Here is a 51,570-nt window from a genome sequence, read left to right on the forward strand (position 1 = left end):
TCTTCTTCTCTTCTATCTCCTATTGAGTTTGTAGGTGTTCAGAATGGTTTGATAACTATCTAGCTGCACTCCTGGGACCTGATGATATTTCAGTCTCCCACTCCTCCGCCATCTTGCTTCTTCCTCTAAAGTCAAACATTTTTAAAGAGGGTAAACATAATGCAGCAGGAGGTCAAGTCTGGCCCCCTGCCCTCCTTGTAGGGACCTAGTTGAAGGCCCAGGGCAACAGAGCTCATCATGCAGCTGAGCCCTCCTGAACTGACCTGGGCTGGCCAGCAAGGAACACATCTGATTCCCAGGGAGTTCCAAGTTCACGGAGGGCAGAGGCTACTCAGGGAGAAGCTCTAACACATTCACAACGTCGAATTTTCAAGGCAACTGAAACCTATGCTGATCATGGTCAACTGGTTTCTATTTCAATCATTTTGATGAAAACATTTCTCAGTAGACCACACATCTCTGTTTTCTTAAAAGTAAGATTAAACTGGACACCAAATTCCTTTGAAAAATATCCAATTCCTTGTCTGCCTGAGACACCAGCAAACAAGTCATTCTGCTCTATCCACTCCACAGAGGCTTAGCTCCCCAAGTGAGCCCCATGCAGGCCCCACTCTGGATGTTTGGTGTCCCTTCTCCCTGGTGGCAGCAGACATAGGCTGACACACTATGGCCCAGGGAAGTAGCCTGCTTACTGGCATGGCTGGAGTGGAGCCAAGAGAGGGTCCAAGGCCCTTGTACATGGTTAGCTGCCCCCTGAGCCATGGCCTGAGGCTGGCCATTGAGCCCTGCCTCCCTGCTCTTAAAGGAAGGTGCTGAATGGGAAAAGGACAGTCCTGGTCTCAACACTGGACATACCCTCTTTGTTTCTCTGAAGGAAGAGGGAATATTCACACAGATAACAGGCACCAGACTGCTTTCCTTGGAGACTTGTGGACAGACCATGGGAGGTTTTAGAACTGAGCTTGTGGCATACAGCAGAAGCCCGACTGGGACGGCTTTAACAGGTGAGGATGGCAGAGGCTGGAGTGGGACCAGCAGGGCTAGCACAGCAGCTTCACACACTGCCAGGAGCCCAGGCACCACTGTCTTTCCATGAGCATCCTCTATGTGCCTCTGCAGTCATTGTGGTCACAGCAGGGTTGCTATGCTTCTGGGCATCACACCTGAGGTTCTGGCAGGGGGAGGGGGCAAGGGCCAAAAGCAATCCAGCCTCGCCTGTCCACTGTTATTAAAGAAGCAACAGCTTTCCCAGAAGTCCTACTTCCACCTTGTCTCATGGCCAGAACTCGGCCAATGGTCACTCCTAAGAATAAAGCAGTCCTGAAATCAACTATGGGGTGATGTATATACTACAGCCCAGACAAAATTGGGGCTTCACAAGTAAGGGAAAAGGAGGAAATGGCCACTAGGGAGGAGACAAACAGCTAGTGTTTAAAGATACAGAGCCCAGCTAGACTGGCCTCCCCTTTGCAGGTGTAGAGGGGGAGGGGTGTCAGGTTCCCCCAGTGGCTTTCTAAATTCTCTGTGTAGGGTGGGTCATTTGTCAATGAGCTCCAGCGACTGATCTAAGGCTAGGCAATAATGAGAAGGAGGTGCACAGTCAAAGGTGCTCTGCTTTGCACGGTGAGGTCATGGGGGCTTCTCCTGGCCTGAACAGCTGGCAAGTGTGGTGGGGCCACCTCAGCCTGACTCCCTGCATGGCCCTGCATGTCTACAGGGAAGGGAGCAGGGCCCAACATCAGTATGTGGGGTGAGAAGGATGGAAGAAGAGGAGCAGGAAATTCAAACCTTCATTTGGCTCCTTTTGATAACCTGGGTGAGAATAAAGCAGAACCACGGTCACCCCTTGACTGAGATGCAGGTGTTACACTCTGTTATACAGCTTAGAAAACTGAGGTTCAGAGAGGCCAAGGTTCCCAAGGTTCTAGCAGGCAGGCAGGGTTAGGAGAAAGCTAAGCACTGCCAGGCCCCCACATCTACCTATTAATTTAGGATAATTTTTTATTTTATAAAAGAAACACACTCATACGTTGGGACTCCAGAAGGCAAGTTTTGGCCTCTATAATCCTTCTCAAGTAAATAAACAAAATATAACAGATCAAAGTTTTATCAGAGTCTTGGCATTTCATTTCTAAAACCTAATTAATTACAAAGGAAAGGGGAAGTGTTGTCCCATCACTGTGTTGCACACCTGCAACTACTACTGAAACATTGTGCATCAACTATATTTCAATTTTAAACGAAGGAAAGGGGATGTCTCATTGATTGCTAAGGACAGGGAAGCAGTCCGCCAGTTCCCCTGCCCCCTCAACCCCATCTCCCAGGCTTGGTCCCACAGCAGGGTGAGGCCATGGTCTGCCCTGGATTAGAGGGAGGAGCTAGAAGTCCCCTCCCCAAAGGGGCTTGTTCTGAAGAAGGCAAAGGGTTTGGTTTGGGTCCCCCAGTGTGACCCAAATAAGACAAATGTCCTCACTGCCATCAGAGGGTAGTGCTGTCTTTGGGGGTTTTTCTCCCCACTCTCTCCCAACCACCCATCCCACTGCTACTTTATTTCCTCCTCCTACCTTGGTCTCAGCTCAAGGAGCTAGGTGGTCACATGGGGAAAGCCACTCACACCCAAATCCTGCAGCACCCCAGAGGACAGGGGCAGTAGGCAACCAGGAGTTGAGGCAATAGGCAGAAGGGAGCCCTAAAAGTGGGGGAATCCTTAAAAAAAAAGGGGGGGTGCTTTCTTCAAAAGGAAGGCCTGGAAAAGCATGGCCACATAACCCCCTTTGTCTGGATGCTTTGAATCTGAGCCTGGGCTATGTATGGGTCCAGCCGCTGTTAGGGATCAGAGATCTGGGGCGGGGTTGGGGTGGGTGCAGGAATACAGCCCCAGGCCCAGCAGCGCTCCTGCAGGACACCTGATTGCAAAAAGGGTTCTGGAGTGGACCTCCCTCTAAAGGGACTGGGCTGCATTTTCTTTTTCTTTTTTTTAAGATTTTATTCATTTATTTGACAGAGAGAGGGAGAGAGATCACAAGCAGGCAGAGAGGCAGGCAGAGAGAGAGGGGGAAGCAGGCTCCCCACTGAGAGCCCAATGTGGGGGGTGGGGGGCTTGATCCCAGGACCCTGGATCATGACCTGAGCTGAAGGCAGAGGCTTAACCCACTGAGCCACCCAGGCGCCCCTGGGCTGCATTTTCTTGCACTCCATGCTGTGCCAGCAGTCGGGGGCTCCCCTCCTCTCTCCTTTTTCTCACAAAATATCGCTGTCCCTTTAGGGCAGGACCCTGTCTGCCCCCATCCCACCAGCCCATGGCCATTCTGCTCGTGACACCTTACATGGCTTCTTTCTTTCCTAATCCTTTATTGCCCTGTCTTCCTTCATGGACCCTCGAACCCAGCGCCTAGCCATGTTCCTTTGGGCCCATGGCTGGAGGCACTGAGGGGTAAAAAGTACATCACAGACAGCTAGACAGGCCAGCAGGTGGAAAGATATCTGGATGCGTGGATGGAAGGTGGACAGGAGGCATAATGACTGATAAAAACCTGGCCAAAGGAAACCCTGGCCCCTTGGTAGCAGGAGAGGCAGGGGTTTTGAAGGGACTTGGTTGATACCCAGTATTTGTGGTATGCACGGCCCCCAAAAGTTCCTGGAGTCTACTCTATGGCGAGCTAGAGGATTGAGCTCTGGACCAGACTTTCACGCCCTCCCAGGGTTCCCAGAGGTCAGGGGCAAACACTCCCATCTCTTCTGGCCTGAGCTGACTCATTTGTAAATGGTGGATGGTCCCATGCCACGCCCTCCAGGGAGTCGTGAGGTCAAGTGAGGGTTTGTGTGGGAAACTGCTAACCCGGGAGACAAAGGGGTACAGTGACAGGTGTGTTGTGGCTGTGGGGGTGGGGACAGGAATCAAGGGGGCGAGGGAAGCAAGGCCGGCTCTCGGGCCCCCTCATGGCCGCAGGGCCTGCTGCAGCACGCACTCGTCTGCCACCTCATGGGGGAGCGTCACCACCAAGCCCTTGTTGTCCTGCATCGTCTGGCAGATGATCTCGTAGGCCTTCTGGTTCCCAGACCAACAGCGCCGAGCCACCTGTGGTGGGGGATGGGGGGAAAAGAGTAGCCGTTGGTGCCAACACCAGCTTCCCAACAGGGCCTTCTGGACACCCCTCATCTGGGCTGCAAATCCCCGCCCTTGTCCCCTTCAGGGTCCCTCTGTGCTGTGCGTGGGGCCAGCAGTCTTGGACGTCTACCCCATTCCCACCTCTAGCTCAGAACCCCCTCTCTCTGCTGAACTATGAATTTAGCCCCCTCCCTGATCTGAAACTGCCAACCTTCTACCCAGCCTAACCCATGTCCAAGTATCCAGGAACCATCCTCCCTAAGGGAATCCACATCCATCCCAGTTCTGCCCCAGAATCTTTCTCTAGTCTGTTTCCTTCTCTCCACCTCAGGCCTTAGGGCTTCCCCGCCCTCCCTGCTGCCATGCTTGCCGCCCCTCATCCTTCCCCTCACAGCTTCGTGGCCCTCACCACCCCCTCTACTGGTTAGCGCCCCTCCAGAGGCCCCTCCATCCCCACTCTCATGCTACCCCCTCACCTGACTCCAGCTGCCTGGGTCCCTGCACACTGAGCCCCTCCCCATCCCCTGCATACCTGCCCCCACATACCCTCCCCATGACCGCCAGGCCGCCTTGTGCTCACCACCTCTTCTCTTGGCCTGTGATGTGGTCATGGGGAGGGAGGACGCGCCCCCCCCCCCGCCCCAGCAGGGCCACACGGGCACGTGCACAGCCAGAGAGGTCAGAGGTCAGAGTGAGCAGAGCAGTGAGAGAGGCTCGGCCTGACAGAACTGTCCCCAGAGAAGGCCGGGGAAAGGACTGGATGTGACTTACTCCATTGGAGACATCCCAGCTGAGCATCATCCTGGCCTTCTGCTCAGCCTCCTGGGTCCCGTCCAGCACGAGGCCAAACCCTCCATTGATCACCTCACCCCTGTAAGAGGCAAAGAGGTTCCCAGACCACTCTCCAGGCCTGCCCCTGCCTGGAGTGGACGGAAGCACACACACATTTGGGGAACCCTTTGGAAGCCTTGGCTCACGGAGGCAAGGTGGCTGCTGCAGCCTGGAGCCTGTGTCCTCTCCCTGGCCTCAGGGAAGCAGGAATCACTGGGCTGCACATTCCCCACCTGCACCTCCATTCTTTACTCCGTGCACCCCACACCCACCTTCAGGACCCTCAACCATGTTACCTCCCCACATGTTACCTCCTTCTCTGAGGTTCTGAGAGCATTCCATATCCCATGCTTCCCTGGGGGGCTCTTGGACTGCTCAATTCAACGGTCATTCTACCTGATTTTTCTTTATGCTCTTCCTTTCCTTTGCCTCCTCTTTCAGCTTGTTTTAGGTGCATTTTGGGGTCCTGATAACTTGATCTGAAGACCAAGTTCCTTTATTTTCCATATCTCTTATTTTCTTTTTTTTTTTATAATTTTTTTTTATTTTTTCAGCATAACAGTATTCATTATTTTTGCACCACACCCAGTGCTCCATGCAATCCGTGCCCTCTACAATACCCACCACCTGGTGCCCCCAACCTCCCACCCCCCACCCCTTCAAAATTCTCAGATCGTTTTTCAGAGTCCATAGTCCCTCATGGTTCACCTCCCCTTCCAATTTCCCTCAACTCCCTTCTCCTCTCCATCTCCCCTTGTCCTCCATGCTATTTGTTATGCTCCACAAATAAGTGAAACCATATGATAATTGACTCTCTCTGCTTCACTTATTTCACTCAGCATAATCTCTTCCAGTCCCGTCCATGTTGCTACAAAACTTGGGTATTCATCCTTTCTTTTTTCTTTTCTTTTTTTTTTTTACAGCTTTATAAACATATATTTTTACCCCAGGGGTACAGGTCTGCGAATCGCCAGGTTTACACACTTCACAACACTCACCATAGCACATACCCTCCCCGATATCCATAACCCCACCCCCTCTCCCAACCCCCTCCCCCCATCAACCCTCAGTTTGTTTTGTGAGATTAAGAGTCACTTATGGTTTGTCTCCCTCCCAATCCCATCTTGTTTCATTTACTCTTCTCCTACCCCCTCAACCCCCCATGTTGCATCTCCTCTCCCTCATATCAGGGAGATCATATGATAGTTGTCTTTCTCCGATTGACTTATTTCACTAAGCATGATACCCTCTAGTTCCATCCACGTCGTCGCAAATGGCAAGATTTCATTTCTTTTGATGGCTGCATAGTATTCCATTGTGTATATATACCACATCTTCTTTATCCATTCGTCTGTAGATGGACATCTAGGTTCTTTCCATAGTTTGGCTATTGTAGACATTGCTGCTATAAACATTCGGGTGCATGTGCCCCTTCGGATCACTACGTTTGTATCTTTAGGGTAAATACCCAGCAGTGCAATTGCTGGGTCATAGGGTAGTTCTATTTTCAACATTTTGAGGAACCTCCATGCTGTTTTCCAGAGTGGTTGCACCAGCTTGCATTCCCACCAACAGTGTAGGAGGGTTCCCCTTTCTCCGCATCCTCGCCAGCATCTGTCATTTCCTGACTTGTTAATTTTAGCCATTCTGACTGGTGTGAGGTGATATCTCATGGTGGTTTTGATTTGTATTTCCCTGATGCCGAGTGATATGGAGCACTTTTTCATGTGTCTGTTGGCCATCTGGATGTCTTCTTTGCAGAAATGTCTGTTCATGTCCTCTGCCCATTTCTTGATTGGATTATTTGTTCTTTGGGTGTTGAGTTTGCTAAGTTCTTTATAGATTTTGGACACTAGCCCTTTATCTGATATGTCATTTGCAAATATCTTCTCCCATTCTGTCAGTTGTCTTTTGGTTTTGTTAACTGTTTCCTTTGCTGTGCAAAAGCTTTTGATCTTGATAAAATCCCAAAAGTTCATTTTTGCCCTTGCTTCCCTTGCCTTTGGTGATGTTCCTAAGAAGATGTTGCTGCGGCTGAGGTCGAAGAGTTTGCTGCCTGTGTTCTCCTCAAGGATTTTGATGGATTCCTTTCTCACATTGAGATCCTTCATCCATTTTGAGTCTATTTTCGTGTGTGGTGTAAGGAAATGATCCAATTTCATTTTTCTGCATGTGGCTGTCCAATTTTCCCAACACCATTTATTGAAGAGGCTGTCTTTTTTCCATTGGACATTCTTTCCTGCTTTGTCGAAGATGAGCTGACCATAGAGTCGAGGGTCCATTTCTGGGCTCTCTATTCTGTTCCATGTGTCTATGTGTCTGTTTTTGTGCCAGTACCATGCTGTCTTGATGATGACAGCTTTGTAATAGAGCTTGAAGTCCGGAATTGTGATGCCACCAACTTTGGCTTTCTTTTTCAATATTGCTTTGGCTATTCGAGGTCTTTTCTGGTTCCATATAAATTTTAGGATTATTTGTTCCATTTCTTTGAAAAAAATGGATGGTACTTTGATAGGAATTGCATTAAATGTGTAGATTGCTTTAGGTAGCATAGACATTTTCACAATATTTATTCTTCCAATCCAGGAGCATGGAACATTTTTCCATTTCTTTGTGTCTTCCTCAATTTCTTTCATGAGTACTTTATAGTTTTCTGAGTATAGATTCTTAGTCTCTTTGGTTAGGTTTATTCCTAGGTATCTTATAGTTTTGGGTGCAATTGTAAATGGGATGGACTCCTTAATTTCTCTTTCTTCTGTCTTGTTGTTGGTGTAGAGAAATGCAACTGATTTCTGTGCATTGATTTTATATCCTGACACTTTACTGAATTCCTGTACAAGTTCTAGCAGTTTTGGAGTGGAGTCTTTTGGGTTTTCCACATATAGTATCATATCATCTGCAAAGAGTGATAGTTTGACTTCTTCTTTGCCAATTTGGATGCCTTTAATTTCCTTTTGTTGTCTGATTGCTGAGGCTAGGACTTCTAGTACTATGTTAAATAGCAGTGGTGATAACAGACATCCCTGCCGTGTTCCTGACCTTAGCGGAAAAGCTTTCAGTTTTTCTCCATTGAGAATGATATTTGCGGTGGGTTTTTCATAGATGGCTTTGATAATATTGAGGTATGTGCCGTCTATCCCTACACTTTGAAGAGTTTTGATCAGGAAGGGATGCTGTACTTTGTCAAATGCTTTTTCAGCATCTATGGAGAGTATCATATGGTTCTTGTTCTTTCTTTTATTAATGTGTTGTATCACATTGATTGATTTGCGGATGTTGAACCAACCTTGCAGCCCTGGAATAAATTCCACTTGGTCGTGGTGAATAATCCTTTTAATTGATTTTGCTCCGTTGCTCTGCCGCTCGCCGGGAGCCGGCCCCTCCCCCCGCGGTCTATCTTCCCGTCGCTTTGGATTCACTTTTCCGCCAGTCCTACCTTGCAGAAAGTGGTTGATTTTCTGTTTCTGGAATTGCTGTTCTTCTTCTCTTCAATCTCCCGTTGGATTTGTAGGTGTTTGCAATCTTTAGATAAGCTATTTAGCTGATCTCCCGCTACCCAAAGTAGTCTCAGCCTGCTACTTCTCCGCCATCTTGACTCCTCCCCTATATCTCTTATTTTCTAATGACCAGATTTCTCTGGGCTCTGGACTCCCTCCCCTCGCAGACGTGATACGGTCATGTGTTCACTCATCTCTGCAGTAGGTGTCGTGGGGATCTTAATGAAGCATGTCAGTGCAGTCTGACTTTCCTCATGTGTGCCATCGACTGTGGGCATCCTCTCCTTCCTGGCACCCCTGGATCTCTATCCTCACCCTTAGCATCATGAACAAGGCCTGGCTGCCCTTCCTGCTGATAGCATCACTATACTCCTCCCACGCCTTCCATTACAAACACAGGAAATGCCCCACCTCTTGTCAGCACCTGCCAAGGCCTTACTGCCCAACACAAACCCCTGGGAACACAGCATCTGGCCTTTCAGTCCCTGCTCCCAGAGAATTTGCTCTTCCTCCTTCCTGCACCCAAAAGGGGCACCTAGCTTCTCTAGTCTCAGATCCTTCAGGCCTTACCTGCTTCTCTGCCCCATTTGAGCTCTACTGACAATTTCAGCCAGTTCCCACCAAGAAGTTGAGGAGCCCTCTGCCGCAGGAGCCAGCTGTGCTCCCCACTCCCGATGTGAGAGTCAAGTACCTCTGTGAACGGGCGGCGGCCCCTGCGCTGCCCTCAGCCCATGTCCCAGAGTTGGGTGGCCCTGTGCCTGCCCCCGGGGTCCCATCACATCTCCCACCAGCCTCCAGGTGGATTCAAGGTCACCATCAGTCATCACCTATCAGGGACTGATGTTGGGTGACACAAGGGAAAGCAGATGCCAGCCAGTGCTGCCGAACAAGGACTTCAGTGTGTCCTTCGACCAGAGAGGGATTTTTGAAGATGAGAACTTCATTTTCTGTTTTGGGAGCCTGTAGCCCAGACTGCTAGAGAGCAAAGCTGCTCAGCTCCATGCTACCTCAGCAAAACTTGCCCACACATCACGCACACTGAGCCCGGAAAGCTGGGACCATAAAGGCAGCACCACCATCGCAGAGCACGGGGGGCTGCTTATAGATGGAACTGGGACAACTAACTGTCCCATTGAGAAAAACAGAAGTAGAGCCCTATGTCACACAAATAAAAACTGGTGCCAGGTGTACTAATGAAGGAAAAATTCAATCTAATACTTATTAGATAGTAAGTAAAGAAAGTTTAGGAGCATGCATTTTCTTAACTTGGGAAGGAGGAATGTCTTTTAAAGCAATGTTTAAAAAAACGAAGGGCCCTTGGGGTGCCTGGGTGGCTTGTCAGTTAAGCACCAGACTCTTAGTACCGGCTCAGGTCATGGTCTTGGGGTTGTGAGACCCTGTATCATCCACGCTGATCGGGGAGTCTGCTTGGGATTCCGGAATTCTCTCCTTTCCTTTTCCCTCTCCCATCCGCTCTGTCCCTTTCCCCTCTCCCCACTAACATGCATGCTTTCTCTTTCTCTCTCTCTCTAAAATAAATAAAATCTTTAAAAAAAAAAATGAAGAGCCAGAATAAGAAGTCACTAGATAAAGATAAAACTCCCTTTGAAGAGAGGCCTACATGGGTGAGCCTTCTGGAAAGCCTGGCTGTGGGGGACATGGTTAGCTCACAGCCTCCAGCAGTAACTCCTTAGGGTCTTTCTCAGGGCAGAGACAGAGCACTAATACGGCGAGGGCCTGCCCATTTCTACCCTAAGTGGGTCCTTCGATGGCCTTCTTGGGCCCAGAATCTGCCCCCCACCACCGCTAGGTGGCAAGGCTGGCGGGTGTGCGTGGAGACTGAGGGCACCCTCGCTCCTGCTCCCCACTTCCTTTCTCAGGTGGTCTTCCCAGTAAGCCTTTTACACACACTACCTCCACCTCAGCTTCTGCCTCCTGGAAAACCCAACCAGCACAGACACTATAGATGATGTTCAAACACAAGGGACGTGCACCCAAGACCAGCATCCTATGTCTAAAATAGAACAAGAACAACCAGTCCATAAGAAAAATCGCATAACACGGGGCGCCTGGGTGGCTCAGCGGGTTAAAGCCTCTGCCTTCGGCTCAGGTCATGATCCCAGGGTCCTGGGATCGAGCCCCACATCGGGCTCTCTGCTGGGCAGGGAGCCTGCTTCCCCCTCTATCTCTGCCTGTCTCTCTGCCTACTTGTGATCTCTGTCTGTCAAATAAATAAAATCTTTAAAAAAAAAAAAAAGAAAAGAAAAATCGCACAACCCAAAACAAAAACTGGAAGCAAGCAAGTCAAATCAAAACAAGGATTTGTCACTCCTTGCCCACCAGTCTGGAAAATCCCACGCGGTAACACCCAGGGTGCTGAGGTTACGCAAACTGGAACTTTTACACCTGGTAAGGTTAAGGTTTATGGGAGGCATGCCACTCCCTGGCCCTGCTCTAGTCCCCTTAAAGGTAGCTCACGGGGTAAGGTTAGCACGTGCATTCGGGCCAGGCCTCCTGCAAACGGAGCTCATTTTGAAACCTGGGCAAAGTTATTTCTCCACCTAGGTAGCAGCTATTTCTTACAGGGGACTATTGTGGTGATCAGGCGAGCTAACATGTCAGTCTAGAAGGCCTTGTACCGGTTGCACACGATACTATGAGAGTTAGCCATTCACTATTTAATCTTCACCACCAGCTTATAAAGCCATTGCTATTACTAGGAGCATTTTGTCAATGAGAAATGAAGTTCAACAAGCTTAACACGTGCAGAAAAGTCAACTTCAGAATCCATGCTGTCAATTGTGCCATGAAACTCTACATCGAAGAGACCCTGCTGCCCTGGGGGTGGAGGCCAAGGAGATTTATGTACATCGAGGGCGAGAACGTTGCAAGTCCTCAGAGCGATCCTCAGGCCAGCAGAAGCCACATCACCTGGGATCCAGATGCACAACTGCTTTATAGGCTGGCAGCGACGATTAGTGACTGGCTGGTGGCCACACCCTCCCTATAAGGACAGGAGACGACACCTGTGTTTACCCAGCAGACCAACCAGCCTAAAACCAGAGACTGACTGCTGACCCTTCCTGCTCTGCAGCCCATGGTCCAAAGGTCCCTGTTCACACACTGGGCTGTGGGCACCCTCTCGAAACACCAGCAGACAGCAAGGACCACTGGACAGACAGCATGAGCACAGACTCCAAGCAAGCAACCAGAAAGAGGGGCTCCACGTAGGCAGAGAAAGAGGAAGATGACACACAGCTGAGGCGAACTGTCCTGGAAACAGAAGCGCTCCAAAACAGGAAGACAGCAGATGATATAAAAACTGAAAGCAGGGGCGCCTGAGTGGCTCTGATGGTGGAGCGGCTGCCTTCGGCTCAGGCCATGATCTCAGGGTCCTGGGATCCAGCCCCAAGTTGGGTTCCCTGCTCAGCAGGGAGCCTGCCTCTCCCTCTCCCGCTGCCCCTCCCCCCTGTTCCAGCTTGCTCTCCCTCTCTCTCTGCCAAATAAATAAATACTGAAAGCATATTAAAAAATAGCAGAAAAAGCTTGTAACTCAGAAATGGATTTGTGTAGGATAAAGAAAAAAAATTAGCTGACGAGGGGAAAGTGATTTCCTCCCGGAACAGGAATGGTTGAGGTGCAGATTTTTTCTCCTGCTGATTTTGCAGTAAGCCTTGCAGGGGCATCTGATGGATTAGGTTATGTGGGTGTGTGCAGTCCTGTCTGCAGAGCCTAGGGGCAGCCAAAGGGTGGGAGCAACTTGGGAATCAGCAGGGAGTATTCCTTCTCTTGGGAACTCCCCATGCTGGGGCTCCTGCCCTGAAGCCCTCATGTCGGGATGCTTTCTTGGGCCAGCTTTGCTCTGATCCCTCTTGCTCCCGTGACTCAGTTGGCAACGACAGGTGGATCCTGGGAGATGATCGATCTAGATTCGAATCCTGGCTCCACCGCCAGCTCTGTGGCCTTGGGCATGTTACTCAACCTTATTCTCGTCACCTCCAGCACCAATTCAGCATCTAGTGACAAAACACCAGGTACCCCTCCACCAGGCACTCTCTGTCCTGGTTTTCTCCAGCCTGTGTATCGGAAAGAACTCACGCGCCCGTCACATTTTCCATTAATTAGAGCCGCCTGACTGGGCTACGGCTCGGAATTCTGGCCTTGAAGCCAGCGCAGGGGAATGCTCTGGGAAGCTCAGTGCCCAGGGACTTGGCTGCGGAGGGCAAGGCCACGCTCCTCTGGCCAGAACAGGCTCAGAGGTCTGCTCAGAGCCAGCCGGCCAGGGAGCTGCCTTCCTCTCTGAAGCCGCAGCGCCTCCTGCTGGCCCAGAGAGCCAGGAGTCCAGCTTGGCGCCAGGGCCCAGACTTGCCGGCTTCCCAGGCTGGGAAGAGGGGACAGCTGGGACAGCTGGAGGTCACTAAGTTTCCTCATCTGTAAAATGTATTTTCTTCTACGATTAGGTGAGAGAGTATATTCAAAGAGTTTAGCAAATGCTTGCCACACCATCCTTGTACAATAAATATTATTCATTATTCTTTGTGAATGTGATATTGTGATTTATAATGAGTTATATATTTGGTCTTCATCCCATTTCTAGCACAGAGCTCCTAAAACTTGGAATTTTGTAAGCGTTGAGAGTGGTTAAAGTCTCTTTTGTTATGTGAATGAGGTGACTTTTGGATTGCATTTAAAGAATGGGGGGGGGGGGTTGCTAGTTTCCAGCAGAACCAACCATATCATTACAGGATTGGAACTTTCAGTCCCACGCCCCAGACTTCCAGTGAAAGGAGAGGGGCTGGAGGTTGAATCTGGGGTCAATGATTTAGTCAATCATGCCTAAATAATGAAGCCTCCATTAATACCTAAAAGGGTAAGTTTGGAGAGGTCCTAGATTGGGGAACCAGAGCACTCCCACGTGCCACAGTGCTAGGCCCCAAACTCTGCAAGGACAGAAGCTCCTTTGTTCTGGGAACTCTCCCTCTTTATCTCTTCAGCTGGCTATTCACTTGTACCCGTTGATATTCTCTGTAATAAACTGGTAATCTAGTGAATATACCGGTTTCCTGAGTTCTATGAGCTGCTCAAGCACATTAATGGGACCCAGGGAGGCTACTGTGGGAACCTCTGATTTGCAGCATACCGGTCAGATGCACAGGTGACAACCCAGACTTGTGATCGGCATCTGGGGTGGTGGCATCCTTGTGGGACTGAGCCCTGACCCTGTGGGATCTGGTACTGTCTCTGAGCAGTGTCAGAATTGAGTCGAATGGTGGACACCCATTTGGGCGTCAAAGAATTGCCTGGTGGTGTGGGAAAACCCCACATGTTAGAACTAGGAGTACAGAATAACAGCACACCTCTTTTTGATGGAATTGCCACTGTCAGCTGGAATAAGACCCACCTGCGAACCCCAATTTCCTCATGACACAGACTGGAAACAGGCCTGGCCGGGCAGAGCTGTGAGCCCAGAATCCAGGTCTCCCGCCTCCCAGCCCAGCTGCCCAGGACACACATCAGTGAAGAAGGCCTGGGCTCGGACAGCACTGAGAATTCCCGAGAAAACATCTGGGAAAGCAAAGGGAAAATGGACAGGATAAGGGTAGGGACGGTTCTTACAGCCTTTGTGTCCAATGTGACAGGTAAGACCCTGAAAAGTAGAGTGGCTCGGCCATGTCCTGTGATTTCCAGCTCACTTGAGGAACACATCACAGTAAAGGCCTTAGCAGAGGGAGCTCAGGGGAGGCAGGGCCAGGACCCTCGAGGGAATTCCTGAGACCTCGATACCAGCCCACACCCACAGCACCCAGTTCTCCAAAAACCTTACCAGCCAACACCCCCGCCATTGTGAAGAGCAACCCAGGTGGCACCGCGAAAGGCATCTCCCACGAAGTTCTGCACAGCCATGTCTGCAGAAACAGAGGCCACGCCCCGTTATTCCCTGAATGCCAAGGGCTAGAGGCCAGGCCAGGCTCTGACCTGGGCGACAATGGGCTGAGTGGGGCCTGAAGGACAGACTCTAGAAATAGCCACAATGTATGTTTGCAGAGCCACACAAAGCTGGAGTACTGACAAGTGCCCAAGTACCCACTGTTAGCCTGTACAGTTACGCCCTCCAGCGCTGAAGGCCAGATAAAGTGCTCCAGAAGCAGAGAGAACAAAAGAATTAAAGGGATGGTGGTACTGATTTTAGCCCATAGATGCAGAGAGCCAAGAGAGTCACTCCCACCCTTAAAACGAAATAAAAACAACAAAAAATAGGTGACTACAAATTAGTGATTGTCCTTGACCCCATCAGAGAACTGAGGTCCCAGGGTAACCAACTCATTACAATCTGGGGAGAGAGAGGCCCTTGCACAGAGAATCTGGTCACCTTACACGTGTGTCTAACAAATTGCTAAAGGACAAGCATGAGCTTGCCTGAAACCTTGAGGCCTCTGGGACACAGATATAAGAAGGTGTGCGTATCCTAGCAGGCTCTTCTTCCCAAAACCCAGCTGGGTGTTCCCAGAGAAGATCAGGGAGAATCCTAAGAACAGTCTCCTCCCTATACGGGGTTGTGAAATGCAAGAAGCACAGCCCTAAAACCTGATAAAGGTCGGGAAACATCGTCCTCTAGGGCCTCCTTAGATGTCCCGGCCCAGCCACATCTTGGCTTTAGCTCACCAGATCTGATTTCAGACTTCCAGACTTCAGAACTGTGAGAGAACACATCTGTGTTGTTTTAAGCCATTAAGTTTGTGGTACCTTGTTACAGTGGCCTCAGGTATGAATATAAACTATATTAATATCAGAGAATTTCAGAGCAAGGACTATTGTTCGGGACAAAGAGAAACATGACACAATAATAAAGATGTCAGTTCTCCAAGAAGACATCAGACATTGAAACGAGTGTGCACCTAACAGCATAGGTTTAAAATACTTGGAGCAAAGATGCTGAAGACCCTAAGGGAGAAACAGACAAATCCGCAAACACCGGTGGAGACTTCACCACTCTCTCCCTGTGTAATTTACAGAATAATTAGGCAGAAAATCAATAAAGATACAGATGACCAGAAGAGCATTATCAACCAACCTGACCTAACTGACATCTGCAGGATCCACCAAATAACACAGAACATATATTCTTCTCAAATGCACCAGGATAGACCATCTTCTGGCCACCAAACAACCCTTAACAATTTTAAAAGAACAGAACAAATATAAAGTAAGTCCTCAGACCATAATGGAATTAAACCTGAAGTCGGTAACAAAGGTATCTGAAAAATCTCCTAAAACTTGGAAATTTAAAAAGGTACTTCTAGGGGCGCCTGGGTGGCTCAGTGGGTTGGGCCGCTGCCTTCGGCTCGGGTCATGATCTCGGGGTCCTGGGATCGAGTCCCGCTTCGGGCTCTCTGCTCAGCAGGGAGCCTGCTTTCCCTTCCTCTCTCTCTGCCTGCCTTTCTGCCTGCTTGTGATCTCTTTCTGTCAAATAAATAAATAACATCTTTGAAAAAAAAAAAAAAGGTACTTCTAGTTGTGCCAGGATGGCTCAGTCAGTGAAGCTTCCTCCTTTTGATTTCAGCTCAGGTCATGATCTCAGGGTCATGAGATTGAGCCCTGTTTCGAGCTCCGCACTGAACATGGAGCCTGCTAAAGATTCTCTCTCTCTCTCTCTCTCTCTCTCTCTCTCTGTGTGTGTGTGTCCTTTTCCCCCTGTACTCACACACTCTCTTTCTTAAAAAAATTTTTTAATTAATTACAAAAGATACTTCAAGTAACCAATGGATCCAAGAGAAAGTCTTACGGGAAATTAACAAATATCTTGAACTGAATGAAAATGAAAATTTATAGAAATTGGCAGGATGCAGCTAAAGCAGTGTTTAAAAGAAATTAGAGCATTAAATACCTCTATTAGGAAAAAAAATGTTTCAATTCAGTAACCTCAGCTTCTGCCTTATGAAGCCAGAGGAAGAAGAGCAAGTCGAACCCAAAGCCAGTAGAAGGAAGGACATACTAAAGATTAGAGCAGAAATCAATTAATTTGGAAGCAAAAAACAATAGAAAAAAAATGAACGAAACCAGAAGCTTCTTTTTGGGGGGAAGATCAACAAATTTGATAAATTTCCAGCCAGACTGATCAAGAAGAAAGAAAAAATACACAAATGACCAATATCAAGAATGACAAAGGAGACATGACAACTGACCCCACAGACATTAGACAGATAAATATAGGAATACAACTCTATACCTATAAATTTGATAACTTACATGAAATATATCAACTCCTTAAAAAAAGTGATACAGATGGGGTTCCTGAGTGTGTTCCTCCTTTCCTTGAGATCCCATCCGTAATGGAAGGAACCCCCAAGTACTGGGAATGAACGAGCTATGCCAGGACTAGAACCCACCAGCCTCTGTGGTGATTATAACTGTAGTAGGTTTAGAAGCAGAAACAGTAACATCAGGTGCAGCAGATAACCTCATTGAACGCCAGCTGCAGGTCATCGACCTAAAGCTGCACACGTATTAATTCATCTCATTCTTCACAACAAACCTCTGAAGTAGGTACTATAGTTATTTCCATCTTACACATAAGGAAATTGAGGTTCGGAGACTAGAAGTGTCTTGCTGAGGACCACCTAGCAAGTGACAGGGTCAAGAACACACCTGAGTCTACAGCATCCAACTGTCCCATTTTGCCTGACACAAGCCCAGTTTAAAACCAGAAATCCCAGATCCCAAAAACCCCTGTGTGCTGGGCTGGTCACCCTATGCCAAGTCTCTCAGACACCAGAACCTTTTTTGCATCATTATGACTGACTAAAATGAATCAATTTATTTCTAAACAAAATCAAATCCAACATAAAAACAATTGAAAAAATATTTTTGTCTTTCTCACCTGCACAGAAGGCAGAGCCATCGTAAATGTTGGAGGTCTCCCTAAAGGGGCTGTCCGTGCCACTCACATCATGATGGTCTCGGCTCAGGACCACCGGCGCCTGCAGCAGGGAAGGAAATGAGATGTAGGCAGACAGTGTCTACCATAGCTGCCTGGCACACACCAGAAGCCCTCCAGATTGCTCCCCCAGGAAATATACCTTCCTCAACAAGAGGAAGCATAGATGTTTCTGATGGCTTCCTGTAGCTACCAACAGATCCATTCCACAGATTGGGTGCTTTCTATACGTGCAGGCCACCCACGTGTTATGTCCGTGTTGGCTCACTGGGTAGTCTCAACCACTCTAACCAGATAGGTATGCCTGTTACCATGCCTGTTTTATAATCAGGAAAACTGAGGCCCAGTGAGGAAAAGAAACTTGCCCAATGACATAGAGCTGGTGAGTGGACAGGTTGGGATTTAAATCCATACACAGTATACTAGAATCTGGGCTTTCCCCTGAGTCTGCGCTCTAAGGAAAGGGGCAGACAGATAGCCCAGGCTTGCCGAGTGGATGCTTCCTTTCTGGGCCTTGGTTTTCTGGACAAGGAAATCACCAAGATCCTTTCTGAGCTGCCGTTCTCTGTGAGGACAGAGATTTTTCACATGGTGAAAGCACAGGGGGTTTAATTTTTCAAGTGCATGTGTTGGCAATTCTTCCTGTTCCCGAAAGATCTCAGTCTGCTTGGGAGTCTGTGACGTGCTGCCAGGAGGTGGGCAGCTCTGCACCCCAATGACAGAATACAGTGCAGCCCTGATGGTTGAGTGGGGCCATGGCTAAGGACTGGCCAACCAGGCTCCCTTGTGCCAGGCACAGGGTGGTTCCATTACAAAAAAAGTTCTAACTGGAAAAATTAAGTGGTAGAGGTGAAGGGGCTGGGGCAAAGGGGCACATTTTGTGCCCACAAGCATGAGGTGAGTGCTAGTCTGACCCAGTTACACCTTCCACTTGGCTGTCCTCAGGAGGAGGAAGGCAGTGGAGCCCACAGCTGCAACGAGCAGGCTCTTCCCAGCACCAACCTGGGATCTTTCTTGAGTGTCTCACAAAGGAACCATGGCTAGCCCTATGAGCATTGGTCTTCAGGGCCCTCCCCAGTGGTCATAGAATTGCATAGGCTCCCTGTGTAAGAGGAGATATCTTGCTGAAAGGGGAACTCCTCATTGCTCTGAATTAAGAGGCCCTCTTCTCCCTTCCTTGAACAGGCCAAGCTTGCTCTTCACATTTGCTCTGAACTGCCATCCCCCAGAGATTCTAGCACCTTCCAGATATTCAGCTCTCAGTTCTACAGCCGTTAACTCAGAAGACCTGTTCTGACCACCCTGTCTAAAGTCAACACTCATTCCCACCCCTCACCTGCACCCCGTCATCCCCACCCTGTCTAAAGCCACCGCTCATTCCCAACTCTTCATGCCCTCCCTGCCACTTCTACCCCATTACCCACACCCCATCAGCACCATTCACTTTCTTCTCATGTTCATCACCATCTGATGTTCCCTCTGAACTTACACCTTTATCCTGCATCATCAGTTTCCCTTCCCTAGTGTGTGGATGAGGACGGGACACTGTCTATTTTGTCCTCTGCCATGGGGTCCCCAGTCCTTTAGAATAAGCCTGGCACAGAAGAGGTGCCCAAGCAAGCATGTGGAATGAATGACAAAGACTCCCTGCTCTCCGTGCTAACCGGCCAACTACAGCCTGGACATGAGTGTGCCTAGAGAGAGGTCCTGGCGGAGCGGCCCCAGCCCTCCTCCTAGGCATGCTGAGCTCGGGCAGTGTTTCCTGAGATGGGCTAGGGCTGTTGTCCCTGCCACCACCACAACCACCCACCAGGAGAGGCATCATGTTCATCAGTCTGATTTCCCTTTCACAGCTGATCATTTATACTGGCACTCCCAAACCCAGGGCCACCAGCAAGAGCTCTGCGGAACAGCCTTCCAAATGGGTGTCCCCAGAGCTCCATGTCCTCCATGGTGGGCTGCTGACTGGGAGGAAAATGGGGGAAAGCTAGGAAAGTTTGTCATGGTTTATAAAAAGATAATTCAAAAAAAAAAAGGTAATTCAAGAAAGAGGACTCGCTCGATCCTCACACCTAGGCTTTGGGGTTAACAGAAAATGGCACCTGAGGCTCAGAGACAGCAGCTGACTTGCCCAAGGTCACACAGCAGGAACCACATCAGAGGCTGGCTTTGAGGACAAGCCTCCACACTCCTGTTCCCCAGTTTTCTGCCCCCCAGCCTGACACAAACACAGACCACGGGGTCTCTGGGCCATGCCAGTGCTGACGGCAAGGAGACGAGGGAAGGCCTCCAGCCTACAGCCCAGGATGTGTCACCTTGATCTCCCCACGGGCGATGGCTTGGTTGAAGGCCACAGCGATGGCCACACGGCCTTTCTGGTCTGAGTACAGGATCCTCGCCTGGGACCCTACTACCTGCGGGGAAAAGGTAGAAAAGAGGCACTTCGGTGACCTAGTGATGTGCAGGCAGCGACTTGGGTGACAGGTCCACCAGCAGCCAGATAGTCCCCTCGAGGCAGGTTGTGGAGCACCCCAGGGTGTGTGATAGCTCTTCAGTCTGTGGGCCTGAGGCGGGCCCTCACGTCCAGCGCCCCCATGCCACCATGCTGACCCTCTGCATGTCCACACACAGTCGGGGCCCCCAGAGGCCCCTCTGTGATCAAGCACCTCATGGCTTAACCCCATGAGGGGTCTCTGAAACCCTGACCTGCCCATCTCTAGGGGTGTTACCTATTAGGAGTATACCCCGGCTTGAGTCCTCTCAATAAAAAGAATATGAACACCACCTAAGGCAATTTCAGATTGTGCCCAGCACAGCCGCAATTTCTCTGCACACTGTCACTCGCTGGTGCGTTTGTGAGGAAGGTGCTGGGATCCTCATCCTCAGCTCCACTTTACAGATGAAAAAACTGGGGCACAGAGGCTGAGCCACCTGCCCACGACCACCTGAGCCATAAGTGGCATGGCCAGGGGCCTGTGGACCAAAACACCGGGAGAAGCCCCTCTGGAGGGTGAGACAGGTCGCCCCCACGAAACGGAAGCGGCAGCAAGTGAAAATGAACAGTGGTTCTCAAGCAGGGGCAAAGCCTGGAGACACATTTGGGTGCAGTTGGCATGGGCATGGGAGGGGTGCTGCTAACCATCCTACAACATGACCCCCAGCTCCAACAGAGACTTATCCAGCCCCCAGGCACTCGCACTGATATTTGAGGCAGCTGGCGGTAGTTCTTGTTCACAGCAGCATTATTCACAACAGCTAAAATGTGGAAGCACGCCAGGTGTCCATTGATGGATGAATGCACAAGCAAAATAGATACACTCTGTGCAGACAATGGAATATTACTCAGCCTTGAAAAGGAAGGGAATTCTGACACACACTGCAGTGTGGATGAACCTTGAGCACATCATGTTGAGTGAAAGAAGCCAGTCCCACAAGGACCAGTCCTGCACGATCCCACTCACATGAGGTCCCTAGAGCAGTCAAATACACAAAGACTGAAAGTAGGGTGGTGGCTGCCAGGGGCTGGTGGAGGGGAATGGGGGTTCGTGTTGAATGGGGGTGGAGTTTCAGCTTGGGAAGATGAAGAAGTCTGGAAACAGATGGGGGTGATAGTTGCACGCAATGTAAGGTACACAAAGCCACTGAGTTGCACCTTAAAAATGGTTAAAATGGAAAACTTTATGGTAATGTATATATTGCCACAACTGAAAAAAAAAAAAAAAAAACGATTTGGCCCAAACATCAGTTGTGCTGAAACTGGGAAACCCTGGATTCTCCAAAGAGGATGTCGGTGTTTCCCTCAGCTGCCTGGCCACTCGTCCTGGAATGGGGTGGAAGGTTCGGTAGTGGGTGCCGGAGGGAGCCGCAGCCCTGACCCTGAGCTGGAAAACAGCTCCGTCTGGGCCGCGGCACCCGCCAGCACAGTGAGCTGAGCCGCTTCTCCCTTGCATGTGGCTTGCTAAGGGCCTTACTAGACTCCTGCAGCTGCCTCAGAGCCCTGTGGGAAGGACTATACTAGAAATCAGCACTGCAGAGATTTTCAGATATCTGGAATCCAGAAAAAGAAAATCAAGGAGGAATGGGCATAGGATTGCCAGCTCCATCAAGAGTATACCTTAAAAGAAACTCAATTAAAATGTTAAAAAAAAAAGGATGGCCTTCTGTGATCACCATCTTTCCCTAAGGCAAAGAGCAATGTGAAATAAGTATGGAGAACACAACCTCCAGAAAACTTCAACTCAAACACAGAAGAGACAGTCTTGCTTCTCTATCACCCTTGTAGCGGTAGCCAGAGGGCCATTCCCCATGGCCCTGACCTCCCAACCTCCCCTCAGCCCCTTCCTGCTCTGTGGGAGCCCTTCCCTCAAGGCCAGGTCCTTGTCTTCTCCAGGCCATCTCCAGACTGGCCCTGCACATTTCTGCTCCTGCTCCAACCTCCCCACAGCCCAGATTCTCAAGTCCAACAGTGGGGTGGTCGTCTCAGATTCTGAGCAGTCACAGAGACCACTGTTGACACGGGGGTTGTGGCTGAAACACGCATGCCAACCACTGGCCAAGGAGGAGTCTGGGTGGGTAGTGTTGGGCCCCAGGAGCCCAGGACGCAGGGACGGTGCTCAAGGGAGTCCCCCTCTGGCCCTAGGACCTTCAGGCCAGGAACACACTAGTCTGGACGTGTGTCCACCAGGCAGAGTCTGGCCATTGAGGTCTGTGGCCAAAGGCGTGTGAGCCAGATGCTCGTGTTTCATTTGTCCCCAGTACACTAGGCCTGCTGCTGCCTCAGGGCCTGTGCTTCCGCTGGTCCTGTGCCTCCCTGACTATCACAGGGCAGCTCCCCCATCCCCCAAACTCCCAGCATTCAGACCCAAACTCACAACTCAGCTCCATACTTACTATGTTCTCCATACTTATTATATACTCCATACTCGCAGACAACTTTCTGACCAGTCTGTATAAAGCAGTCCCCACCCAGCATCACCTGGATCCGTGTTCACGTGCATGTAAGCAGACACAAGGCAGCGGCATGCCTCTCTGCTCAGCCATGGGCCCAGCCGTGCCTCGTGCACAGACTGTCCCAGAGGGCCTGCTCCAAGTATGCGCACCACCACAGCTCGGGTGTGCACACGGTCACTGGCATCTCAATGCACAGCTGAGAAGGAAAGCTCAGAGAGACTGAGCTACTCACCCCAGGTCACACAGAGGAAAAGCCAGGAGGCCTGACTCAAGAGAGCTACTTGTGGAGTAACTGGGTGAGCAATGCCCTAACTGACCCTGGTCACTGCCCCAGGGCCCCAGGGCACCATTCGAAAGGCCTCCTATGAGGCCGAGGATGCGGCCACCTAAGCAGTCTCACAGGGTATGTTGGCACCATCTTGGGGCTCATATATACCAGCCCCCCACCTCTGGGAGGGCAGTCCAGAGGCCCACCCCTGCTTCCCGCCAGGCCAAGCCCTCACCAGCCGGTGCTTGGCGGCCTCCCGGATCCAGCGGATGTTGTCCATATACTGCAGCTTCACAGCTGGGTTCACTGCAGGGAGAAAGCAGGGTGTCACAGGCCCCAGGGGCCCCTGTTCTGTGGGGCTCAGGCATGGGCCCTCCCTCTGGCAAGTGCTCAGCACAGCAGACATCTGTTCTGCAAGCATCATGGAGCCCAGACACGGGGTCAGGAAGCTCCCATCCTCAGTACCCCACTAGGCCATCTGAATTCTGGAATTAGTAATGCCAACAGTCACATGGATTAACACACAGACGTGTGCGACCCCCTGCCTAATACATTCATTTCCTCAGCAAACATTTATTGAGTCCACAGTGTAGTCCAGGTGCTGTGCCAGGCACTGGGAACAGAGACTGCTGCATGCCAGGGAGGAAATTAAAGTGTGGTGAGGTACTCACTGCAGTGGATGGGGGGGTGTCAGGGGGACCAAAGGCGTCTTTGCAGAGGTAATGGTCAAGCTACCTCCTAAATGCTAAGAAGGAACTAGCTACACAAAGATCTGAGAAAACAGTGCTCTAGGCAGAGGGAACAGCAAAGCAAAGGCCCTGAGGTAGAACAAAGCTTGGCCTATCTCAATAAGACAGGCCAGTAGGGTAAAGTGTGGAGGGCGAGCTGGAGTCAGAGGGTAGCTGTGTTCCTCGGGACTTTTTTTTAAAAACTCACACTTTTAAAATTTTTTATTAAAAATGAAGGCGATGCTCACAAGTCATCACTGCCAAATTACTCCACTACCTTTTACCAAGTTCTGTGCTCTTGAGGTTACCTGTCTGGAGGAGAGCTGGCTGCCGCTCCGTGTGCAGCCTCGCTGGAAACCAGAGTATTTACACCGCGGCGGCCAGGAGGTGCACCAGCTCAGGGGTTCCTCCGGGAGAGCGTTTTGGTGAACACCCACCAGCCAGCCTGCTCCCCGAGCACCTGGAGGCGTCCGGCCGGATATCTAAGAGCGCACTGCTGCTTCCCTCCCCCTTCCCGGGAGGCCTTCCAGGCACTCCTCTTCCCCCTCCCCAGCGACGCCTCCTCCCCGACCCTCCCCGACCCTCCCCGCACCGCCCCGGCCCCGCCCGGCTTCTCCCACACAGGTGCACGCCCACCCTGCATCCTGGTAACCTGGGCCTGCTCCAATCCCCTGAGCCTGGAACGGTCCCGGGGAACGGAAAAGGAGCCGCCGAGGCTGAAGGACCCACACAAACAACTGGCGAGAAGGTGCCCGGGACCTTCAGAAAGGCTGCGGAGAAGTGGGGGTAGGAGCTAGGACGGCTGAGGAAGTTTCCTAAAATTTTTGTCTCCTCCTCTCCACGTGATAAGCGACACGTCAAATCCACTACACATAAAGGGACTGAGGTTAAACCAGGGGCGGGGGCCGGTCGTCCGTGAAGGGTCAACCACTACCATCCGCGCGGGAAGGCAGGGCCGCGCTGTGTATCGGAGAAGCCGCGGGCCGGCGCAGGAGCTCCGACGCGGGGAAAGCTGAGCGGGCACAGCAGAGAGGTGCGAGAACCAGGAGCACTCTGCACAGGCCCGACCCCGAGGCCCCCTGCGCTCGCGCCTGCGGGGCGGGGGCGGCAGGCTGGGGGTGAGCGGAGAAGGGGGCCTCGTCAAGGGGGTGGGCTGCCCTGGAGCCGCTGCTGGGCCACCTGCCTGTCAGCGTCGCCCGTCCTACAGCCTCACCTCCATCAGCGATGGCCTTCTCCAGCACGCACGTGGCCAGCTCATCTGTGACTGCCAGGTCCTGGGGGTCCCCTGAGGTGCACACCCAGCGGAAAGGCCCAAATCCCAGGGAGAATATGTCCCTGCAAAGACAAAATGCCTCCTAGCCTCGGGACTCCCCAGCTAGGCTGCCCCCACTGATGGGGGCGGGGCCGCCGTGAACCGGGAGGCAAGGCCTGCAGGTGCTCCAGAACTGAGAGGGGGTGAAGGTTGTATGCAGTATGCCCAGCCAGCATATGGGGGATGTGTCGGGGCGTGGATGTGGGCACACATAGTGAAGTTATCCGGTGTTCAGAATTGATGCTGGAAGCCCCTGAGCCACTAACTGGACAGCAAGTTTAGAAGCCTCCAGGTCCCCTCTCCCCCTCAGCCGCCACCCTCCCCCGCCGCCCCGCCCCGTCAGCCTCTCTCCCCTGTTCCCTCCTCCCTCTCACCTCCCTTCCCCAGTTCCCATCAGTTTCCCTTCCCTCCTCCCTCTCAGCCTCTCTCCTCCCCTCGATCCCCTCCCCGCTCAGCCCCCCTGATGTGGGAAACAAAGGCAGAAGGAAAATGGTTAAATTTCCTCACCGCCTACAGCCCATTGATAAGTCCTTGAAACAGGCAGAGTTACATTCTTCTAGGGACTGAACTGCCTCCATGTTAATACTTGACTAAGGGCAAAAGACAATCCTAGCCCAACTACTCATCCCCCAAGGATCCTGTAAGTCTACTTTAACATATACAAATTCCTTTGGAAATTTCCTTTATCTCTATCCCCTAAGATACATGTTGGCAATCACCCCCCAGGCATATGGCCCACCGATATACATCTGAAGGGTCTCACGACTAAGGTTTTATTAGACAGTAATAAATTATCTTTTCCCAACAACAGTTAGCCTCCTCAAGGTCCTGGAAACCTTGCTTCCAGAATTCCTTAGAGGCTTTTGCTATCCCCTAACCCCCACCCAACTTGAAAGTAAATAATGTGCCACTCTTCATGACACCAATGCAGCTCTTTCTGCCCATGGGTCCTGTCCCCATCCTTTAAGAAAACCACCTTTTTGCACCAAAGATGTCCCTAGGAATATTTCTTGGCTATTGGCTTCCAACCCTAACATCTTTCCTACATCATTCCCTCCTCCCCATCAGCCCCTCTGCCCTCAGTGTTACCCCTCTCCCCTCAGTGTCTCCCCTCCCTCTGGTTCTCTGTCCCTCCTCTTAGATCTGCATCATTTCTTGCTGCAGGAGCAGGGAGCTGGGATACAAACAGGCAGAAATTCCTTTATAGTGTTGTTACAAAGACAACCTGAAAATCAATGAGCTAAATTGAAGTAGTTGGGAGCAACAATAAATGGGGAGCTTGACCAGGTTTGCCTTAGGTGAACTGACCTTCCTAGGTGGCCTCTAGGCCCCTGGCCTTACCTGTCCCCTGAGCCCACCTTCCTCTCTGGACAGCCCCCTGCTGTATGTATGCTTGGCAGTGTGGTCCCCTGAGCCTCTGCTTCCTCACCCACAGTGAACCTGAGAAGGAGACCATCGCCTTTCTTCCCTCCCTCCCTCTCTGGTCCCATCTTGTGTGCAAATGGGCTGGTGAACCTTCCAGAAGCATCCTGAGGCCTCCCATCCCCTGTCCCTGAGTTGCTGGGTTTGACCCTGAGGCCTCCCCACTCAGCCAGAGCTCTCTCGGGTTATCTCCTGTTTCTCCTTACCTGAGGACTTTCCCAACCTGAGTGTCTAGGACCCAGAGGCTGGAAGTGACCCCATCACTTACCCCATGATGTGCTGGACATACGAGGGGTAGCGGAATTCCGTCTTGCTGGCACCTTTCTTCTCCACGTCAGCTCCTGTGGGCAGAGTCAGCCGAACAGAATCAGCGGGAGGGTCTGAGGGCTGGGCCACACCGCCCCAAGGCGAGGACTCTAGCCGCTCTCCTGCCCTTGCTGTGGGGCTGGGCGGGGGCATGTCCACATTGCCCTCACGTGCCAGGTCCTTCTGTGCCCCCAAAGGCCCACCAGAACTTTCGAACTCCAGGAGGGGACCTGGTGCAGGGACAGGGCTGGGAGGGCCACCTTCCTCTGTGTAGTTTTGTATCATCTGAACTTTACCTTCCAGCATGAGCCACCTGTACTACAGAAAAGTTTCCCACAGACATTAGGGAGGGCACATGATGGGACGAGCACGAGGTATTATATAAGACTGATGAATCACTCACCTCTACCTCTGACACTAATAATACACTGTATGTTAATAAATTGAATTTACATTTTTAAAAAATAATTTCCTTCTCAGAAAAGTTAAGCTATATTTTCCCCCCACTGGAGCTTATATCCAAGCATCCTACCAACTCTTTGTGGCACCAGATGTTCTTAAGACAAATGGAAAAATTGAGGCCCAGAGGCCAAGGACCTGGTGGGACCAGCTCCCAGAAGGCCCCGGGCAAGGGCACAGTGAAAGCTGCATGCCATGCCCCTCTTTCCCCGGGCACCTGCCAGGTCCATTCCTGGCCGGTGAGAAGGGAGAGTGCCCAGTGCCAGGGTCTTGGCCCCTCCCAGCCTGCGGAGACTGGGGGCCCCCTCACCTCGCCTTCGTTGTGTCTCACCTGCTCTTTGGGCCTCCAAGAGGAAGGCATTGCCATAGTCCCAAAAGAAGAAGTTCTCCTTGGCCAGTCTGTTGATGGCTGAGACTTGCCTCCTCAGGCTGCAAGAGCCCAGTGGTTCACAGTCAGCCCTGTCCCCTACCCCCCCGAGAAGTCGCAAGAGCAGACTCTCTGTTCCTCACCCCTGTCACCCCTCCACCGCACCCCACGGGGCTCAGCCAGATTTGCTGTTTCCTTCCCATCAGAGAAAGGAGGAAACAGATTCAGAGAGGTTAAAGTTCTTGCCTAAGGCCACACAGTTGGCCCCTGGAGAACCAGGCAGAGGCCAAAGTCAACCAGTCCAAAATCTCCTGCCAGCTGTGTGCACCCCTCTCCCCACACCACACACACCCGGAGTAGCCCTGGGACCTCATCACCTTTCCTGGACCAGGCCCTTGAATGCAGCAGGGTCAGAGGCCATGAGGCTCTGGGCCTCCGCGAAGCCCAGCTGCACAGGGTAGTAACCACCATTGAATGGGTTGTGGCAGGAAGTCTGGTCTGATCCCAGGTCCACCAAGAGCTCCCCTGTTGTGTCCAATTCGTGGACCAGGCGCTCCCTGGGGAAAACAAGGGGCGATCAATGTGGGAGGCATCTGCCCAGGGCAGGGGTAAGCATGCCCTGGGGCCTGAGTTCACAGGCCTGCTGGGAGGAGATTGCCCTCCTCTCTCAAAGGTACATCTGCAGGAAGTCTGCTATGAGCTCAGGCCAGGATCTGGGCCTTGAAAACTGGGAGCAGATCTTAAGCTGAGTACATTTTAGAAGCTTTGTGTCCGGGGAGCACATGGCCACCATCAGTACCCTGTCTGGAGGGGGAGGTTCACCCAGGGTCCCCCAAGCTGCCAACTCCCATCCCCCACTCACCAAAGATCCACCACATTGCCATGGTAACCAAGACTGAGCACCTCCTTCCTTTTCCTTGCTTCCCTAGAAGGGCACAAGAGCAGAGCAGATGGCCTATCACACCTGCCCGCAGATGCCCACCACCACCAACACCAGACTGGCGAGAACGCCGAAGAGCCTGGAAGTCACAGAAAGCACTGTGTGTGTCAGCATCCAGCCCGAGGTGCAGCGACCTCTGAGGCGTGTCTTCTGAGGACCTGGAACTGTAACAGCAGACTTGAATGCTCCAGACGAGAGAACGGAGATGACAACAGTGACAAGCCTTCTCCAGGGGATTCACAGAATCAGGGCTGTTGCTGTTAGCGCTCTGTTGGGGATCATTCTAGAACTCATGCAAGGTGATCCTAAAATTGCAGACATCACTAAAGGGGATTCCAGGGGCGCCTGGGTGACTCAGTCTGTTAAGTGTCTGACTCTGGATTTTGGCTCAGGTCATGATCTCAGGAACATGAGACTGAGCCCCACAGAGGGGCCCTGCCTTGGGTTCCATGCTCAGTGGGGATTCTGCTTGAGATTCCTTCCCTCTGCCCATCCCCACCGTGCTTGCATGTGTTCACACTCTGTCTCTAAAATAAATAAATTGTAAAAAAAAAAAAAAAAAAAAAAAAAGACAGGTGTCTGGGTGGCTCAGTTGACTGAGCGTCTGCCTTCAGCTCGGTTTGAGATCTCAGGGTCTTGGGTTCGAGCCCCACTTTGGGCTCCGTGCTCAGCGGGGAGTCTACTTCTCCCTCTCCCCTTCCTCATCCCTCATGCTCACTCTCTCTCTCTGTTTCAAATAAATAAATAAAATCTTTAAAAAAAAATGACTCCAAACATTATTGGGAGAAATAAAAGGACAAAAAAAAAGGGCAGCATATTTAATAGACAGAAAAACACAGATTTAATACATGAAGCCCCACAGGTAGGAGAGGTGTCAGAAAGCAACAGTACGTGGGGAGCTTGGACACCCACTCAAAGGTGCAGGTTGACTACACACTGCGCTTGGCAGAGAGATGTCAGTGGAACCAACATGCTCCTCGCTCCCAAGTGGAAGAAAATAAAGCCGGAAAAGGCATATGGTCCCAGAGCAGTGAGGAGCACAGAAGCAGTGACCAGTGGAGAAGGAAGACGGGATTGATCCCAGCAGCAGGACCAGCATGGGGACAAGGTCCCCACTCCCAGAGGTTCAATCCACTCCCAACTGTGTCTTCCACAGCTCAGGGAGCAGAAGTATAACCCCACGGGCTGCTTGTGGCACCCTGTTACACAGCTCTAACCTGATTCTTTCGGGGTGTGTGTGTGTGTGTGTGTGTGTGTATGAGTGCAAGCACATGTGTGCAAGTGTGTGAGTATGTTCAGGACGCTCAACAGCATTAACAGGGATAGGAGTCAGATCAGGCCAGACCCATCCATGTCCCACTAGAAGTCTGGAATTTCTCCTATATTCCTATATGCAATGGAAACTCACCTGAGAGTTTTACACAGGGGTACAATGGGGTCAAAGTAGGATTTTTAAAAGATCCTGGTAATGGGAGTATCTCCCGGTTCAGCATGTACTTGTACATTTTCCTATAAGCCCCTTTTGAAGAGCCCTGAGCAAATCTAATTGCAGCAGGCTGGAGAACCGCTGGGCAGTGTGTCCTCCCCAAACAGAGCTCAGTTCTGCAAAGTAAATCAGTTGAGAGGATGCTTCAAAAAACCAGCCCCCAGGGGCACCTGGGTGGCACAGTAGCTGAAATGTCCGATTCTCCATTTTGGCTGGGGTCATGATCTCAGTGTCATGAGACCAGCCCTACCAGCTCCATGCTCAGCAGGAAGTCTGATTGGGATTCACTCTCCTGCCCTAGTGTTCTCTCTCTCTCTCTCAAACAAACAAAATGACCTTGGATGAGCCACCCCCAGGGCAGTCCTCCCCCATTCCCACTGAAATACCTTAGAAGACATCACACCAGAGGGAAATGTTGCCAAGCCCCTGTCCTCCAACCAGAGAACCAGAGCATGAGTGAGGAGGAAGACCCACTTACACCCAACCTGGAGTCGTGCTGGAGGAGTCGTTCCTCCTTTCAAAGGAAAGATGGAGTCGTTCCACCTTTCAAAGGCTTATTTTCCGCCAGCAGATTAGATGAGCACCTGCTATGTGCCAGGCTCTCGGCTGGGCACTGAGGCCACAGCGAGAAATACAAGGCACAGTCTTTGCAAAACGGTGGCTCAACCTCAAGAAACTCATTTAGCAGTGAGTGTCTGACCACCAGGTAATGGAATTCCAGGGCTTCCTGCACCCCGGTCCTAGTGAGATATTCTGATGGAGTTAGAAGGGGAGCCTGGCTGGCTCGATCAGCAGAGCCTGCAGCTCTTGATCTCGGGGTCGTGATTCAAACTGCATAGTGGGTCCTGTGATGTTAGTACCATCCCACCTCTGTGGGGTCCCTTGGTGAGGCACCACCTGTGGCCAAGTGTAAGGCATTTAACAGGCCCATGTAAAGCAGCCCAGTTTCCAGGCCCCTTCTTGGGGTCTCCCCACTTTTCCACACTCATGTGTCAGGCACTGTACCTGAGTCTTTCAATGCAGTGGTCCAAGCTGCTGGTCACTTCCATCAGCCATCCTTGCTCGTGGCGTTTCATGAGGGCGGCTTTATCCACCTGGGACCATGAGATGCAGGGTCCCCAGTTACAGGGCATGTCAGCCTCCACTGAGAAGATGCCATCCCCCATGCAGGTCCCCCAATTTTGTAACACAGCATCAGGGCAGATGCTGTGAGCTGCTTTCCAATGTGTGTTCCTCCTCCTGCTCTCCTTATCAACAGAATCCAGATTTTCAAGAGGACACTACGTTCAGCCCCAGTCCAAGTGAACCATGACTACTCTGTCCACTGTCTCCAGCCTCCCTTTCAGGTAAAAACTTCCATTTGATACAAAACTGATCAATGAAGTATAAGAAGGGGTTTCTCAAATATTATTTTCCTGCTAAAATAGAGTCAGTAATAGGTGGCACTTCCTTTCTCCCTCCTTCCTGTCTTAAATGGAGATGAGATGGCTGGGGCTGAGACAGCCATTTTGTATTCACGAGGGAAACCCAAGACAATCTAGAGATGTTGGCTGGACATCATTGTGTGAGAAAAACAAAACCTTATTTGTGGAAGCTGCTATAGTTTGATTTTCTGTTACCTGAAGCCAGGTGGGCTCCTAAGAAGTACAAGAATGTATGACACAGGCTTAGTATCAACTAAGTGTAAGTCACAAAGGTGTGTATCACCAAGGCTTCTCTCTCTCTCTCTTTTAGGATTCCTTATTTACTCTTTGGGAATCTTATTACAAATACTGAGTGTTCTCTCTGTGGCAAACACGTTTTGAAGATACAGGGGAAAGGAGATGAGGATGAGGGTTGAGGATGAGGCAAGGGGAAGTCAAGGCTTTTTAAAAACGTAGGCTGTTTTCCTGCAGATTCCAGGGGATGAGCTCTGTGTGAGCTAACATTAGCTGCTGTAACTTATTTTCTGTGTAGGAGCCGAAGGCAGGCCCCCCAAAATGTGTCACTCTGGCATATTGATTATTTTAAATACAAGTCACTTAAGAGACGCCTGTGCAAGGACACTCAGGCCTTCTTCTGTCCCCTGAAAGCAGGAAATACATCTCCCATGAGAAGGTACGCCCTACCCCAACCAGGTTTGTCTTAAAGCTCCTCGCCTCCTCTCCCTGGCCCCCTTCCTCTCCTTGGCACTCCCAAAGAAAGCCGTGAGAGCCACTGAGCAAACGCCACCAACACTTCTCCTGAAGTCTGCACCCCCTACCCAACTGCGACCTGTCTGAGCTGGAGAGGTCTATGTTCATTTACCCACATTTATTATCCACCGGCCGTGTTCCGGGATTTGGTGGGATAAGGGAAGTGCCCACAGAAGGCTAGTTTCGTGAGAGAGCATCAGCAGACGTTGACTGTGGAAGGTGATGGGCACTTAGCAGGCAGCAGGCATAAACTGCCGTGGGAATGCCCACCCCACCCCCACCCCCACCCCGTCCCGGGGAATTCTGGGTGGCGGAGAGAGAAGAGATAGCTGGGAGTGTGAGTGTCTCTAGACTGAGGGAGGAAGCGTGTGGGCAGAGAGCAGGATTTCTCCTATGTTCCTAGACATACCCCCACCGCTGGGCTCACCTCTGCTATCACACCGATGCACCCCACGATGACTGCAGCTTTGGCTTGCGCACCACTCATTCCGCCCAGCCCAGAGGTGACAAAGACCTTCCCCGTGAGGTCCTTGACACCCAGGTACCGTCGGCCAGCATTCAACACGGTTAGCTGCCGGGAGAAGAGGCAGGCACTCACTGTCCCCTCCAGCACATCAGCCTCCCACCCTTGCAGCCAGGCATGGCCCTGTTTCTCACCACTGTGCCATGGACAATTCCCTGGGGTCCGATGTAGCAGTAGCTGCCTGCTGTCATCTGGCCGTACCTGCCCATAGAGAAAGCAAGCCTAGGGGTGAGCCCAGAGCCAGGCACAGCTTCCACATGCGTTACATGGTTTAAAATTCCTTTTTAATTCCCCACAAATGCATTAATATATTTTCCTTTAAAAAAAGGAAACAGAGATAAGGCTATAGTCCCCTCAATTCTGGTCCCCTCTGGCCTCCTGGATCTTTCCTAAACAGATTTTTGTTTTATTCAAAACTGTACTGTAATTGGTAAAATCACTTTGGGGACTACGGGGCCATATTGATGGAGGATGAGTGAGACCCAGCACCTCCACTGTGCAGGCTCACGCCCACGTAAAGACAAGCACACCACTGTTCACAGCAACTGTATTTGCAGTGGCCAACCCCATGAAACAGCTGGAATGCCCGTCACAGAGGACAGAGAAGCGACAGCAGCCTATGAACACAATGAAATGCTACGTGGCAAAGAAAACGACCCGCGTCCTCCTGTGTGTCAAGTGGCTCCGTGAAGAAGTACGTTCTGTGGGATTCCATTCCGTGACCTTCAATGACCTTCCACTGGGGAGTCTACCTGCGGGAGGGCTGGCACTGAGCTGCAGGAGGCAGGGGAGGTGTCTTCAGAGAGGGGCTGGCACAGCTCCAGCGTGTATCCGAACTCACCTGGCCACAAACGTCAGGTGTGTGTGTTGTGCCTCAGTGAGGCAGACTGCCCTGAAGGGCACTCAGAGCACTGTTTGCTGTGCGGTTACTGTCGTTAGTATGGGTGTTATTTATATAAATGGTCTCACTGAGTAGGTAGCGGTACTGTTTCCGCAGGGGGCACAACAGTGGTGGGGGCCTTCCCACAACGGTCCACACAGATCCTGCCCACTCCTATTCATGGCTCCACAGTATGCAATATCAGAAGCCACAGAATGTTCGACCCTCCGACCTCACTCTGCAAACAATGCACCCCGCAGTGGCAGTCAGATGCCTCCTATCCCTCTCCCTGGGCCCAGGGAAGGAAGCAGGAAGAAGCAGTGCTAGGTCGTCAGGTGCAAACATTTCAAATATGAACAGATACTCTCAAGTGCCAAAGTGACTGTCACCAGCAATGCATGTGCATGCCTGTGTCCATCACTTGATAATCATCAAACTCTTGAATTTTCTGGCAATGCAACAGGGGGAGGACAGCACTTTTCTGTTACCTGGACCTTCCTCCTCCCTGAGGACCACTGACAAAAGGAGATCCTCCAGGGCTTATGGAAGCTTGCTTTACTCCTTCTTCAATTTCAAATCCCTATCTCGTTTCTATCGGGTTCCTGTCCCCCAGCAACTCTCTCCAGCCCCTCCTCTCTGCTGAACCAACAGTGGATCCTGATTCCTGCAGATCTGTGTCTGATGCTGCGTCTATCCCATAATTTGGATAAGGTGCCGGACCACGTGGGACCTCTGCATCTTCTTCTCAAAAAGGGGGAGGCATTATCCTTGCCTTGGAAGGTTGTCTATTAAACAACATAAAAAATAGTGCTAAGATGGTAAATACCTTCCCAGGGAGAAGGGTGAAACCATCACACGGCCCACAAGGCTGCATGGGCCCCTAATGTCTGCCAGAAGGAGGGCTCCCTAGTGGGCTCACAAACACCAAGCAGAGTGCTCAGGGGGGCTCCTTTTGCACTACGTGGAAAACGGTGTCCCTTCTATCTTTCATGAAATCTCACGAGACTCTTTGAGGCAGGAGCTATTAAATTCCCTCTTTAGAGACAGGATCCAAGTTCCAAGGTTACATGGGGATATGCACCAGAGCTGGAAAATTATTTTAAATCCTTCTGATTTGGTCCTTTGTGCTCAAGTTATCCACTGCATGTTGCTCCCAAAATAGCTCTTGGAAGTAAGACTGTCCACTGTTCCAAATCCACTGCACTTGGAACTTTGACCCCAGCTGCTGAGATGTAGTCCTCCTGGCCACCCCCAGCCTTGCTGGATGGACCTCGACCTACCCACAATCTGAGACTGCCTGTTTTTCCTCCCTGGGACTCGTTGCTATCTGTAGCTTTGTGTTTGTCTGACTGGTAGCGAGGAGGCTTTGCTTTAGTTAGAGGCTCTCAGATCCCGGATACAAGTAAACCTCTTCCCATCCCTGTGGGCATTTTGCATCCATTTAGTCAGTTGCCCATGGCACCTGGGTCAACCCTCAGGTGTGGCAGACGGGTCTGACTCGGCAGTTCCACTCTCTTGAAACTTCCGTCCTCAACCTACAAACCAGAAACACACCCACTTGTCCAACATCACACTGAGGAGGCACCGGACCCAAGAGGCAGACCCTGGATGGAACCTCTGACCCTGCAGCTGCTTCCACAGGCACAGAAGAGGCTGTCGGGCCTCAGAGGAAATAATAGTAACAGTAACTACTTATGACCAACCAGAAAAAGAACTGAGTTTCTGAACCTCAGTTTCTTCCTCCACAAAATGGGCTGAGAAGGGTACCTAGTGCTGAGGCTTGGGTAGAGGACCGAATGTGAAGATATCTACAAATCTTGGTGACTATTACGATGATTATATTATTAAATATCAGCCTGAGGCCTGGGTAATTGGCTCTCAATACGACAGACCTGATCACACTTGGTCACTGGTGAGACCCCTCGATCCCCCGAAGACTCCTGAACTCAGGAAATGCCTAGAGGCCCCTGCCTGTCAATTTCCTCTTCTAGAAACTAAGGAAGGAACTGCTGGAATGGGAGAAGAAACATTTGAGAACAACCCCCTGTGCCTGACAGTTACCTCAGCCTCATTACAACATTAAAATCCCACTCTGAACATTCATCCCAAGCCCTACTAAAAGGGACCTGCTTGCCCCCGCTGGGAGAGTGCCTTTGGACGTTATTCCCTGTGATGTTCTCATTTGTATGAATAAAGTGGCCTTGTGAGGCAACACTGCTTGGTGTGGTCTCTGTCCATAGCTCACTGAGGAGGGGAACCACTTTGTTGGTCCTGGTAATGGCTTTACATGGTTAGTCTAGAGCAACATTTCCATATATCCACAAAAATATGCAGATCAGGACATTCACTGTAGCATTCTTTACAACCCCAAAGAACTGGAAACAACCCAAATCAGGGGGAAAGGGGGCCAAATAAATCATGCTACAGTTGAACAATGCAGGTAAAATAAGGATCACTTAGACTTAGAGTCCCTGAAAGAAAGCAATATTGTCAAAGGTAGAAGGGCTAGTGCAGAGGGCCTGTAATGGTCTACCTACATCTGTAACCACCTGTGTAAGAAGTGTTTGGAAAGACACAGACTTGACTCCCCTGAAATGGGGAATATAGGATGGGAGAGGGATTTCCCTTCCACTGTAGCTTTTTTTATAATGTTTGAAGGGAAAGTCTGCAATTCAGAGCCTGCGTTAATTTTATGACAAATGAAATGGTTGTACTTTGCATCTTGGGGTTAGGGTTGCAATGTGCACACCTTTGTCAGTCTTATCAAATGGTGCACTAGGTTGTGTGCATTTCATGTAAATTTCACTTTAAAAGAAAAAAAAAACCTGTAAACAAATATTGAATTCCAGGCCATCATATCAGCAGCTTACTTTCAGGTGCATCAAAAACCAAGCTGGTCAGATGGATGGAAAGAAGAACGATGGATAGAGAGACAGGGGATACAGACTTCAGTAGTGTGTTAAACACAGAATCTCAGTGTTCACTGTTAATTCTTTCAATGTTTTGTCTATTTGAAATTGTTCATAACATAACAACAGGATCCAAATTGTTCCCTTGTTCACAAATGTATGAAAATCGTAGTATGCATATCCACAAACACTCCTAGGGAATATGTCAACATGAAATCGTGCTTTGGTACTGCCATTGTGACTGTTTTTCAAATTGTTTTTAATATTGCTATATAGTTTTATAATAAAGCATGGCTGAAAAAAATAATAAAGCATGGCTGAGGTGGAAACACCTTAATAGAAACTAAAACAGTGAGATGGGGCTTACATTGTGACTCCCATGGCAAAGAGCTTCTCATACTCTGTCCTGGAGGAGTAGTTGGGAATGACCTAGAAAAGAGGGATGGGAACCAAGGGCTGGGGGCAGCACAGAGGAAACAATGGGGAGGCAGGTGTTGGGGGTACCTGGTTCTCCCGCTGCCCCAAGGCATGACCATGCCCAGCTGCCCCAGGACCCACCATCCCATTAGTGATGACCAGCCTGGGGGCCCAGGGAGTGCTGGGAAAGAGGCCCAGTGGGTGTCCACTATACATGACCAGGGTCTGCTCCTCTGTCATCTGTGACAAGTAGGACATCGTCAGCCAGAACTGCAGGGGAGAAGAAAGCATGGAGGGATGTGTAAGGTGAGGGGCACACCGCCTCCCAAGTTACCACCCAGGCCCAGAGAGCTCACACAGCCCCAGGAGTCCTGCCAGTGCCCCATCCCCCAGGCCTTCATTACTCTCCAATGGTTCCGGGTGCCTCCAGTAATGCCTGGAATCTTCAGTACGCTGAGAATCTCCAGTGTTGGCATCTCAGGCATCACGGAGGCAGAGACCTGAGTCCTGAGTCCTGAGCCCTGGGTTGTAAGCTCCTACCAGGCCAGAAGACACGGTGGGAGGAAAGCCATACAGTCCAGCGTACCTGAGCCCAGTTGTTGAACACCTGCCCATTTCCTCCATAGGTCACGAGCTCCTGTGGAAACTGGAGAAGACATGGTGTCATCTGAGATGGGGGGCTGGGAGGGCCCCCACCTCTACACTGTGCTCAACAGGGCAAGGTGGCTGATGGCCCTTGAAGAAGAAGTGTTAAGGACAGGGGGAGAAGGCAGAAAGGGCAAGGCCCAAGGACAGCAACCTCTGCGGGAACGTTGGCCCACCTGTGACTAGATACGATCTCAGTGTGAGGAGAGGGTCAGACCTGGATCTGGGATCCCTCTGGGAACTCAGCCCAGGGTCAATGTCAAGGGTCCATCTGTGACCAGGTTCTGAGGCCAGGGCCAGGATTGAGGAAGCTCTCGCCTCAAGTGGAATATTTAAATTCTAGGACCATCTTGCCCTCCAGTTTAATACCTGGACACTCACCCCTGCAAAGGCTATCCTTTCTCAAATATGGGTGTCTGAGGTACAGACTGGCCCCCAAGGATGTCTGTGCCAGACACACGTGACCAGACTTGGCCACCCATGTGTGGCTATCGCACACTTGAACCGTAGCTCATCTGACATGCTCTGAATGTAAAACACACCCAACTTCAAAGACTTAGTAGGAAAAAAGGTTGTAAAAACATTTCAATAATGTGTATGCTACAGGTTAAAATGATAGTATTTCTAATACATTGGGATAAACAAAATACAATAGTAAATCTTTTTTTTTTTTTTACTTTTTTTTACTTTTTCATGTGGCTTTTAGAGAATTTGAAATGACACGTGGGTCTATTATGCCGATACTGATGCCCTGGTGTTGGTGCTGCGTGGCGGTTACAGAAGTTACAGGCCCTGGGAGAAGCTGGGAGCAGGTTCTGTGGTCTCCTCTGCATTGTCTTTACAACCTCCTATGAATCTATCCTTATTTCTAAATAAAAAGCTTAAAAGCATTATATATATGTCTTGAGTTCCATTTCTGTCGGGCGGTGCTCCTCCCGACAGAAATGGAACTTTTCCCCCAGTTGTTACCCTCAGTTGTTACCTGGGCCACAGCAGGGTCCAGGTTGTTCATGACCATGTGCATGATGGCCGCTGCAGCTCTCGTCCGACAGGGGTACTGCTCGATGGGGTAGGCCCTGCAAGGGGAGTCCAGCCACCAGGTGTGATGATGGGAGGGCCCGGGCTGCCTGCCTGCTAAAGCTCAGGCCCACACGGGCCACAGCCCAGCACCTGGCCACGCAGGTGTGGGCAGTAAGGCGGCATCCTGCAGAAGTCGCCCGGGACTTGCCCGCAGAAGGCGGTTCCAAACCACCCAGGCCAGCCCACTCTGGTGCTCACTTTATGCTTTGCACACCTGCCCTTCCAAGCACAGGGAGTTAGGCCCCTGCCCACCTGGACCTCCCTTCCTCCCCACTTGGTGAGGTCCAAGTGGCAGAAAATGGACCTCGAGCAAAGCTGGTGTCTGCTTTCCAGAAGCCTCTAATCCAGGTGGACTTTATGTGTCCCAGCTTTCCTTCATGCCACCAGTGCTCCTGGGCATCAATTCCAGAGCGGATGCCAGGCTGACAGGCCCTGACAGGAATGAGGGGACGTGGTTCCTACTTTATGGGCATTCCCTGGGGCGGTTCCAGACAGATCTGGCATATGCAAGAACAATGGCGCTCAGAATGTGAGCTCAGAGTGGGGGCAGCATTGTCTGGGAACCGTGGGAATGGCAGCTCCTCCTGCCCCCACTCCCCAGAACTGCCAAATCCACAATGTGGGGTGAAGCCCAGCCACCCACATTTTCTTACAAGGCCTCCAGTGCCATGCACCGCTCAGCCTGAGACCACTGGAGGGAACCGAAGCTGTTTGAAGACACTGACAGAGGCGCCCCTCTAAAGCTCTCCTCATCTCGAGGCAGGACAAGACATAGGTTTAGAGAAGGGATTTCGTATACAACCGGGCTCCAGAATTGCATCAGGACTGACTGCCCTGGATGGCAGGCCAGAGACACCTGTCTGAAAAGGATTCCCTCATCTTTTGGCCAGGTTCAAGGCTACAGACCCTGCACAGACGACAACACAGCCACCACCCCCTCTCTGTGGGAGGGCTGTTGACTCAGCCTACCATGGCTGTGGGTCTCCTAGTGTGGACAGCCTGGATTCCCCCAACCTGCTGACCTCCAGCACAGTCCCTCCCTCGAACTTCCTGCTCTGGGCCCCCTTGGAAGCTGCACCCGTCCCCAGCACTGACCTCATTTTCATGGTAGGGCAGAACCGGTACATGTAAATATGCCCATACAGTCGCAGCTCCTGGGCAAACTCAGGGGCCAGTAGCTGCTGGACATCCGGGGGGAAGTAGCGCAGGGCATTCCTCAGCGCCAGCTGGGGGAAGAAAAAGAGGAGAGGCAGCAGGGGGCAGGGGAGCTCTGGGCCAAGCGCTGTGAGGCCACCCTCCTTCCCTACTTCGATTTGCCTCTGTTCCACTGAGAAACCTGTGGCCCCACCCAGAGACGACCTAGTTCTCACTCCAAGCCCATCTACAATGTCACCTCCTACAAGAAGCCTTCTCTGATTGCCATACCCTCTTCACGTAGACAGACCTCTAGTCCCTCCCTTTGTTCATCCCAGTCAAGGAGCAGAGAAGGGCCTGCCCTGAGGCTTGCAGTGGGAGATGGGGACTCAAGGGTGGGGTAAGCAGATCTGCTAGGAGCCCACAGGCACCTTGTGCATTTGTAGGGAAGCAACACTCCACAGCGCCGGCTTGGCAACCAGCCTCAGATGATGCACAACTGCATAGTGACTCCTCTGGAAATGAGATCACCCCAGATGCCAGCAGGCCTGGGGCAGAGCCTGGAGCCAGAGACAGCAGGCCAAGAGAAAGAAGAAACCTTCCCAGGGTTTCTCATCCACCCCAAATTCCAAGCCGTCTTGTCACTCCTCCAGACATCCCTCATGATCCTGGTCTGGCCGCAGGGCCTTGGTACTTAGACTTCCCTCTGCCTAAACCCTCTCTGCCACCCTGCCTTCTCTTGGAGGGTCTCTTCCTTCACTCGGGCCTCAGTCCCGGTGCCCGATCCTCAGTGGCCTGCCCTGACCTCCCCCTCTTGACTCCCAGCCACTCCACCTGCCTCTGTCTCCATCCCAAGCTTTTCACTGTTGGATGTTCTAGGGCTTTCTTGTTTTATTGCTTAAAATCTGTCTCACTAAGCTCAAGGAGGACCAGAGTCCTGGCAGACCCCTTCGTAGCACTCCTCCTTCTAACACCTGGACTAGCACCTGGAGGCAGGCAAAGTGGGAGAAGGGACCATGGTGACAGCCTGGTGTCTGAGTGGACTTTGAGGCCATTTCTTCAACCAGCTGAATCTGGGGCACAAACTGCATTGGGGGTGGGAGAGGAGGAGCTGGGTGTGCTGAATTTATTCCCTCATTCATGCAGTGCAGATCTGCTGAGGGAAGAGATGGCGGGATACTTGAGGAAGATAGGTGGGCTTTGGACACTGGGAGGCAGGAGGTGACGAGAGAAGATGCTAGGGCCCAGGACTGGGTGCACAGCATTTGGCCTGGTGGAACAGAAGTGCCAACAGGGAGATGAGGCTGGACACCCAGCTGGGAGCACAGATGCCTGGGGCAGAGGGCTAGGGGCAGGACCACCTGTCCGATGCACCCAGAGGTGGAAGGCTGCATGGGTAAGACACACCCAGGCCTGAACAGTGGCTAGGAATATGCTGCGACAGGCGGGCCTCTAACTTCAGCAGATGTCGGAATCACCCTAGCGGTCTGGTGCAGCCTTTGACCTGTGTCCCTGACCAGTTCCCAGATGCTGCTGCCGCTGGCCCAGGGACCCCATTTTGGGAACCACTACAGGACAGCAACGGGGATGAACCTTCCACAGTGACAGTAGCCAGGTGGCTTCTCCCAACCTGCTGTTGAGTGTAAGAAGTCCACACTTAGGGGACGTGCTGCGTAACTCTGTTGACAGGCCATTCAAGAGCAGGTGTGACCACGCCACGCATTAGAAGTCAGGACAGCGGTTCCCCTTCAAAGCCCGGGTCTGTCCCCTCTCCCTGTGTGCCTGTGACATTCGTGTCTGTGCACACGTGGTTTCGGCTGCTTTCTGTGCGGGCTACACCTCAACACAAAGATGGTTGTTGTTTTCTAGCTGGCGTAGAGCTTTCCTCATAAGAGCATGCCAAGCGAAACTGAGCATTTAAAGAAAAGTTTCTAAAGCAATACCTAACACACACACGCATACACACACAATCTACACAAGACTTGACCTCACTGCACAGCCCCTGATAGAGTTATCTAATACATATGCAGTAAGTATTTCTTCAGTGAAAAAGCATACAAAGCAGCAGCTCTGTTTGCTGGCCTGGATTCAATATTCCAAGCCTCTGACTGGGAGCAGCTTTCAGTATCAAGATGAGAAAATGGTACTCAGACATGTTGTGTCTGCCCAAGATCCCACCGCTGGCCTGAGGACCCTGGGAATAAAAGTCTTAAAAAAAAAACCAATGTTAGAGGTGGATTATCATTGATGAAATTATAGCCCACTAATTATATAATGCATGTTCTAAGTGAGTTCTTTTTTTTTTTTTAAGATTTTATTTATTTATTTGACAGAGAGACAGTGACAGATGGAACACAAGCAGGGGGAGAGGGAGAAGCAGACCCCCTGCTGAGGAGGGAGCCCGATGTGGGGCTTGTTCCGAGGACTTGGGGATCATGACCTGAGCCGAAGGCTGACACTTAACGACTGTGCCACCCAGGCACCTCTGTAAGTGGGTTCTTACTGATGAAATCAAATGTATTCAAGACACATAAATTGGCAAGAATATTCTAGACAACTCCCACTCCTACTTGGTCTTAATAGGCCTAAAACTCTAACAGAACAGTGGCCTGTTCCCTTAGGGAAAGAGGATAAATTCATAAAATTCTCTGGGTTCAGCCATCAGGTTGGAGAATTCAGGATGCCTGATGGTGTGGTGGGCAGGATAATGGCCCCCAATGATGTCTGCATTCCACTCCCTGAAGCCCATGAATATGTTAAATTATGAGGCAAAAGAGGTGTGATTTTTGCAGATGTGATTAAGGACTTGAGGATGGGAGACTGTCCTGCGTTACCCAGATCAGCCCTATATATTCACCAGGGTCCTCAAAAGAGGGAAGCAGGAGGGTCTGAGTCAGAGAGAGAGATTTGAATTTGGCTAGGCAGCTGGCTCTGAAGATGGAAGACAGGACAGGACAACCAAACCCTGTAGACAGCCTCTAGAAGCTACAAAAGGCAAGGAAAGAAATCGGCCCCCACCCCCTGCGAGTCTGCAGAAGAAATGCAGCCCTGCTGCTTATTTTTAACTTAATATTTTCCAATATATTTAATGTTACTGAAAATATATTATGAACTTTTGAGACATGTGAACATAAAACAGGACAATCTCATATGTAATATTTGCACCCCCAAAAATGGGAATCGCCAGACTCAATCAGAGCAAAAGAACAAGCATGATTTCAATATCCTTGCATACGCATCGGTGTTGCTTGCTGTGGCCCAAGGGAACCCATTTCAGATTTCTGACACTCGCAATTGTAAGAGAATGCATTTGTGCTGTTTTAAAGGCACTCCTTTCATGGAGGTTTATTCCAGCAGCCCTAGGAAAGTAATAGACAGTGACAGAATCCTGTCTTGGGAACAGTGTTACTTCTGCCAGAAGCAAATCTTCCCTGCGTGGTGGCTGATCACCTAAAAGGATACCAGTGTGTGACTTTGTTTAGCTCACAGAAGAGAGTGTGTGGCGTGGCCCTGTTTGAATCACCCCAGTCCCCACACCCACTCTTGCTCAGGCTTCATTAGGCGTGCTCTGGCCCGAACTGGAGCTGGCCTCCTGGGTCTAAACTGTGGCTCAGGTGCTTGTAGCTGGGAACGGGGCAGCCTCTGCAGAGGCTGAGGCTACAGGGCTCCAGCTCTTCTGATCTCAGTGTATCCCAGAGCGGGGGGCTATGTGGCACATGCACGCTTCACCTCCCTTCTCCTCTTCTGGAAAATGAGCACAGGAACAGCACACACGTCATAGGGCCATCTTGGCGACTAACTGAAGAAGGTCTGGCACATATATGTACCGTGGGAATGACAGCCATCAAAATAATCATCTCCCACACTCATGGCCCTCCATGCTGCCGACTCCTTCTTCTAGTTGGGTCTCCTGCCCACCCTGCCCTTCTAGGGAATCTGGAGAAACCGTTATACTCTTCATAGAGAGTATTGTGAAGCAGCAGGTCATGCCCCTACTCAGAAACCCTCAGGGGCTCCCCATTCCTCATCTGACACAGTCAACACTGCTCTTGGCTTTCAGAGGCCTCAGTAATTTGGCTGGGCCTGACTCTCCAAGCTCCACAGCCAGCTTGGAACTCCACGGGGCCTCCTTCACCCCCACAATACTTTGGACAGACCCATCTCTGCATTTTTCACTCACTGCCCCCCTCTGTCTCCAAATGGCCTTCCTTCTTGGATTTCCTAGTCTAAGAACCCTGCCCATGTTGCCAAGAACACCTCCTCCAAGAGGCCCTCCTAGGTTTCTCCTGCCCACTAAACTCTTGTAGGATTTGGTTGGGGCGCTTAGCATAGACTCTTGCCTGTTCATTCAACAAACAGGTACTGGTGTCACCGAAGCCCCAGGAATGAACCCAACAGAGCCCCGCTCTTAAGAAGCTTGAGATAGTGTGTTATTAGTGATGGGGACACGGACGCAGGTGAGAGGTCTTGGGGTCTTGGTATCTGATGCCCAGAACAGCCCCTGTGGGTGGGGCAGGATTTGGAGAAAAGGTCACTAAGAGTAATTGGTATGGCACCAGGGGGTGCTAAAGACATTTTTAGAACTGCTGCTCCTGTTCTATGATGAAAATTTCCCTCTGCACCACAGAAGCTGTCTTGTGTTTGTGCTGAGAATACACTGACTAAAATTACAGCCAGACCATACTCTATATTTAAACAGAGAAATCTCCTTAAAGAAGAACAAAGAGGGAAGGGCACCCTAGTAACGAAATACTGTGCACCAGTTACAAGAACAGGACAACTCTAAACTCACCAATAACGAACACCTAAAAAACGGACATATATAGGATGCGTCTATATTCTTAAGAAGGACACACACACATTTTGTATGTACATGGAATGCATGCAGAAGGGTATGCCCAAAAATGGCCATGGTGACTCAGGCGGAGAAATGGGGAACTTTCACAATTATAATACTTGACTTCCTTGTCTTATAAAATTACCTGGAAAGTTTATGCCAAAAATCAAAGAGACATGTTTAAATTTAAAAAAGAATTGAAAACAAGCTGAGGGAAAGCACAAAATGAGCTGCTGATGAAGTCACTGTGTTTGGGACTGCCTAGGAGAAGCTTCTCGTGTTTCTCATACGTGTTCTCACACAGGAAGCTTCTGGGACTGATTTGAGGGGTTTCCCCACATGACCAATTCTCCCCACCAGCTGGGGGGCCTACGATTCAGTCCCGACACCATCTACCCTCAGAGCTATCACACTGAGTCCCAAAGACTGCCCCTCCCACTTCAGATGCCTGGTCATACATCCCAGGCTTGCACCTTCCCACCAACCAGCTACATAGCGGGCCTCCCACAACCTCCTTCCTTGGGCTCCTAATCTGCTAGAGCAGCTCCCAGAACTCAGAGAAACATGTCTACTGGCTTATTATATAACAAAACTTACCAGAAAGAATACCGATGAACAACCAGGTGAAGAGGTACACAAGGCAAGGTCTGGGGAAGGGGCGTGGGGCCTCCATGCCCTTTTGGGGCACCACACCTGCCCCAGCACTTCAGCGTGTTCAGCAGCCCAGCTCTCTGAACACTGTGGTTAAGGGATTTTTATGGAGGCTTCATTCAGCACATAGCATGATGGATTATTAACTCCATTTCCTGCCCCTTTCCCCATCCAGAGGATGGGGGCTACAGCCCAAGGTTCCAAGTTTCTAATCATGGAATGGCCATTTGGGTGACGGTTCCCCATCCAGGAACCCACCCACAGTGGCTCCCTTAGAACAAAAGAGGCTCCTATCACCCAGGAAATTCCAAAGAATTTAGGAGCTTTGTGTCAGGAGCTGGGTCAAAGATCAAGTACTAGCAGGAAGGGGGGCAGGACAGAGGTCAACATACATCTTTCTTACTGTGTAACAGCCCCACGTTGAAGGCTGGCTGACCCTGACATCCCAGGGAAGGTTAAAGGGCTGCCAACAGCACACACTCCCAGACCTGCCAGTAGCCCCTGCTCCAGGGGTTTTGTTTCTGTCCTTCAAGCAAATGGCGACATACCCAGGGCAAAGCGGAGGTGACCGAGCTCCTCAGCTCCTGAGTGCCCTCCTCCCAGCACAAGAGGCCATCACACAACCTGAAAAATATCACCTGAGATGGGTAGGTGGCAGAGCCATTCGGGCCTTCAAGGTCAAAAGTCTAGGCCTTGGGGCCCAGCGGGGAGGTGACCAAGGGGGAGGAAGCTTTAATGACTATCTCCACGTAGTTGAGCTGGGCCAGATGAGCACCGCCCCGCCCCCAGCAACACCCCTCCCAGCCCCGCCCCAGCGCCCCGCCCCCAGCAATACCCCTCACCCCCAGCACCTCGCCCCCACCCATCTCCTGCTTCGCTCCGCCCAGCCTCGCCCCCACCCCGCCCCAGCGCCCCCAAGTCCTCCCACCGCCCCGCCCCCACGTTGTGAGTCCCGAAGGGCGGAAAGTTTGGGGGGCAGCCGCTGAAGCGCCGCAGTCTTACTGTGGGGTGGGGTTGTGTGACTCCTTTTTTAATGTTCGTGCTTACGTATATTTTCTAGTAATGCTGAGCAAAGAAAAAGGAGAATACTGTTGGTGTAACCGAGCCACCTACTTCATTTCGTCGGGCCTCCCTACCGCGTGGTGTAATTATTTGTCCCCCAGCTTACGAGGGAGACAGGTGTACTCCCAGATGGTCAGACCTGCCGGGGGTGCTGGCCGGAGCGCCCCCAGTCCCGGGCCGTCTCCGGCCAGGCCAGGCTCTCGGGGCTGTGGGCGACGGTAGAGACCCCTGGCCTCCGCCCTGTTCTCACCAGCACTATCGCACCCCCAATAGGGTTCTAGCCTTGCGGCAGCAAACTCATTACAAAATTTGGGGGCAGGAACACAGGCGGAAATGAGAGCTGACTTCGTAGACCCTCAAAGCCATATGCGTGTCTGGGGCAGGAGGGTACACCCGCTGCTGGGCTTTTGGGGTACTTTGCCCCAGCTTCACTCCTCTGACTGGAGGCAGCCACAGTGTCCCACCCTGCTCCCTGGCTGGATGACCTTGAGCCACGGGATCCCCATTGGTCACGGGTAGTTGGGGAGAAAATGAGGAAGGGGGTGGGTGGAGTGGCCGTCGACCTCCCCTCAGGAGGCTCTGGCCAGCAGGGATCCGGACCATCTATAAGGCACCAGAGGGCAAAAGGCCTGGCGGGAATGGGGCCAGGCTTCTTACCTGCTCCTCCGCGGGGCTGAGGCCGGGCGTCCTGACCGGTGCGTGGGGCACCCCAGCCCAGCGGCCCCGGTTCTCCGGGAGGGGCCGCAGCGGCAGGCCGGAGCATAGTGCCTGGAGGCTGGACATGTCTGGCTGAGGCCTGAGACGGAGGCCGGCTCTGTGGGGAAGTCAGGCAGAGACCGCACAGTCACGGTCCAGCGGGCGGGGACCTTCCGCTCCACAGCCACCTCCTCCAGCGCCTCATTGGGCCCAGGTCCTGCAGAAGGAGCCATGATTAGGTCATTGGGTCGTTGGCCCCTAGCCTGGCTGCCTGTAGTATTGACCTGAGGCGGAGGCAGTGCTCTGGGGAGAGGCAGGCTTCATGCCGGGGAGACAGCTGCTCAGGGGTCTGTTTGTCCTGTTAGTGGGGTGTTGGCCTCAAGGGGCTGTTTTCTAGGACCCAGCTTTGGAGAGCTGGTGGGCTCTAATGTGGGGGTTTGCTTTGGCAGTCTTACCCACGCAGGGGATGCTGGGTTGGTATCTCGATGATGGGGAGGCATGTGATACTGAAGCTGCACAGAACACATGGTTTGTGCAGAAGTGGGGCAGTGCCCCACCCCCAGCAGCAGGTGTACTCTTCTCGACTCCCAGTGAGGTACACGCTGCTTCATCCCCTGCCCAAAGATCTCTGTGAAGGACCCCACTGGAGACGGCTCTCATCCTTGATTTCATTAACAACCTTGCAGGAAAGTGCTCCTAATCAGTTGTGTGCTGCAGACGGGGAAACAGGCCCCGGTTCCACTCGCACAGCCAGGAAGCGACCACACTCTAGAATCCTGGCGGTCCGCGGAAAGCAACACATTTGGGTGTTAATCTAGCTCAGCTCCTGACGGGCCCTGTGGCCTTGGGCCTTGTCCCTGTCTACACAAGTGGGTGGTAATTTACCACTCAGGCTGTGGGAGGCACAAACGAGTTGTGTAAGCACTAAGGGCAGTACCTACTCGAGGCAAGGGGAGAAGAACAACAAACATCTTCCGAGTACTAAATGCACACTTTGGAGCACGTCACGTGATCCAGTTCACTCTGTCCCCTCGTCAGCCCCGTGGAGTTCACCGTCCCATTCTATGGATGTGGAAGCTGAGGTGGAGAGGGGTAGCAGGAACTAAGACCACAAAGCTGGATCTGAACCCTCAGAACCCAGAGCTCAGGCTCTATGCACCCTCCCAGCCACTCTTGAGGTCCCCCTGGCGGACCTCATCTGGCAGATACACCAGAAATCAGCTTTTGTAAGATCTCCTCATTTTGAAATGTTTGCAGTCCATTAGAAAATGGTTTTAAACATGGGTGGATTTTATCAGTGTCAACGTCCTGGTTATGACACAGCTCTGCAGTTTTGCAGGATGTTACCGATGGGAGAATGGGGCACAAGGGATTGTTTCTTACAACACGAATCAACAAGAATTGCAAAATAAATAACTTCATTTTTAAAAACATCGTACAAGCTAGGTAAAAGGATGAGGTCACGGGTGTTACATAGGCCAGACTGGCTCTACTGCTCGCTAGCTGTGTATCTTTGGGTAAGTTACTCAGCCTTCCTGTGCTTCGGTTTCCTTGTTTGTAAAATGGAAGTAGTAATAGTCCCTTCCTCACGGGGTGCGTCCGAGGATTAATTAAGAACACGTGAGGCACATCTTAATGCCTGTCACGGAATAAACATCTGCTAAGATACTGTTCATTTTCCAGTTGTTGCCTGTATCAGAAAGCAAGGAAAAGAGCAGTGTGTGTGTGTGTGTGTGTGTGTGTGTATACTACAAAGAACTGGGGAAGGAAGGAGACTTCTCACTGTAAAACTCTGACACTTTCAACATTGTCAATGTACTAAATGCCAGGGAACTGCACACTTTAAAATGATTAATTTTATGGTATGTAAATTTCACCTCATTTGAAAAAACCTCTGGTGGTTTTGAATTTTGCTCCATGGACAAACCAAATAAATAAAAATTTTAAACTAATAAGGAGTAAAGAAAGGCAGGCAGGCACTAAAAGCCAAACCCAGTTTCGCTCAGAATGTGCCTCCCTGGTGATTGATGGGGCCTCTCTCCAGCCGTCAAGTGCCCGCCTTAGTTTCCCCTCTGGTTGACCCTGGTGGCTGATTCTGTCCTAGCCAGCCTCTCCTCCTAGCAGTACCTGGTGACTTGCACTATATATCCCAGCCTTGCCTTCCTGGTGCCCCCCAGTCCAGGCCACACTGGACCCCAGTCTCTGTAGTATCCAGCTGGCCTTCCTGACCCAGGCAGGATTTCTGTTTCTTGAACCATCAGCCTGGTCTCAGCTTCCCCTCCTACTCCTCCATCCACTTTACCACCCGGGATACCTTCTCCTGAACCACCCTGACCCAATCCCTCTAACTTAAAAATACACCCTGGATGCTGAGACCACCCCACCCAGGTCCATGCCCATCTTCTCTCCCAGAGATGGCACCAGCCTCTCTCCTGGCCCCCTACCTTCTCCCAGCCACCTCCAGCCAATTAGCAACACAACTGCAGACTGCTTAGACTAACCCACATGTGGCCCAGGACACTCTGGGGATGTAGACCACCTACTTGCCTCTCTGACTTCTCCATCCACTCTCATCGACTCCAGAGCCTCCTTCCTGCTCCTTGTTCACACCAGTAGTGGTTGTAAAACCTGCCAGCCAGTCCTTGCTTGGGTGCTTCTCCCATTGATGCTGGGGTATGGTCCTGCCCTCTGAGTCTGGGTCAAACTTAGTGATTATCAGGAAACAAACAGAAGGAAGTCTAGACTCTGTGGAGCAGCCCAAGTACCCTGGGACCCCAGGCTGGGGTGTGCCATGCAGAGGTGTCCAGGTCAACCGCCTAGCTGACCTCCGGCACATGAGGGAGCCACCAGAGATGGCCAACCCGGCCAGGCTCCAGATGGCCAGTCTCAGCTGCCCTCTGATGCAGTAGGATGAGGCCCCCAGGGAGAAGCATCAAACTCAGCCTCTTCCCCAAATCTTGACCCACAAATGGTGAGCAAAATTTATTTGTTATTAAAAAAAATTTATTTTATTTGAAATCAATTAACATATAGTGTATTATTAGTTTCAGAGGTAGAGTTTAGTGATCCATCAGTTGTACAGAACACCCAGTGCTCATTTTATGATGTGCCCTCCTTAATGCCCGTCACCCAGTGACCCCATCTCCCCAACCCCCCTCCCCGTCCAGCAACACTCAGTTTGTTTCCTAGAATTAAGAGTCTCTTATGGTTTGTTTCCCTCTCTGATTTTGTCTTATTTTATTTTTCCCTCCCTTCCCCTATGTTCCTCTGTTTTGTTTCTTAAATTCCACAGATGAGTGAAATCGTATGATCATTGTCTTTCTTGTGAGCAAAATTTCAATGGTTGTTTTAAGCTGCTAAGTTTTAGGGCAATTTGTTAGTTAACATCTCCTGGCACATGGCATCAGGGCCTCAGCAAGGGCTGGTTCTCTGCCTGGAAATGTCCTCCTCCGGATACCTGTGTGGCTCCTCCCCACCTGACTCAAGTGTCACATCCTTCCTGAGGCCGGTGCCTGTCACCCTCACTCCTTACAGGACGTATACACACTTCCCATCCTTTATCTTGCTTTATTTTCTTTATCGCACCATTTACCACCTCGCATGATCTTATATTTTTATTCCTGTTTTCTGTCCCCCTACCCATTCTATAATGTAAATTTCATGAGGGCAAAGGCCCTGTCTTGTTCTGTCCCCCCAAACCCCCAGACAGAGTAGGTAATTCAATATCTACTGAATGAATGAATGTGAGCCCCTTTAAGAGGACAGAGGATGCACAAGGTGTCTTCATAGGGAAGATACTGAGGCCCTGGGCCTCTGGCAAGGCATATTCAACCCTTCCATCCCAAGACCCTGAACTGAGGCACCCCCATGGGTCTCTAGGGATCCAGTCTCCAGGAATTTTCTCCACAGGGATAGGCTGAGGCATTATTCTCAACTTTGGCCACCAGGTGGCAGCCCAGGAGACCAAGGACCCAGAGGCTGGGACCCCTTATGGAGAATGTGGGCTGGGGGAGGATCTGGAATGCATGTGTAGATTAGATTTGGGACCCATTGGGCACGTGGATAACTGGAAATCTGGGCCAGTCCCAAGGCTCTCCATCCAGGTCATCCGGAAAGTCATAATAAAGAGCTTCTGTTTTGATCTGTGAACGGTGTTTCCCACTTCTCTGCCATTTGAGATCTATCATCACCATTTGGAGCCATCTCTTTAAGCCACAGAACTATCATTTACTTAATATGTTTCCTTAAACAGACCTTTAAAACCTCAATAAATACAATAGGAAAGAACTTCTGTTATCACCACTGTAAAAGAAACCAGTCTTTTGCCAGAAACAGGCAGTAACTGTAAAAATAAATTAAGTCATCACGAACATCTAGGATTTAGATGGCACTCACTGATCCATTGTACAGGGCACTGGGGCACAGAGAGCTTAGGCAAATTTCCTGATCTCACACAATGATTAGGTGGCACCTGCAGGGTTTGGAATCGGATTTTTCAAGAGCTACTATAAAACTGTAGTTCACTGCAGCAGCACCCTTTCCCACACACTCACACAGCTAAGTGTTCACGCAGGTGCAGACGCACACACACCTGCATATGGTATCAGCTGCACCCTTGGTTCCCTGTTAGCCTGACTTCTGGGCAGCAAGGCACTAGGGTCAAGCCTGATCCCTGGTCTTCCCACCCCACAGGGCTAGCTGGATGTTCATCGTTCAAATGTGGGACTTCACTCTCATCCCCCCCCACACAGGAGTCCTCAGCAAGCTGAGTGCGCTTCTGGAGTGCAGATCCCTTGCTGGGACCAGGTGAAGCACAAGAGCCCCCACCCCCAGCAGGGCGTGAACTGAGAACTCCCACCTCTCCTCCCAGAGCTGGCCAGGACCTACTTAAGCCAGAATTCAGGCGGGACCTGGAGACACCTGTGGAAAACAAGGCTACAGGGGGAAGTAAGA

At 51.1% G+C, this 51,570-nt stretch overlaps 1 protein-coding gene across 1 annotated transcript; it reads right to left on the minus strand.

The window, feature by feature from the left end:
• Positions 1-3,092: 3,092 nt before the first annotated feature.
• On the minus strand, positions 3,093-46,771 carry UROC1 (urocanate hydratase 1). The gene is made up of 20 exons (XM_047742800.1): positions 46,579-46,771; positions 39,333-39,463; positions 38,140-38,233; positions 37,099-37,158; positions 36,654-36,782; positions 36,463-36,524; positions 32,441-32,507; positions 32,211-32,354; positions 30,615-30,703; positions 28,046-28,108; positions 27,561-27,740; positions 27,148-27,245; positions 26,320-26,392; positions 24,531-24,652; positions 22,825-22,895; positions 19,687-19,785; positions 17,315-17,414; positions 14,261-14,342; positions 4,880-4,979; positions 3,093-4,078 (listed from the first exon to the last, which is right to left on the minus strand). The coding sequence occupies exons 1-20, from the start codon at positions 46,702-46,704 to the stop codon at positions 3,938-3,940; spliced, it is 2,031 nt and encodes a 676-aa protein (XP_047598756.1). The 5' UTR covers positions 46,705-46,771; the 3' UTR covers positions 3,093-3,937.
• Positions 46,772-51,570: the final 4,799 nt, after the last annotated feature.

This window comes from Lutra lutra, chromosome 1, assembly GCF_902655055.1.
Source record: "Lutra lutra chromosome 1, mLutLut1.2, whole genome shotgun sequence".
Taxonomy (NCBI): domain Eukaryota; kingdom Metazoa; phylum Chordata; class Mammalia; order Carnivora; family Mustelidae; genus Lutra; species Lutra lutra.

What these genes read in the sequence shown, in the direction of transcription:
- UROC1 (XM_047742800.1), bottom strand. Translation starts at nt 46,704, where the DNA reads ATGTCCAGCCTCCAGGCACTATGCTCCGGCCTGCCGCTGCGGCCCCTC. An exon ending in GGCAATGTGGTGGATCTTTG is followed by an intron (nt 27,741 to 28,045) that starts GTGAGTGGGGGA and finishes TGTTTTCCCCAG; the next exon opens with GGAGCGCCTGGTCCACGAAT. An exon ending in AAGGGCCTGGTCCAGGAAAG is followed by an intron (nt 27,246 to 27,560) that starts GTGATGAGGTCC and finishes GGGCTCTTGCAG; the next exon opens with CCTGAGGAGGCAAGTCTCAG.